The sequence below is a fragment of the Cetorhinus maximus genome, chromosome 2 (genome assembly GCF_964194155.1).
Source record: "Cetorhinus maximus chromosome 2, sCetMax3.hap1.1, whole genome shotgun sequence".
Classification (NCBI taxonomy): Eukaryota; Metazoa; Chordata; class Chondrichthyes; order Lamniformes; family Cetorhinidae; genus Cetorhinus; species Cetorhinus maximus.
In genome coordinates, this window is record NC_135880.1 from 104,988,879 (window position 1) to 105,060,967 (window position 72,089).

The 72,089-nt window shown below is 40.5% G+C and overlaps 1 protein-coding gene across 2 annotated transcripts; it reads right to left on the reverse strand.

Moving 5' to 3' along the window:
- Positions 1-14,275: 14,275 nt before the first annotated feature.
- LOC144696403 (ubiquilin-1-like) lies at positions 14,276-56,617 on the reverse strand. Of its 2 annotated transcripts, none has more exons than XM_078567660.1 (11): positions 56,436-56,617; positions 37,469-37,620; positions 35,183-35,280; positions 33,135-33,397; positions 32,429-32,587; positions 29,483-29,672; positions 28,651-28,796; positions 24,006-24,089; positions 21,033-21,148; positions 19,525-19,672; positions 14,276-15,341 (listed from the first exon to the last, which is right to left on the reverse strand). In XM_078567660.1, the coding sequence occupies exons 1-11, from the start codon at positions 56,550-56,552 to the stop codon at positions 15,183-15,185; spliced, it is 1,632 nt and encodes a 543-aa protein (XP_078423786.1). In that variant the 5' UTR covers positions 56,553-56,617; the 3' UTR covers positions 14,276-15,182. The 2 variants fall into 2 exon arrangements, with proteins under 2 accessions (XP_078423786.1, XP_078423777.1); XM_078567651.1 differs by having other exon boundaries at positions 28,651-28,799; positions 56,436-56,614.
- Positions 56,618-72,089: the final 15,472 nt, after the last annotated feature.

Genomic DNA, 72,089 nt, shown 5'->3' on the forward strand with positions numbered 1-72,089 from the left:
CTTGTGGTCGGTTATAATATGGAAATGATGACAGTGGAGATATTGATGACCCTTCTGGACGCCGAACACAATAGATAAGCCCTCTTTTTCAATCTGGGAATATCGTCGCTCTGTGACACAGTGTGCGAAATGTATAACCAATGGGTCGTTCAGAGCCATCCGCCATCCGATGTGAAAGGACAGCCCCTATTCCATAAGGGGATGCATCACATGTTAAAATTAATTCCTTTTTGCGGTCAAAGTGGACCGACAAGACCAACTATCTTAACAATCGCTTCACTTTCAGGAAAGTATCCTGGTGCGGGGTTTGTCAACTCCATTTCTGGTTTATCTTAAGCAGGCCATACAATGGTTCCAGCACAGTCAAGAGGTTTGGGAGGAATCGGCCGCAGTAGTTTACCATGCCTAAGGAGGCCTTAATCTCTGTGGTATTTCTCGGGGCAGGTGCCTCGCGAACAGCCTGGACTTTTTCTTCCACAGAATGCATGCCCTGCGCAACAACCTTGTGGCCCAAGTGAGCTACCTCCTTAGCTTGGAACAGGTACTTCTCTCATTTTGAACGTACCCCCCGCTTGTGTGAGGCATTTGATCACCTTGTCTAGATTTACTAAGTGCTCATCGTCAGTCAATCCCATGACCAATACGTCATCCAAGTAAACGATAACATAGGGCAATCCTTGGAGCAAGTTTTCCATCGTTCTTTGGAAAATAGCACACGCCGAGGAAACCCCAAAGGGTAGACGTGTGCATTGATACAATCCTCGGTGTATATTAATGGTGACAAATTCCCTGGAATCCTTTCTCAACTCTACCTGCTGGTAGGCACGGCTCATGTCTAATTTTGAATATGTGGTGCCCCCTGCCAACTTCGAATACAATTCCCCAATCTTGGGTATCGGGTGTCTATCAAGTTTGGCCACCTTATTGACAGTTAGCTTATGGTCACTGCATAAATGCACGCTTTGGTCTGGCTTCAGTACAGGTACGATGGGTGCCGCCCACTCAAAATTGTACTGGTTGTAGGATGCCCAATTTTTCCAGTGTGTCCAGTCTGGTCCGGCTCTTATAAATCTGGGGGTTGCGTTTGGGTCTACATGGATCTTGGCCTGTAACCCTTGAATTCTTCCTAACTCATCATTGAAAATGGAAGCATACTTTTGCAACAATTCCTGTTAGCTTTTCTTTGTAATTTAAAAAATTTTGGCCCATTTCAATTTAATCTTTTCCAGCCAGTTGTGGCCTATAAAGCTGGGGCCCTCTCCAGCTACCACTAACAAGGGCAACCTTGCAGATTGATCTCCATATGCCTCCAAGACTTGACATAACCCCTTCAGTCTTATTTCTTTGCCCATGTATGTCCTCAGCTTTGTGTCTGAAATTTCTAACTTCAAAGAATGGGCTCCTTTACTTAGAAATCTAAATGTATGCTCTCCAATGTTGGACATGGACACTCCTGTATCAACTTCCATCTTAATGGGTTGTCCGTTAACTGTCCGTTAACTGTCCGTTAAGTGGGATCCACCCACTTTGAGATTATATAACAAATATGTCTGATTCTATTTCTTCTGGCTCTTCCATGAGGCATGTTTCACAATTTTTCCTTCTGCCTTTATAGTGTTGTTTCAGCCTTTCTCTGCAGTGCCGCCTTTTGTGGCCATAGCAGTGGCAGAAAAAGCACTCGACTTGTTTGAGTTGTCACTCACTGACTAGAGGCCTGGATGTATTTCTCTCATTCATTTTGTGGGTTTTCACTGCAGTACCATTGCTTTTCGATGGTCTGGAGCTAGAGAGCATTTTCCGCCTTTCTGTGGAGTCCGAAGTTTTCATGCGTTTTGTTGCCGGATTGTCCTGCTCAACCAGATAGACAGCACCATTTTGTGTATCTTTTATAATTTCGGAGTTTCTAATAGCACTCTCCATCGCGGCAGCTAAATCTAATGCTTCATTGAAGTCTAGACTATGTTCAGCTAGCAAATGCCTTTGGATAGTATTATCTCCAATCCCGCATATCAGCTGGTCTCTCAACAGATCACTAATGGACGTTCTGAATTTGCAATGTTCAGTTAATGCCTTTAAAACGGCCACATTGTCAGCTATTGTCTCCTCTGGCAGCCTGTTCCTTGAGTTGAACCTGAAGTGCTGCAGAGTAACTGAGGGCTTTGATCTCAGGTGGCTCTGTGCAATTTTTATTAACTCGTCGAAAGTCTTCAAGTCTGGGGCGCTAGGTGACATAAGGCTGCAGATCAGCCCATATGTTTGTTGCCATATGAGCATGAAAGAATTTCCCCCTTCTTCTCCTCCACTGCGATGTCGTTAGTGGTTAAAAAAAAAAGAATGCTAGGTATTCGACATACTGAGACCAGTCATCTGCAATGTGGTCGAATGGATCGACATGCCCAAACTACGGCATCATAAACGTCTGCAAGGGGACTGCATTTCTGATAGCCTTTCCAGGTAATGATGAATTTAGGTGTTTGGTTTACCGCGGAGTCACCCTCTCTCTGGGGTCTCTCAATTTTCTGTCCATAGCTATTTTTCATGTATTTACTCTTTTAAATGTATTGCCACTTTAAGAGCAATCACTTTTTTAAAACTCTGTCTCTGCAGCTGTCGGCTTTTCTCTGCTGGATTTCGTGCTCTTTTTGAGTTTTGGCGGGATCCCCACAATCGCGATCCTTCAGGGTTTTGAAAAAATTTTAAACTGCAGCATTGCTTTCTACTCAGATTGCTGACTGTTGCCTATTTTACAAGTACAGACGCTCTTTCCAATGCTTTGCTCACCCATCTTGAAATTTATGTTCTTTATTCCCTTCACCACTTTTATATCTTGGGTAAATGAGTTTGTAGGCCAACTGAACTCTAACTGCACACCTTCCTACGTTCTCCTCAATTGCTGCTTGCAATCAATAACGGGGAGAGACTGATGTAAGAATAAACAGCGATGGTTTATTGAAACATAGGACAGAGCGCCAAATCATACCTGCTCACTCAGAAACCTCCAGAACTAGACTTACGGTTCCCAGTTGCCCACATGATTTGTCAGTGCTGTTACATGATCAGTACACTTGCATTTTCTTAAAGGGACAGGGTACCTCACTTTACCACAAGCACCTTATAAACCCACAATCTCTTCCACCTAGAAGGACAAGGGCAGCAGATACATGGGAACACCACCATCTACATGCACCCCCCAATCCACACACTATCTTTCAAACTATATCACTATTATTTCACTGTCGTTGGGTTAAAATCCTGGAACTCGCTCCCAAACAGCACTGTGGATGTACCTATACCACATGGGCTGCAGTGGTTCAAGGTGGTGGCTCATCACCACCTTCGAGGGCAATTAAGGATGGGCAATAAAAATGCTGACCTAGCCAGCAATGCCCATGTCTCATGAAAGAATAACAAAAGGTGCCGTGCAGTTGCAGTCAAATGCTGCAAACCTGAAATGGGGGACTTTTTTTTTATATAAGTAGAGCAGTGCTTTTTTATTTAAATATTCCATCAGTTCCCATGGGTCACAGCAGTACGCTTACACGCCTTCTAGAACCTCAATACCTTGAGTGACGAGGGACTCAGTTTTTCACCCTACATTGTACTGTCTTGATGCAGATTTCTTGGCACTCTATTCTGGACCTGTATATCTATGGAGGTAGTGTGAGGCACAGAGATGATTCTGTTCAGGATGGTGACCGTTTGCAATGTTAGTGACCCCAAAATAAATATACCTGACATAAAAGCCTCCAGTATCAAACGGGACAGACCAGCTGAAAATCAGACTGTGCGATATAAAATTGGACAAAATGCAACCCTCCCTAATTTCACTCTCAGCACATAATAAAGCTCAATATACACAGCTAGATGGATGCACAGTTAGATGGATGGATGCAGGTTTAGTGGAATGAAATTAGTTTACTTTGGTGCAACAATGGAATAATGGAGATTTGCTGAATGGCACCATGTCAATTTAATTTGATTTCAGAGGCTAAGGTTTTTGATTATCCAGTACATTTATTTATAGGCGAAGCTTGTTCAAATTTCTGGTACTATATTGCATTATAGATAAATCAAGTCTTACTTTCTAAAGTATGCAAATCCTGCCCTCTTGTGTCAGTAGAGCACCCACTTTTTAAACCAGCACATTTCCTTGCATGTACTTCAGCGCAAGGAAACCTAGAAGCACACTAAAATGAGGGCTGTAGTCCCTATGCTGTAAGCAGAGTACATAACCATATAATTTTTGCTAATTGTGTAGGAAAGTTTCAGGTCATTCTTTCTAAAGGTTTGTTCAAATGTTTATGCATTTGGTTTGGCGTCAGACAGTAATAGACATGGCTGTTTCATGACAAATTGCTTTGAGGTGAATGGGCTCAATGTATCTTAAAATGATAACTTTGTTCTTAAAATACATTTTTCTGTTTGTTTCAATTAAAACTTGCAATAAGATATACAAAGACAGTGAATCATATGACCAATATGCACTTTCATCAACAAGGGTGATGGTTAGTGACTCAAATGCTTGCCTTTTTAGTGATATGGTTAGACAGTTGAACAAGTGATTTTAATTGAAGTGCTTTTATACAAAGGCATCAAATTAACCTATCTCAAGATCAATCCAAGAAATCTCAAGGTACGTATGAGAAAAATGATGCATCAACTTAATTCTTTACCACAGAACATACATGATTAAAAACGTTTTTCTCACAAAATATGGCTCATCTTGTTTTGATATCCAAGGAAACAACCAAACCATTCAACTAAAAGCATACCGAGTATAAAAGAATACATAAGTAGAAAAACAAATCATTTCCACTATAGTCAGCGAGTTAGTAGCCAGGGGCAATAAATTTAAAAATCACAAATATTATAAATTAATAAGTTAGGAGAATTCATTTTTATAAACAAAGGATGTAGATTTGGAATGCCCTATCAGCCATGTTGAAAGCAAAATGCATAATCGCTCAAAGGGAAAAGGGCAAATATAGTTTAAAAAGTGGATGAGGAAAGTGATACAATGGAGAGCTATGAGAACTGGTACAGCTGCAGTGGGGTTCCTTGTGAGCGGCAAAATTTTACAATTGTCAACTAATTTGAATTTAAGAAACCATATTGAAATTTAGTTTGTCCTAGTCAAATTTTGAAAGTATATTTCAGGCTGTTTTGTTGCAATTGAGTAGTCTGCCATCATAGGCACCCTCCATGGTCCTAGATGCCAGTACCAGTGGCAGGTGGGAGTGGAATGAGCCACGTGGCCAGCATTTCCACGTATTCAGCAGGGAAGGGCACCTTGTTGCTGGAGGAAGAGAATGGGGGTTAGGGTGAGGGGCTGGCAGTGGGCCCTATAACTCCATTTTCCTGTCATTTTTGCTGTGCCTTCTGGCTCCTCTTTTGTATCTCCAAACTAAGAATTACAACACTAACGCATCACATTAGCTTAGCCTATGCTAATGTTAGTACACTAATAACTCAGATCACACGAGTTCAAATCCCATCATGACAGTTTGAGAATTTGAATTTGGGTTAAGAAAAATCTAGAAATACAAGAACTACGAGCAGTAAAAGTGACCATGTAGCTATCAAAAATGTAACAAAAAAATCCAGCTGGTTTACGAATGCTCTTTAGAGAAGGAAACCTACAGTTCTACCTCAGTCTGGCCTATATGAGATTCGAGTCCTACATCAGTGTGGTTGACTCTTAACTCCTCTCTGAAGTGTTCTACAATACCATGATGCCAAGATCGCTGAGGGTTGGCAATAAATGCCAAACTTGCCAACCCACATCCTGAAAAAGAAATTTTACAAAACAATTTCACATTCACTCCCATATGCAAATCAACATTTGAACTGCAGCCCTAAATGGATACCTTCCCTGGCCCTAAAGCTGACCTCTCAAAAAATATATACTACTACACACTCAAAAGAATAGGAGAGTCACACACAGACAAACAAAATAAGATGCTCCAATCAGAAAGACAGACATATGTAAAAGAGAGGTTTACTGATTCACTGAGCAATTGCACAAGGGATCAGCATATTCAAAAATGTGTATCCAGCATGCATTTCATTCATTTCTGCTTTAAAATGGCATCATTCTTAAATGCCATCAGGTAGTGGTCGACACGTAACGTCCGAGGGGCCCTGCGGGAAAAGGAAATGGTGGATCCTGTCGGATGGTTCCCTGAGCAGACTGTCAAAAGTCATTTGACAGTATGCCTTATCACCAGAACTTTCTAACAAGCACCATGATGTATCTTGGTTGGTGGTGAGAAAGGATCCGTAAGATCCTCCTTACACATCCGGAGTTTCACCCCCTCCACACGTTACCGTTGAGATGGATCAAAATAGCTTGTGGCTGGCTGGCTGTCCTGCAGCATCTCCCACTGCTGCTGGTGACTTCCAGTTCGAGAGCCTTGAAAGTAGCTGCCAGAACAGCGCACCATTAGTTTCTGAATTTATATCAATCTCATATAAGAACAGGACCATGTCGCTTTTAGGACTGAACTGCAGGAAGTGTCTCTCATTCATGTTCCACTCTATATCAGCTGGTAATCCAGCCAAAGAGCACCAAAGGTAGCTGGGCTGCTCACCAGCAGAATCCAGTTCTGATGAAAGGTCACAACCTGAAACATTAACTCTATTTCCAGCATTTCTGGTTTTATTTTAGCACAATTCAGTGATCTGGCTAGCCACCCAAAAATGCACAAAGGAGCAATCTACCCCAATAACATCACCTTTCCTTTTTCACATGTCACACACACGCAGAGGTAGTTAGCTCAAATTATATGTTCATAAAACTATAAACTAAACAATGAATGATTATGCCAAATAACATAGCAGCAGCCATGAAAATAAATCAATCATGAGGTTCAATAAACTTTTAATGAAAAATAGGCAGCAATGACCAAGAAAAAGGTAAACCAGTCAAATCCAGTACTTTTTGTAAACCTTGCAACTACTTATTTTTGCACTAAGCTGAGTACTTACTTCTGAAGATAAGGTCTGTGATATAATATAAGGGCACTAAAATATTCCCAGAAAATCTCACTAATCTTAGAGCATTTTCTGTTGGATAATATTATTGGGGCCATTTCCAGAGGTCTGTGGCAGAGTAGCCAGAGGCTGGACTTCATTCAGATTGCCGGATGGATCATTATCAGTTAAATCAGTATCAGTACAGCCGACAGCTTCCAAGGTGCACTTCTGCTTATACAGATTTTAGAAATTATCATTGAAAACAAGAATGACCATTCAGGATTCCTAGTTGCAAGGCTGCTTCACATGCCAATCTATTCATAGAGAGTTTTCTTGCATAAAGCCTAAGACAACTTACAATTCACTTTTAATGTAATAAAGTCCCAAAGGTGTTCACAGGAGCATTATAAAACAAAATATGACACCAAGCCATGAGAAGATATTAAGCCAGATGACAAATAGGTTCGTCAGAGATAGTTTTAAGGAGTATTTTAAAGGAGGAAAGCATTGTAGAGAGAGATAGAGCTATAGGGAGATAATTGCAGAGCTTTAAGACCTAGGGACTGTAGGCATGACCACCAATGGTTGAGTGATTAAAATTGTTCAAAAGCCTAGAATCAGATTAGCACACATATCCGAGGTTTGTGGGGCTGGAGGAGATTAGAGATAGGGAGGGATTTGAAAACAAGGTTGAGAATTTTGTAATCCAGACATTGCTTGACTGGGAGCCAACGTAGGTCAGCGAGCAGAGGTGATAGGTGAACAGGACTTGATGCAAATTGGGACAGGAACAGCAGAATACAAAAAAGAATTAGGGGTAGGCAATTTGGCTCCTCGAGCCTGCTCCACCATTTGATAAGATCATGGCTGATTGATTGTAGCTTCAACTCCACTTTGTCTGCTTCCATAATCCTGGACTCCTTCGTCGATCAAAAATCTAACTCAGTCTTGAATGTATTCAATGACCCAGCCTCCACTGCTTTTTTGGGAAGAGAATTCCACAGATTAATGACTCTCTGAGAGAAACAATTTCTTCTCATCTTAGCCTTTCATGGGGGACCCTTATTTTTAAGCTCTTTCCTGGTTCTAAACTTCCCAAGGGGAAACATTTATCAGCATCCATCCTGTCAAGTCCCCTCAGGATCGTATGTTTCAATAAGATCACTTCTCATTCTTTTAAACTCCAATGGGCACAGGCCCAACCTTTCCTTATATGATAGCCTCTTCATCCCAGGAATGAGTCAAGTGAACCGTCTCTGAACTGCTTTTAACAATTATGTTGTCTTTCAAATAAGGAAACCAAAACTGTTAAGTATTCCAGACGCAGTCCTGCACATCTGCTGCAACACTTTCGTACTTTTATACTCTTATTTTTCTTGCAATAAATGCCAATATTCCATAATCACCTGCTGTACCTGCAAACTAACTTTGTGTTTCATGTGGCAGGACATCCAGATCCCTCTGTACCATAGAGTTTTGCAGTCTGTCTCTATTTAAATAATATGCCACTTTTCTATTCTTCCCATCAAAGTGGACAAGTTCACATTTTCCCACATTATACTCCGCCTGCCAAATTTTTGCCCGCTCACTTACTAAATCCATTTGTAGACTTGATGTCCTCTTGGCAACGTACTGTTCTATCTTAAGTGCCATCAGCAAATCTAGCTACCATGCATTCAGTCCCTTCTTCCAAGTCATTAAAAATAGATTGTCGATAGTTGAAGGCCCAGCACTGATCTGTGTGGCACTCCACTAGTTACAGGTTGCCAACCTAAATATGACCCATTTATCCCTATTCAGTGCTTGCTATTAGCTAACCAATCCTCTACCCATGCTAATATGTTGCCGCCTACACCATGAGCTCTTATTTTGTGAGGTAATCTGTTCTCAAATGCCTTTTGGAAATCCAAGTACACCATATCCACAGGTTCCTTTTACCCACCTTGCTTGTTACTTCCTCAAAAAACTTTAATAAATTAGTCAAACACCATTTTCTTTTCACAAAACCATTTACAAAACCACCTTGACTGCCTTATTGTATTATAATTTTCTAAATGTCCTGCTATTACCTCCTTAATAATGGATTCTAGCATTTTTCCTATGACAGATAACTGGCCTATAGTTTCCTGCTTTCTATTTCTGTCCTTCTTGAGTAGAGGTGTCACATTTGTGATTTTCCAATCCACTGGGACCTTTCCAGAATCTAGGGAATTTGGGAAGATCACAACCAATGCATTTACTATCTCTGCAGCCACTTCTCTGAAGATCTTAGGATGTAAGCCATCAGGTCCAGGGGACTGGTAAGCCTTTGGTTCTAAGTTTTACTAGTACCTTTTCCCTGCTGATTGATTTTTAAGTCTTCCTGAGATTTTGTTATGTCTTCTACAGTGAAGACAGACAAAATACTTGTTCAACACTTCTTCCATTTCCTTCTTTCCCATTATTAATAGCCCAGTATCACCCTTTAAGGGAATAACACTCACTTTAGTGACTTTTCTTTTTTAAGTATTTGTATAAACTCTTACTATCTGTTTTTATATTTCCAGCTAGCTTTCTTTCCTAATTTTTCCCTCATTTATTTTTCATCATTCTTTGCTGGCTTCTAAAATCAATCAAATCTTCTGACTTACCAACAGCCTTCGCAGAATTGTACGAATTCTCTTTTAATTTGATACTATCCATAACTTCATTAATTAGCTACAGATAGTGCGTTCTTCTCATTCTTAATGGAATATATCTTTGCCAAGTTCTGAAATATCTCTTTAAATATCTGCCACTGCTCCTTTACTGTCCTACCCTTTAACCTATTTTTCCAGTTCACTTTAGCCAACTATGTCCTCAAACTTAAATAAAGGCAATTACAAGGGTAAGATGCTAGTCTTAGACCCACACTTCTCACCTTCAAACTCAATGTGAAATTCTATCATGTTATGATCACTGTTGCCTAGAGGCTCATTTACTATGAGGTTATTTACTAATCTTGTTTCATTGCACATTACCAGGTCTAAAATAGCCTGCTGTCTGGTTGGCACTAGAATGCACTGCCAGAAGAAATTGTCCCAAATACACTAAGAACTCATTTTCCAAGCTACCTTTGCCAATCTGATTTGTCCAACCTATATGAAGATTAAAATCACCCAAGATTATTATTGCAGAACCTTTCTTCCAAGCTCCCATTATTTCTCTCTGTATACTCTGTCCTACAGTGGAGCTGTTAGGGGAACCATAAACTACTCCCGCAAGTGACTTATTTCGCTATTTCTTATCTCCACCCAAACAGATTCTATATCTTGGTCTTCCGAACTAAGGTAATCTCTTACTATTGTATTGTTATCCTTAATTAATAGAGCTACCCCACCATTTTTCCTAGCTTCATGTCCTTCCAAATTACCAAATATCCTTGAATTTTAGGTGCCAGCTTTGGTCACCTTGCAACCACTTCTCAGAAATGGCCATTAAATCATACAGATTTATTTCTGTTTGTGCTCTCAATTCATCAGTTTTGTTACGAATGCTATACGCATTCTGATACAGAGCCTTTAGTTCTGTCTTTTTAACCATTCTTACAAATTTTTTCTTATCTGCTGGTGCAAGTTTATATGCTCTGTCTCTTCCTGTCACTCTGGTTATCATTACCCATATCTCTACCCTGCTCTACTGCCTTGTCCTCTCTCTAATTTACCACGTCTCCTCTCACATGGACCTTCACCCCACCCACCCCCAACTATTTAGTTTAAAGCTCTTTCTAAACCCTCAAACCCCAGACTCGTCAGAACACTGGTCTCAGAAGGTTCAGGTAAAGACTGTCCCAATAGTACAGCTCCCACTTTCTCCAGTACAAATGCCTGTGGCCCATGAACCAAGACTCATTTCTCCCAATCTTTGAGCCACGCATTCAACTCTAGTCCTATTCACCCTACTCCAGTTTGCTTGTGGCTCCTGTAATAATCCAGAGATTATTACCTTTATGGTTCTGCTTTTTAGTTTAGCCTCTAGCTGTTCATAATCCCCAAACACAACCTCTTTCCTCGTTCTATGCAGGTTGTTGGCACCCACATGGACCATGATAACTAGATCCTCTCCCTCCCACTGCAATTTCCTCTCCAGCCCTGAACAGGTGTCCTGAGCCCTGGCACCAGGCAGGCAACACAGCCTTCTGGACTTACACGCTTGGCCGCAGAGAACAGTGTCGAATCCCATGACTACACCACCCCCTATTACCACTACATTCCTATTTACTCCCCCACTTGAATGGCTCCCTGCATCATGGTAACACGGTCAGTTCATTCAGAATAATAGTGCAGGAGGCGGTTATTCGGCCCATTGTGCCTGTGCCAGCTCTCATGCACTCCATACAAGCTAAAACGATCTTGAACCTATTGGATAATTGCAAGGCCTGAGGGTCCTCCAATGCCCCCTTCTTGATCCCCATATCTGCTTTGCTCGCAGTCACACCCTCCTGTCCCTGACCACGGACCAAATCAGAAGTATCTAGCCTAAGGGGTGCAACTGCCTCCTGGAATAAAGTGCCCGGGTAACTTCTCCCCCTCCCTGATGCATCGCCATGTCCCAAGCTCGGACCCCAGCTCATTAACTCTCAAGCCAAAGATTCTCGAACTGCAGCCACTTGCTGTAGATCATCATGGATCACACTGGTGTCTACCAGCTTCCACATACATACCTGCAACACATCACCAGCACTGCCATCCTTAGTGTTTTAATTAACTAATTATTTTCTCCATGAAATGTTAATTAATGCATTAAGTCCTTCTTATGTTTATATTCTTATTTCAATTAATGTTCTACTTACGCCGATTGTAGTTCCCTCATTTAGAGAAGACAAAAAGAAAAAATCACTTACCTGCTTCCTTATGATGTCACACCTCAGTTTTTCTTTCTGAACATGGGCTCTGAAATCCTCTCTCAGGGTTTTAAAGGTTCTCAAGCTTACCAAGGTAGAATGTAGGAAACCAGCCAGGAGTGCACCAGAAGTCAAGTTTAGCATTAAAAAAGCACGATTGAGTGTGTCAGCAGATGAGCTGAGATGGGCAAAAATCAGTCAATGTTATGGAGGTTGAAATAGGTGATTTTAGTGACAGTACAAATATGAGGTCAGATGCTTATCTTGGGTTCAATATGACACCCAAGGTTGCAAACAGTCTGGTTTAGCCTCAGACTGTTGCCAGGGAAAGGGAGGGAGTTGGTAACTAGGGATTGGGGTTTGAAACTCAATAGTTTCAGTCTCCCCAATATTTAAAAGGAAGAAATTTCTACTCATTGTATAATGCAGGTCAGATAAGCTGCGAGGTAATTTAGCAATAGTGGAGGAGTCAAGAGAGGTAGTGGTGAGATAGAGCTGGGTGGCTTCAGCATACCTGTGAAAACTAACAATGCGCTTTTGGATGATGTTTCTGAGGAGCATCAGGTATATAAGAAATAGGAGGGGGCCAAAGATAGATCCTTGAGGGTCACCAGAGGTAACAATGCAGAAACAGGGAGAGAAACCACTGCAAGTGAAACTCTGGTTATGATATACAAGAATGGAACCAGGCAAGAACAGTCCCACCGAGTGGATGACAGTGGAGAATGTTGTGGTCAACCATGTTAAAGGCTGCAGACAGGTCAAGAAGGTGAAGGATAGGTAGCTTATTTTTGTTAGTCACATAGGATACCACTTGTGACTTTGAAAAACATTTTGGTACGTTGCCAGGGGCAGAAATGTGATTGGGGGGATTCAAACATGGAGTTTTGGGAAAGATGGGCACAGATTTGGGAGGCAACATGTTTAAGAACTTGAGGGGAAAGGGAAGTTGTAGATGGGGTGGTAGTGTGCAAAGGTGGGGGTGATGGTGCCAGAATTAAAAGAGCGGAACAACATTGGAGGAGAGAGAACAACAGACAACATCTGCTAAAATGGGAGTCAGGAAGGGAGGTTGGATGATCAGCAGTTTAGTGGGAATAGGTCGAAGGAACAGAGGTGGGTCTCAGACAAGATTAGCTCAGATAGGCATAAGAGGGGATTGAAGAGAAAAGAGAAAAAGATGACAGTTCAGTATTGGGGCTGACAAGCCAAAGCATTAACTCTTAAAGCTACTCAGATAATTTTCAAGCAAAAATATGTATACTAAATAGCTAATGTCCCACAACTATCAATCACTATACACAGCTGTAAGGGCACACAGCAAAGGAGAAAACGGTAAGCCTAGAAGGACTCAGATCATATCTTTGTATGTCGTAATGCATTCTAAGTGGTTACAATAGTTTAATTTATGTTTAAATGAACTATCGCTGTTTTGAGTATAGACAGTTGCAAAGTCTACTGGAAGGAGGCACTGCAAATTTGAGGGGGCAGTTCTGAAAAGGCAGCCCATCTCTAAAAATTTCAGTTTATTATGATAGCAATAAATATTGTTGCATGATATTAGAAAAAAATATGCAAATTATTTTTTAAGCAATCACCATGAAAGTCCAGACACTGCACAGGTGGATAGTAAAGAGCTAGCATGTTAAAAGAGTTATTTACAAAAACGTAGTAAGGGAATCTGCAATAAGAAAAACATTTTTGCTTTCTTTCCACAAATCTTTTAATATTTGCTTCACTTTCTTTGGGGAGATCTTTTAAAAACTTCTTTCCAACAGTGGAAATACGCTCTTCCACTTTCATAGACTAATACAACGCAGAAGGAAACCATTTGGCCCATTGTGCCTGTTCCGGCTGTTTTAAAAATCTGTCCTATTAGACTCACTCCCCCTGCTTTTATTCCATATTACACATGAATATCCCAGGACCCCTTGGAACTCCATAATCTATGAATCAGCCCATAAGAGAACTGCTAATAAATAAAATATAAAAGTCTTACAACTAGCACATCTATCACACTCCAACTTCAAAGTGAAAAATTACATTGTTAAAAATCTAGAACAATGTTTTTTAAAAACTCAATACTCACCTAGAGCTTAAAATGATACAAATGATTGGTCTCAACAGTTTAGAAGCAGTTAAAATTACCTTGATTTACCTATAAAGACTCAAAAGGGAAGTCAGGTTAGCAGCCAAATATTACATATTATATGGAGGAGGTCATTCCTTCCATTATACCAATGCTAATTCTAAACTGGGATCATCTTCCCAAACCCCAGATAATCAACATTTTCCTTTGCGTTTATCTTAAGTGTCATGACAATAATTTTCAATAGCTATGTGATCAAATGAATAACAGCTATGGAATTACTGACCATAAATCTTTCACAGGAATATTTGAGATTGAATAATTTTTTTTAAAAAAAAGGCAGAAAACAATTTATTTTTAATTCAGTTTTAATGATCTGTGCACTTAAGTAATTACTACTGATAAAAACTGACAGGTTAAATATTTTGTACAAGGCAATTCAGAGAAATAATTAGATTAATATCACAAGTGACACTTGGGGGGAAAAAAAGTGACATCCCAAATTATAATGCACATACAGTATGCTAGGATTTTACTGGCCAAAGCCAATCTGCTGTAGTTGAAAGCACACGGTTTAGAATAAGGTGCTCATTAAAGCTGCACAAAGAATTGAAGTCATCCAGAATTAGGAAGCTCAAAACCACTGCAATTGCATTCAACAAGACTAGAAAGGTATTGAATAATTTTCAGTGAAATAATATGTAATGAAGTACACTTCTATGCATTTCATTTTGCATATAAAGCAAAGTAATAAATATTAGATTCAGTGGTATTTTGCATTTAGTCTTTTGGATGTATTTGCCTTAATGCATGCTTCGTTCACAATATGCTATGAGTTGTCAGACACTGCAGTTTTGATCAGTTTCTTCTGCATCTCTTGCAAAGTCTTTATTCTATACAAATTGCTATCAAGAGGCTACTAGTTAAACAGCAGGACTTGAGATTTAAACAGATTTTCAGGTCAGACCAAAAAAACTATTCACATGACTCATCTAAGTTTTTAAAAATTACAAACAGAACAGAAAATTTCTATGCATGCAACATCTTGGCCTGACAAAAAAAAAAGCAGTAAATCCCAATGCTCATGTACTGTACAAATGCCTCTGTGCACTCTCTTATTATAATGCAATTATCTCCATCTCCAACTGCAAGACTGAACCTCAAAAGTCAAGCTGAAAAGAGCATTTGTTTTTAAAGATTTAACTGCTGTTATATCAAAAATAAATTACAATTTATTTGCAAGCTGCAGAAAGATTGCTAAGATGGTTGAGAACCCAGTAGCCTTTCAATGGCTGCATTGACATCTCCACCTGTTGCTATTAGAGCTTGAAGGTTGGCTTCACGATTCAGAAATCCCATTGCACTGAGCTGATCAAGTTGTTGCTGAAATTGTACTTCAGGATTCGGAGTCAAAGTCTGCCCAGCAATGACATGTAAAGGCAACAGAATGAAAAACGTGTCACCAGGTATTCTCTATCAATACTAAATAGAATATTTCATAGATCTTCAGGTGCCCATCTTCACATGTAAGCATCAACAAAGTGTTGACAGACTATTCTACGATGTAGCATATTGGAATCAAGGTAAACTGGTCTTCAACCAACCAATGTCTCCACACATTATTTACAGACAGTTAAGGTATTAGCTGTAGCTCATCTGTGACACTTCTGCCTTGTAGTCAGGAAGTTGTAGGTTCAAGTCTCACTCTAGAAACTTGAGCACAAAAAGCTGACACTGGTTTGTTAGTATGATTACACTTTTACATTAATAAAAACAATAGACAGAATTGGTTTAAATCATGTTCTCGAAAAGCCTATCTTTTTCCCCCTCACTGATGCTCACAAAATAAGCATTTGAAACGCAGGCTTTCATTTCATAACAGGGTGCTGCATAGGGAGGTAATATGAAAAAGTACAAGGGAGAAAAAGACCATGGATGCTGGAAATTTTTGAACGAAAACTGAAAATGCTGGAATGACTCGGGAGGTCTGGCAATGTCTGTGGAGAAAGAAACGAAGCTAACGTTTCAGATTGGTGACTCTCCGTCAGAACAGGAAAAGTTCAAGATTTACAGTTGCTGCCAGACCTGCCGAGTCTTTCCTGCATTTTCTGTTATTATTTACCCTAGAAAAGTAATTTGTTGCTCGAGAAGATTGACAGATTATTTACATCAAAGCTGTGGCTTGGAAAAAACAATGACAGGAAGTGTGTGAAAAGGCATGGGGCCTCTTGTCTCGACAAACTATTCATAATAGCGGTTGGTCAAAGTATTACTCAGAGTTCCAACCAGCAGAAAGAAAACCAAAAGAGAAAATGGCATAAAAGGGATTTTACTTAGTTTGACGAAAAAAGGTGACCATTACTGCCTGCAAAATCATGTGGTATGAACAGGCCTGGAGAACCCATCTGCACAAGTGCTCATTAAGTCCATGTACAATAAATTATTAATGTGGAGCTAATGTGCCCTACTCTGCGTGTTATTTGGAATGTTGAAGATTAATCTTTAGTCAATAGTAAATGAAGTGAATTATCAAATATTAGTGTCTCTAGCTACACAAATTTGTTTAATAGGTACAGGGTTTATCCAACAGTGTGCAGGGAATACTACACTCTCTTTCAGACCAAATATTAAACCGAGGCCCCGTCCACCACCTTAGGTCGATGTAAAAGATCCCAGGGCACTATTCAGAATAAGAACAGGGAGTTTCTAACAATATGTATCCATCAACCAATATCAATAAAACAGATTATCTGGTCATTATCATATTGCTGCATCATAAAATCATAGAATCGTACCAAAGGAAGCCATTCTGCCCACCATGACTGTTCTTCAAAAGAGTATCCAATGAGTCCTACTTTCCCCCTCTATCCTGCAATTCTCTCCTCTGCAAGTATTGATCCAATTCCCTTCTGAAAGTTACTATCCACTACTATCAGGCAGTGCTTTCCAGATCATAAGTACATAACCATTAGCTCATTTCACCTCTGGCCCTTTCATTGCTTTAAATCTGTGTTTTCTGGTTACTGAACCTTTGGCCACTTGAAACAACATCTCCTTATTTATTTTATCAAAACTCTTTGTGATCCTCAACATTTCTATTATTTAACTTTCTCTGTTCTAAGGAGAACAATTGGAGATTCACTAATCTCAGAATTAAATTGAAGTCCCTTATCACTGCTATTACTCTCTTCCATACCCTCTTCGAAGCCTTGCCCTCCTTCTTAAAGTGCAGTGCCAGAATTGCACACATTACTCCAGCTCAGGCCTAACCAGATGATATAATGGTTCAATATAACTTCCTTGTCTTTGTACTCTATGCTTCTATTTATAAAGCCAAGGATCCAGTTTGCCTCTTTTACAGCCTTACCACCTTGCGTTGCCATCTTCAAAGAGATCTGTGCACACCCTCAGGTCTCTGTTCCTGTACTGTTTTAAAAATTGTACCATTTAGTTTATATTTCCTCTTCTCATTCTTCCTTTCAAAATGTATCACTTCACACCTCGTTAAATTTTGTCTGCTCAATTCACCAGTCTACGTCTTCCTGAAGTCAGATACCATCTTTCTTAATGTCTACTACCTTTTGAGTTTAGTGTCAATTGCAAACTTTGAAATTATGCCCTCTAAAATCAGGTCCCCGTCATGAGTACATATCAAAAAGAGTAGTAGTCTTAATATTAATCTCTGTGGGCCACCACAGTATATTTCCCTCTGGTCTGAAAAACAACTACTCACCTCTACTCACTGCTTTCTGTCCCTTGACAATTTTGTATCTATGTTGCTCTTTCACCCCATGGGCTTCAATTGTTCTAACCTGACTATTATGTGGTACTTTATCAAACACCATTTGAAAGTCCATACTGTTATAAAATCCAATTTAGAGAGATATTCTTTTTTAAATATGGAAAGATATTGCATTATTTGGACATTGGAGGGTGCCCGAGAGTATTCTTTAAAAAGGGTCATAAGTTCACCTTAGAACTGTCAACAAGCAGGCCTCTTCCAAGCAATCACCTGAGCTATATGGTACTTGAGGAGGTGTTTGTTTGTTTTGAACTGCAAAGCACTTTAATGAAAAGCTGCAAGACAAAAAGGCAATCACATGGCAGAGGCAAACTTTATGTTTGAACCTGTGGTTTTGCTTTCAGTCTTGTTGGGGAAAGGCTGACAACAGAAGGCTACCCTGACTAGCTCTCACTCTGTTTTGTGAAACTGTGTGGGGTTCTCGACCTGTAGCCAGATAATCCTCATCGGAGTGTAGTTTGTCTACATAATTTTGGGCTTGCGAGCAGAAACAGGAAGAATTGATCCAGCTATACTCTCCTCCACGCTGAAGCATCATTGGTGAACTTCCTGACATCTACTGGGCCCAGTGGCACGTCTTCACCCAAGGCAACTTCAGACTGACAGCCTCGAACCTCAGAAGTTTAATTCTTTTCTCTAAGAAAGTTTTTTTTCCATCCACCCGACTCTGCACACTACCTGTGTGTCTTTTGTCTGTGTATGTGTGTCTGTGTGCGCGCTGGGGAAGTTTAAAAGGGTTAGTTAGTTATACTTCTGGATTACAATCATGTGCCAACCAGTTCTTGAAATTTCTTTAAAAGGAGTTTTATTTTATAATGAACCAATCATTTTTTAAAAAATTTTTATAAAGAAGCCTGGTCAGAGTCTCTTTTATTCTGGGTACTATAAGTATAGGCAGACAATTGGTGATTTCAGTGAGAAAATTGAACATTTGGATTAAATGGTATGGCCTGCGTAGTGGTGAACCTTGATAATTCACTCACTCCTCCCATCCCGGTCGTAATAATACACACATCAACTGCCCTATCCTCATCAACCCTCTGTTACTTCGTCACAGAACTTAAGCAAGTCAGTCATATATGATTTGTCTAAGAAATCTGTATTGGTGACCGTTTTCCAAAGTGGCAATGGAATTCTAGATTATTCGCTTTAAAAGTTAAAAGCCTATAGGTTGACTGGCCTGTAGTTAGCTAATTATCCCTCTCCCCTTTTTATTGAACAGATTGCAACATTTTTAGCCTTTCAACCCTCTGGCATTAGGCCCGTATCCAAGGCATGGAAGACTGTAGCCAAAGCCTCCACAATTTCTACCCTCCCCTTAGCAATCCAGGATGCATCCCATCTGGACCAGATGCCTTTTCTACTTTGAGGACCTTTAAGTACCTCTTCTTCAGTCTAATCCTAACCAATTTCTCTACCATCTCCCCCTTTACTGTAACATTGGCTGTATTCTCTTCTCTGGTGAATACAGATGCAAACATGGTACACAGTAAACTGCATACACAGTTTTATCCCCAAAATTACCAGCGTTGATCTCAATGAAGGTGTTGCAGGGAAGCCGCAAAAAGCAGCCAGGCTTTTCCCAAATAGGTTTTAGGATTTCAGCTTAGAAATCCAGTAATCTTCCAAGATTTTGGGGCAATTATAAAATTATGATGCATTTGTTTTATGAACAGCTGGATTTCATTTCAATGTCATAACCACAACTACCCTCCCTTGAGAGAGACTGGAATCTGGTGCGTGTCATGTTACATCAAAATTACTGGCCAACTGTATTTTCATCTCATTTCATAATACCTGGGAGTTCGTTCCAGCTAATGCTTGCAACATCTGCTGCACAAAATGCTGCTGTCCGCCCTCAGTTCCCACTGTTCCACTTGCTCCACCAGTATTCTCATTTGTATTGGGGGTAACTGTGCCAATTCCTCCAATACCACTGCCATATCTTTAAAGAAAAAAATTAAACAGAATACTTTGAACAAGTCTGCCAACAACATGGAACAAGATAGTAACAACATTCAGTTCACAGTACAATGTAGAAGATTTCCAAAAGCTGCATCACAAGCAGTATGCCTAGAATTCTGTGCCACCTTTAGGCTAATATTTGCAGCAAGCGCTACCAAATTATTCAGCAAAAGATTATAGACTCTGGGATGTTACCAAGAGTTCTGAACATTTTACAGTAAACTTTATTATCTGGCACTCTACCAACCAGAATTTCTGATGTTTCCCTAATACAAATTGCCACTTAATCAACCAGAAGCAATTACAAAGTTATCCGGAACCTGCACACTATTATTTTATACTTCAATTTATGTTTTACTGTACTGTTAGAGGTTTACAAGTAAAAAGAATACTGGTTTTTACTTCCTGAGTACTTGTACATTAGTTCATACTACAAGTATTGCACTGTATTCCATCTAAGTCGAACACTTAACCAGCACCACCCATTCCCTGGGCATGCCGGATATATATATTGATGAAATTGAAATGGCAGTGGTTAGGGATTAAGTGTAATAGCAGCAATTGAGTCACATCAAGTCACTGAACAATACAAAAAACTTTAACAGAGCAAAAGCAATAGAGCAAGTTTTTATGCAAAACTGTTACAACCACATGAGAAGAATGATGTCCTGCAGAAACATTAACAGCAATTTATTCACAACCCACATTAAAGTCCTCCAAAGTAACAGTCATGACTAAAGGTGCAGGTCACTTTTTGTCAAGGAAGTGGATTTTGTGTATTTTTGCTCTTTGTCAAAACTCATGCCAAGTGATCGGATTTTTCAAATTATGCAAATTAGCTAATCTCTAGCCAGAGAGAAGCAATACACTGAGTTGTAGGGTTTTTTGGTTTTTAAAAAATGTAATAACTAAAATGGTAAGTAGAGGCACAATGGACTAGCCCAATTCTGTAGCTGTGGGGAGGGAAATTGTTAAGAAACTAAGAGTATTGATTACAAGACAAACCTGGATGTCTGTTCTTCATGCAATACTGTAATTCAATCCCTATTAACCCCCAGTAACCAGTGCACTTGCTGGATACATTAACGATGACTGGCACATTTGGAGCCAAAGCACATGAAGGAGAAAGGAATAGGAGTATGTGTTGATGGAGTTGGGTGAAGGAGGGTGGGAGTAGGCCCATGTGGAGCATAAATACCAGCAGAGCCATACTGGCCTCATTTGTATTGTAAATATTATGTAATACTATGTAAAGCAGTGTCAACAGTATGTTTAGGACTCAACATCCATTTTTGTTTATGGAGTAGCACTTAACTACCGTTTCATAACAAAGCTCTTACCCTGGCAGAAGCCCTGGGGCCTCTGTGGATAACGTCTGCAGGCCTTGCTGAATCTGCAGTAAAGCCTGCATGGCTCTTGGGTTTGACATAGCAGATAATGTTTCAGGGTTCTGCATCTGGAATTACAAGAACATGGTACTTTGGTCAAGATTGAAAACTTTGGGTTTCATCTATTTGCTACATCATGAACTTTAAGACACTCCAGCACACACTGCAGCACAATAACAATTCCCTGAAATACTCAGTCACCACTGGTGCTAGATTGCACTATAGAATTAGAAGCTGCACATCTCTACACAAACAGCTCAATTTTATCTCAGTTTACATCAACTCTTCCTTTATTGATCCCTGGAGAGGAAATGCAAATCACCATATATCTATTACATATTGTGTGCACCATGCAGTGGAAAGTGCAAGAGGAAAACTGAAAAAAGGAAATATCAGAATGAGGCGAAATTTGGGTTTCCCTGAGTAACAGTGGGCGGAAACGTCCCAGGTCTACACTAAATGTAGTAGCGGGTGGGTAAAACGATGTTTTACCTGCCGGCCACGATGTTGGGTTTTCACATTGTATTCTCCCAAACCCGCCACATTACTTACGCATTCCCAGTAAAACGCCGTTTCCATGGCAGGTGGACTCTCATTCATTCACCATGCCATCACCTCGCCGTTTCATCACGCCAGGCACCACATTTGAAGTACAGCCGCGCTGAGCGCTTCCAGCCTAGGACTGCAGCAAAGAAGACAGCCCCGAAAGGCAAGACGACTGCAGCCCTTGAGCACCTTTGGACGCTGTGGAGGTCCACTGTGATGTCCTTTTCCCCAATCTGGCCGCAGGAGAGCAGCTACATTACCACTCTAATTTGGTAGGCAATGGCAGTGGTGGTCAGTGCCAATGCTGCACAGAAGAGGTTGGCTATCCAAGGCAGATAGAGGGTGAATGATCTCATCCATGCAGCCAAGGTATGACAATCATCTCACTCTAAACTCAGATACTCAAGCCCATCACACATTCACTGGCATCTCACTCACTGCCAGCTGAAGGGATATCACCACCCATTCTCACACACATACCCTCACATGTCCATCTGGCCTCACATCCTCTGGAGACTGCCTCAGCCCTCACCATCTTGAGGCCACTTGCACAGATCAACATGTGCCCCCACACACATACACCCGGGGATACCCTCCTTCCCCAGTACAGCTCTAATCCTGCAGCCTCTTCCCTTGGCTGAGGCCACTTCTCCCCCTTCCCCAGGCAAGACCTTGCCCTGCAGCCATTGAAAAGCCACCCATATATGGCTGATCTCATAGGTAGAGGCCTACCCGTGAGCCCCTCTAAAAGTGATGTGATGCTGTCTGTGAAGCCTGGCACTGATGACTGAGTGCGCTGACTGAAGCAAGGTAGGCAAACAAACCTTGAAGTCCCGAGCGAAGTGCAGCCCACCAGGTGCATGTCGCTTATGCGCTGTTGTGAAACACATTAGCGTGGGTAGCCGATCCAGCGGGGTGGGGGGAGGTTGAGTCCAGCAGGCTGATCTTATAATGATATGCTGATGTATTACAATGAGGTTCCCGACGTCCGATGGCAGGAAGTGGCAGGCTGAGTGGACAATCACAAACTGGTTTCAAGCCATCGTGAAACCGATCGTGCCATATTGTCCACTCATGCCACCCAACACGCCAGGTGCCAGGAGGCATGGAATATCCCAGCTAGTAAATCAACTCAGCCTTGGAGATGAAAATGGACAGAACTTGGATTCAAGAAGATACCACAATGTCTTGAGAAGGATTAACTAAGAAGCTGATTCAGTGAGTATATAGTTGTGGGCATATCTGAGGTTACAGTGGATTAAGTGTCTTTATTTGCATATTGTGAAATATGAAAAGCATAACATAAGCACAAAGTACAAATATCTAATGAATTCAATCCCTAGACAGTAGCAAAGCTACTTTGGTCATGCACTTTGGTAGGAAGAATAGAGGCATGGACTATTTTCTAAACAGGGAGAGAATTCAGAAATCTGGAGTGCAAAGGGACTTGGGAGTCCTAGTCCAGGATTCTCTTAAGGTTAACTTGCAGGTTGACGCGGTAGTTAGGAAGGCAAATGCAATGTTGGCATTTATTTTGAGAGGACTAGAATATAAAAGCAGGGATGTGCTGCTGAGGCTTTACAAGGCTCTGGTCAGACCACATTTAGAATATTGTGAGCAATTTTGGGCCCCATTTCTCAGGAAGGATGTGCTAGCCCTGGAGAGGGTCCAGAGGAGGTTCACGAGAATGATCCCAGGAATGAAAGGCTTAACATATGAGGAACGTTTGAGGACTCTGGGTCTATACTCGATGGAGTTTAGAAGGATGAGGGGGGATCTGATTGAAGCTTACAGAATACTGAAAGGCCTGGATAGAGTGGACATGGGGAAGATTTTTCCATTAGGAGAGACTAGGACCCGAGGGCACAGCCTCAGAGTAAAGGGAAGACCTTTTAGAACAGAGATGAGGAGAAACTTCTTTAGCCAGAGAGTGGTGAATCTATGGAATTCATTGCCACAGAAGGCTGTGGAGGCCAGGTCATTGAGTGTATTTAAGACGGAGATAGATAGGTTCTTGATTGGTATGGGGATCAAAGGTTACGGGGAGAAGGCGGGAGAATGGGGTTGAGAAACTTATCAGCCATGATTGAATGGCGGAGCAGACTCGATGGGCCGAATGGCCTAATTTCTGCTCCTATGTCTTATGGTCTAAACCATGTCATGGAGTACCTCCAGATCTTGGATGTGGATGTGCCATAACACATCATTTTACTCTAGAGCATTCACACAACTTATTTGAAATCAATACAGCTGTATGTTTACAAATAGGAACAGTTTAACACCTTCCAACTGCTCTCAGTCACTTGCAAAGTTCAATGTGAATAAAGCAAGTGATTCAGCATTTGGGTATTGGGTGAAGCCAAAAATAAACTCATTTACCTGCTGCAGAAAGTTAGGGATCTGTTGCCTCATTTGGTCTTGCAGCTGAGGGTTTCCTGCAAACAGCGGATTGTTCAGCATGATCTGCAACATACAAGGAAGATCTGCCTTAGTTCGTTTGTTTGAAGAAAAAAAATGATGTTTTTGTTTTCTGATATTCCTGTTACTATGGAACCTTGTTAGCACAAATATTTAATTTGACCAATTTTTTTTTCACTTGACAGACTGTGACAAAGCTAAACTATCCTATCTGGTCCTTCTCAACCCCTATAGCGTTGATCACAACATCCTCCTCCACTATCATCCTCAACCTCTCCCTCCTTATCCAGCTGGATGGGACTGCACTTGCTTCCATTCTTATCTAATTATAGTCGGAGAATCACTAGCAATGGCTTCTCTTCCTGCTCCAGCACAGTTACTGGCATCCGTCAAGGATATATCCTTAGCTCCATCCTATTCCTTACCTACAGGTTGCCTCTCAGTAACACATTCCGAAAACACAACACTAGTTTCCACATGAACGCTAACGACATCCAGTTCTCTCAGCACCACCTCCCTCAACCCCTCCACTGTCTCCAAATTATCAGACTACTTGTTCAACATCCAGTACTGGATGAGCTGAAAATTTCTTCCAACCAAATACTGGGGGAACTGAAACTATTGTTTTCAGTCCTCACCACAAACTCACTAGCCACTGAGAAACATTCCCCTCTCCCCGGGCAACTGATGGGGAATTAGACTGTTTGCAACTTGGTGTAATAATTCACCCCAAAACTATATCTCTACTTCATGACCAAGACAAACTATTTCCACCTCCATAACTTTGACCAACTCTGCCCCTGCCTCAGCTCATTTGCTGTTGAAACCCTCATCCATGCCTTTGCTAGCTCTTAACTTGATTGCTGTAATGCGCTCCTTGCTGGCCTCCCAATTTCTACCCTCCATTCATCCAAAATTCTGCTGCCCATGTCATAACTCAACAACTTACATTCACTCATCTGTGCTCGCTGACCTACCCTGGCTCCCTGAGAATTTTAAAAGTTCTCCATGGTTTCTTGCCTCCCTATCTCTAATCTCCTACAACCCCACAACCTACCATGATATCTGCACTCCTCTAATTCTAGCCTCTTGAGCACCCTCAATTTTAAATGTTCCACCATTGATGGTCATGCCTTCAGCTGCCTGGGCGTTAAGCTCTGGAATTCCCTCCCTAAACCTCTTCACCTCAGTTTCCTTCTTTAAGACACTCCTTAAAACTTATCTCAATGACCAATCTTTTGATCACTTGCCCTAATATTTGCATATGTGGCTGAGTAACATATTTTACTTTATAACGTCCCTGTGAAGCCCCTTGGGACTTTTTAATTACATTAAAGACATTAAATACAATTTGATGTTGCATTAGCTGTGGCTCAGTTGGTCACCCTCTTGCCTCCAGGTCAGGGGTTCTGGGTTCATGTGCCACTTCAGGATTGGAGCACAAAAATCAAGGCTACCTTGTCAGTGCAGTACCGAGGGAATGCAGCACTGTCAGAGGTGCCAGCTTTTGGATGAGACCTTAAGCCAAGGCCTCATCTGCCCTCAAACGAATGTAAAAAAAATCCCACTGCACTATTCCGAAGATGAGTTTGGTGTTTTTTTGGGGGGGGGGGGGGCGCGCGCGGCGGGGAGGCGTTATCCTCAGTGTCCTGGTCAATATTTATCCCTCGATCAACATCACTAAAACAAATTGCCTGGTCATTATCAGCCTATTGGCTGTTGCATTGCCTACATTACATTACAAGAGTGCCTACACTTCAAAAAGTACTTCATTGGCTGGAAAGTGCTTTGAGACATCTGAAGATACTTGCTTTTATACTAAGTCTGTGTCCTTTGGCCTTCAGAGAGATGAGGGCCCCAACCAGGGTGAGAGAGAGTGTGATGGTTTCAATGGGGACGAGGACATCAAAGCTTGAAGTTAGCCTGTGGTTAACCAGATCAGCAGCTGCAGAAATAGTGAATGAAGAACCAAAGGCTAGGTGGTTGAGATTTTGAAAGTGCTGTTGCTAGGAGAGAATTTTCTTCTTCCAGGGGTGGGCAAAGAAGTAGGATGGGAGGGAGAAGGAGCATGTGAGTGGACAACAATATAACAAAGATGGCCTTATCTGTGATTGACACAATGGGAGTAGCAAGGCCACATGAGATGGAAAGGTCAAGGTGGTTGCTATGAATCTCAGCCAGGGAGTTTATTTGGAGGGAGAGATTAAGGGAGGTTAGAGGGCAGTGGACTCAGAGGAAAGTGAGAGATGAATTGAGATGGAAGTTGAATTCACCAAGAATAAGTTGTTTGGTGCAAAGGTTGAAGAAGGAAAGCAGTGAGGATATCCCAGTGAAAAAATGTTTTATGGTAATTGGGAAGGTGGTAGAAGACGAGGATTTTAAATGAGAGGCGAGAGGGGTGGAACAATGTAAGATACTTAAAAGGAGGAGAAAGTGCCACAGGAGTACAGGGACAGATCAAGCTGTGATTTAAATAAAAGCCACACACCACCACTGCACGAGTCTGGACAGGGCAAGTAATGGAAGGTACAGCCAAGTGAAGAGGCTTTATTTAGGGGGGAAAAAAAAGTATCACCCTTAGCTAAGTTACCGTCATGGCCATGATGTTGATGCAAGCATCCAAAATGAACTCTTGGATGGCAAATATTATTTGGCTCACCAAGCAGTATGATATAGTTTAGGGTTGTATGCCTGGAAACATCTAAATTTCTTCAAACATGACTGAAACTAATCTGCAACTATGGTACCTACACCTTCGGTAACAGGCAGCAAAGGCGTATAGGTTCCTAGCTCAATGGCAAGTTAAACATATACAAAAATGTTCACCATTCAAATTGAGCTTGGAGACAGTAATGGGGTACTACACTCTGTCCACTGCCTGGGACAGGGTAGACAATAAAGCGATTCTGCTCTTAGCAGCTATCTAGTAACTGCTGCAGAAATAGGTGCATTCATCAACATCTGCGGACACTTCTAGGCTGATGAACAATGGACATTTGGTAAATTGAAACGACATGGAAACAAAAAGGTGAAGAGAGAAAAAAAAAGTAAACTGGGTATTGTTTGTCCAAAAAAGTGACTTTAAAATTGCAATCAAAAGCAAACGTGTTAAAATAACAGCTTGAAATAATTTTTTTAAAATTCCTTTGCAGCAAATGGGTGTCATTGGCTAGCATTTGTTGCCCATCCCTAATTGCCCTAGAGAAGGTGGTGGTGAATGGTCTTCTTGAACCACTGCAGTCCATGAGGTGTAGGTACACCCATGGTGCTGTTAGAAAGGGAGTTCTAGGATTTTGACCCAGCAATAGGGAGGGAATGGCAATATAGCTCAAGTCAAGATGCTGCGCGGAGGGGAACTTGCAGGTGGTGTTCCCTTGCATCTGCTGTCCTTCTAGGTGGTTGAGCACCTTGTGTATGATACACCCTGTTGCCACTGTGTCAGTGGTGAAGTCAGTGAGTGTTTAAGGTGGTGGATAGGATGGCAATCAAGTGAGCTGTGTTGTCCTGGATCATGTCAAGATTCTTGAGTTTTGCTGGAGCTGCACTCGTGCAGACAAGTGGAGAGTATTCCATCACACTCTGGACTTATGCCTTACAGATGGTGGGCAGGCTTCGTCGATTCAGGAGGTGAGATACCTGCTGCAGAATTCCCAGCCTCTGACATGCTCTTCTAGCCACAATATTTATATGGCTGGTTCAGATCAGTTTCTGGTCAATAGTAACCCCCAGGATGTTGATAGTGGGGAATTCAGTGACGGTAATGCCATTAAACATCAAGGGGTGATGGATGGATTCTCTTTAGTTGGAGATGGTCATTGCCTGACACTTTTGCGGCGCAAATGTTACTTGCCATTTATCAGCCCAAGCCTGAATGTGGTCCAGGTCTTACTGAAGCAGTCTGTGTCCATATGATCTGAGTCATAAGTGGTGCTGAACATTGTACAATCAGCAGCAAACATCCCCACTTTGATCTTATGTTGGAGGGAAGGAATGAAATAATAAATGTCAGGTCTATATACCATAGTTTTGCAATATAATTCAAAGCTCATGTTCATTTCTCTGGACCTTTGAACACTTAAAGTTTTAATAAGTGATGAATTAGTTACCAGCATTAAAAAAGTAAGCCATTAACCTCAAACTCAAATGCAGTGTAGCTTGAAGAGTCAGTTAGTAACATTCTTACCCCTGAGTTGGAAAATTGTTTTTTGAAATCCCACTCTGGAACATCACAATTTAGGCTGACAGTGCAGCATGCACTGTCACCAGTGCCATTATTTGGGTCAGCCACTAAACTGAAGCCCTGTCTGTTTTAGGTGGGCGTTAAAAAGCCTGCTTATATTACTAATAGAATAGGGAGCTCTCCCAATTTTCATGGCCACGTCTCTTCCCTCAACCAATATCACCAAAAAATATTAATTTGTCAACTTATCTTTATGCTGTTTATAGGATATTGCTGGAACAGAATGGAGGTCAAATTTGTGTGTTAATTGCTGTACTTTAAAATGTGAAACAGATATTTCAACATGATAAGGCATTACTTAATACAAGTGTTATTGTTAGGTACAGTTAATTTATAGAAAATACATCGAGGCATCTGAGTCTGTACCTGTGCTGCAAGGTCAGGGTTCTGACTCAGAGACTGCATTATACTCCTCATGTAAGGCGCTGAGAGCATGTTCTGCATTAGCTGTGGGTTTTCTGTGATCTGCTGCAATAGGCTCTGCATACCTGGTGTGTTGAACATACCAGATCCTGCTGTGGAATAGATCATTTAATAAGATTAGGATTTCACAAATGCAGGTTGGTGATGGGTGCTCCAGGAGATTGCCCATAGCACTGAGTTTCTACTCCCAGGATTAGTACACTCGTGGTGGGGGTATGGGAGAGGTAAAGAGGAAGAGAACAAAATAAAGAAAAGAGCAAAATAAATTAAGAGATAAAAAGGGAAATAGAAAAAGGGAAAAAAGTCTTCCTGCCAGGAGATGCCTGGCAGGAAGAAATACAAGGCATCCACTCTTCAAACATCATCACTATAGCACAGCACAGGAGAGCTCTCAATGGGTGATACCAAGTCAATTTAGAAAAGAACTGCTATATTAAGAACTTTTTAAGCTGTGTTGTGTGCCTTTGGAAACCTTTGAGAAGCATCAAAATATTACAAACTATAAGAAGGCGCTGTACAAACAATTCCAGTCACTTCCATGCTGAATGGGTTTTCCTTTGCAGGACATGAAAAAAACCAAAAACTTAATGCAATTCTACCATTGTACTGGATTCATCATCAGTATACTAGCTAGCAATCAATAAGATACACCCACTTTTGAATTTTCAGCAAATACTGTATTTTCTGATTTTAACTTCTGGAAACCTAAGAGCTACTGAATGAAATGTTTATATTCTCTTCAGCTCTTAAACCATTGCTGACAAAGGAACCTTACCTCCCAATCCAGCTCCTAGGCCTGACATTGTGGGCTGACTGGTAGTTCCACTTGTGGTTGTACTTGTAGGTGTCTGTGAACTCGACAGTGGAGCCCAGGGATTAGGCAAGGGGTCTCGATTCTCTGTGCGTGATGGCTGATTGCCTGCATCAGGGCTACTCACCAAAGATGCAAAGGGGTTGCCTCCAAACTACAGTGAAAATGAAACATATATTCTGTTCTTTACAAAGTAATAATCATTAGTTTCCTCATCCCATCTCTTAATGATCCAGGACTCTTAAAATACATATAAGTCACCATGTGCCAACAGTCTGATATCAAAAACCTAGCTTAAAGTATTAACTTCATTTAAATTGTACCAACACTCCTGTACCATTCCATCCAAGTTTTGAAATTTTGAGAAAAAGAGCCCAAGAGTCAATTTTCACTCAAATTGGCAGCCATATCTTCACTTTTGGAAGCTAATTTACCTCCCATACAATACACTTTGAGATTTATATTAACCAACTTCAGTAAATTGGTAGCCAAATTTTTTAAAACTTGGAAATACTTTTCAAATTTCATGCACAGCCTTGTGATAAGATTTGCTGATTACAGTAGTCTTATTCAAGAATCCAAGTCAAGGAAATTGTTTGTGAAATATTAACTGGAAAATCATGTTTATTCTTAACCATTAGAACTTATGGTAATTAGGCATTGTGTTTGCAAAACTGATTTACAGACCTTGTTTTTAACAATGGCTTGTCATTATATTTGGTAAGCAAACTATGCTACACATGCATTGTAGCATCAAGTGGATCTCCACTCTTGAAATAACATAAGTCAGAGTAAGCCAGGACAATTATCTCCCCTTCAGATGACTGGGATATGACATTGTCTCCACTAATACAACATTAACTACTCCATGTGGTCTCCTTCACACTGGGGAGACCAATCACAAATTGGGTGATCCTTTGCTGAATAGTCTTTAAACATGACCCTGAGCTTCTTAATTACTTGCCATTTCAATTCTCTGTACACTGTTCAATTCTCCCACAGTGACCTTTCTGTCCTCAGCCTCACTGTTCCAATGAAGCACAAGGAACTTCATTGCATTTTTTGATCTTGCATTTTGCAGTCTTTCAACTTAAACAGTGAGTTATCAATTTCAAATCATAATGATGGTCCCCATTTTTTCAGACATTTGTTAATAATGATTCTGCTGCTGCCATTTGCGAACAACTCTGAACTCATCTTTTGTTTCTTTACTTGTCCCAATGCCATCCCCTTTTTCCTTGCACCATCATCGATATCACTAAATCATTCCTACCCTCCACCCTATCACAGTCCTTCCCATTTTTCTTGCCCCCTTCCCCTGCCTCAATACCTGCTTAAAAACTGGTACATCACTAACTTTTTCCAGTTCTGACAAAAGGTCATTTGCCTGAAACATTAATTCTGTTTATGACTCAGGTCAGGCAGCACCTGTGGAGAATTTCCAGCATTTTGCTTTTATTTCAGATTTATAGCACCTGCAGTATTTTACTTTTAAGTATTTCATATGTATAATTAGCTTTTTACATTTGAATTTTGTGTTCAAGCTCATCGAAAGAGATAGTCATAGACATAACGGGACAGAAGGCAGCCATCTGGCCCATCAAGTCCATACAGTGTTGAGGAATGGGACATAATATACTTCAGTCAAACTGGGTGCTTATCAAAAGCTCCAGGTTAGGTGTGATGCAGCTAGACATAACATAAAGCTCTCTGTTCTGCCCCCAAGAATATGCCTCAGCCCAAGCTTTAGAAGGGCACCATCTACTTTTGGATTTAATCCATTTCCTACACACATCTTCAGGCTCATATGAAGCAAGGCTGCGAATGAGTGCCAAATTCAGGACAGTTTTGTGCTGGGGGGTCCATGAATATTAAGAGACTGCCTAAACTCAGATAGCAAAAGATTAATTATCAGCAGAGTGAGGGTGTTTTCGCCCCATCATTCTAAGCTAAACAAGTTCCAAAAGTGTCTACCCCATTGTGCAATCCAGTGGCAACATTGTGATTGCTAACCATCAGAAGAGGTTTGGGCAGACAGGACACACTATTATCATACACTAAATAAAAACAGGTATTATTAGTGTATGAACCAGTCTTGGAGAATATAATGGGACTATCATGTTCCAGTGTTTCTACTCATGAGAGTAATAGTGAATAGTCATTAAAAGACCAAACAAAATGTTACAGAACTACTAGAAGAGTGAACAGAGCTAGGGATCTTTTGAAGAGAAAGAAAATCTTATGAAAACAAGAATGATTCTTTTCAAAACTAATCTCAATTACAATGAGTGATTAGTTTTGAGGTAAATGTTTTGGCGCAGAACATGTTTGAATCGTGCACCAAAAAGAAAAACAGCCATCGTTGATAGCCAATTCATAAATGGTATTGCAAATTTTAACATGAATGGATGATATGTGCTCCATTATGCCGAAGGCACCATTTTGACACCAGCACCCACTTCACATTGGTGGGAACAAAATGCAGATATAATTCATATCAGAAGACAAATCATTGATCCTCCTTTATTTGTTGGTTTTCACAGAAACATGGGGGAAAAACAAGAAAAACACGTGCATAATCAAAACCAAAAAATAAAGTATGCAACAGGAAACAAGTGTCCTTGAAAATGTAAATTGTAAGCTTGTAAATTTACATTGAGTGTATATACAACTAGTAGCTACAAGGACAAGCCTCCAGATTCCATTGTAAATACTTTAATCCATGCTGTAATACAAACATTATAAAAATCCAGTCATAGTTTGCACTGTAGAGCTCAAATTTGCAAGTACCCTTACAGAAGAAAAATTTGGATGCCAGTGCAGTTTTTCCTAAAATTGGATGGTGAGTTGAAACAGAAGACTATTTAGGTTTTCTTTTTGGTGAAGGTTTGACATTGATTGCCCACCTACCTGTTCTTGGGCAGCATTCAACATTGGTTCCTGGATGTCAGTGTACATTCGTCTCAAAGCATTGTAACCACCTGGAATACTTTCTAGGTTGCTAAGAGCTCGGTCTTGGTTCCGCATCATTTCCTGCATCATAGCTGGATTTCGCGCAAGTTCTAAAGTCTATTTCAAAATAGGATGATATTTAAATTAGCCGGGGAGACAACAGCGCGCACAATGTAAAGCTCAAATCTGAAAAAAAGATTCAAAATCAAACTAAGCCAAATCGGCAGCTCTTAAGGCACAGAATTTAGATTTGTTTAAAATTATGTTTGCATCATTATCCTTGCTAAAGAGAAAACACCTAAAGTGTTTTGATTGTTTGTCATCTCTTAAACATGTAGATCTTTCACATAGCACAACAAAATTATTTCAAAAACTTAAAAGCTGAGCACATGTCCAAATGCAATAATTACTTGTCTCGAAATGCTTTACGTCCAGGCTTACACAAAAGAACAATGCAGAATGAGAAGAGGCAATTCAGCCATCAGGCCTGCTCCTGCCATCTTTCTCTCTAGGAATTCACATTTCAACTCGTCACCATGTTGGGGAGGGAGCTTTGATTGCTTGGTTCGAAAAGAACAGAGCAGTTTTTGCAATGCAATTTACTTCTTTTCAGTTAAACAAATGGAAAAAATTATGATCTCTTTGCTTGCTCCCTCTGACTTACTTGTCTCATTATGTCTGGGTTATTAAGCATGTGACTAATCTCTGGGTTTCGCTGAATCAACTGCTGCATCTGTGGGTTGGTCACAATTAACTGTCTCATCATGTCTGGGTTTGACAGCATGTTCTGCACAAATGGGTTTTCCATGATCTGAGACATCATTTCTGGATTTGACAGTAGCTGGCGCTGCATCTGAGACTGTAACTCCAGAAAGTTGGATGAATTCAATCCCAAGCTGCTCAAACCTGCAAGTCCTCCCAATCCACCTGGAACACACAAGACATTAGGGCAATGGGAGAACACATCATAACAAATGCTCAAATAAATTCAAAACAAAACAAAAACTAAATAAATTTGGTTTAAGGTCAACATCACCAACAGGTTCTACAGATAGGTTCGGATATTCAAATGAGAGGGGAAACCCAGTTTCAACAAACAATCTCTAACTAACAAACTTCAGAGGAATCTGTTGTACAACATCAGGTGAAAGTGGAGGGACCTGCAAGTGATGGGTCTCAGCTGAATTGAAAGACAATAATTGTTTGGCTACACATGGAGAACAAAACCTCACCACCACCTCCCAAATTCATGGAAACATATCCAATCTGAACCACTGCATTTAGAAGAGATGAAAAGGATATTTAAAGATTTTCTCCTAACTTGCACTCCACTCTCCACCATTTTAGCAGATGTTATTGGATTGCACCCTACATCTTAGCTAAAAAAGCGGGAAGGTGACTACAACCAGGTCTCTGCTGTTATGATTTGAGCTGGTTACTAGAAGCTTTGAATTTTTCCTCAATGGTGGCATCGACCTGGATGTTGGGCCAGGCTAGTGACAGAAGCAACATGGCTCTAATCAACAGCTTTACTTGCCCCTGATGCAAAATTTAAAGTTCTGCACAGGACAGATCAGTGAAAAGAACATAGCATAATGTATTAAAAAAAACACATGGATTTCTCCAGGGAGAGGAGCAGTAAGGAAAAGACTAAGTCATCCTGGACAAGTCCCCTACTGAAGGGCTGCAAGGCAACACTGACGAGAGCAGGTTATCTAATAGTTATCATGACCAAGAAACAATGTATGGAGAGGAGAAGGAAGAAAGTAATTTTCAGTAATGTCAAGCTACAAAACTAAAGCTAGATGGGTGGGTTAACTGGGATCAGACTGAAGTCAACATGGTCTCCTGGAGCTTGCCTGATTGTATTTGAGATCAGCAAGGTACATCCCAGATATTCCTAAATTAGCCTAAGTTTTCCCCACATTGCCTCTGGCCTATTTTGAGAGATTGTATAATGGTGCTTATAGATTGCACTATATCAGGATGGAGCAGGTTTAATAGACCAGTTGGCCTTTTCAGGTCTTTTTTCCGATGCTTGTACATTCTGTGTGCTCTGTGAAGACTAACACAATCACTATAACGAAAAGGTTAGCCTCTTAATGCATTAACACATCCTGAACTGGACAGAATAGGCTTGCATCAGCTGGAGTTTAGAAGAGTAAGAGGTGACTTGATTGAAATATACAAGATCCTGAGGGGACTCAACAGGATGGATGTGGAAAGGAGGTTTCCCCTTCTGCAAGAATCTAGATTACTAGAGGACATTGTTTAAAAATAAAGGGCTGCCCATTTAAGACAAAGATAAGTAAAAATCTTCTCTCTCAGAAGGTTATGAGTCTTTGGAACTCTCTTCCTTAAAAGGCGGTGGAAGCAGATTCTTTGAATATTTTTAAGACAGAGCTAGATAGATTCTTGATAAGCAAGGGGTGAAAGGTTATCGGAGGTAGTCGAGAATGTGGAGTTGAGGTTACAAATCAGGTCAGCCATGATCTTATTGAATGGTCGACCAAGCTTGAGGGGCCGAGCAGTCTATTCCTGCTCCTAATTTGTATGTTCATATGAATTAACCAATTTTAATGTATAGCAAAAAAGTTTGGAAATAAATTCAGGGCTTAAAGTGCTGAATGGGCTCTCATTATTCAGGCCATCAAATTTAATAAGCAGGTAGCTAACTGGCAACCAGTTTAACTTTCTACTGATGACACTTACCAAGGCTGCTAATAGTCGAGGCCGTGCTGCTGGATGTTGCTGAAGTATCAGCAGCAGTGCTGCTTTGGCTGTCAGGTTGGCTCTGCTGCTCTGGAGGCCTTAATCAAAATGGGAAATTTTTTAGAGCAATTTTATGTTGATTTTTTTTGGAATGTGAATTTTCTTTTTATGTTGATCAAAGTGAAGTATATTGGTGCCAAGGTATGAAAACAATGCATCTCAGACATATGGTTTCAGCATCAAGCATGCCCAAACTTAAGAGTAAAGGTCTCTTAAGTCTGTGCCTTAGCCCCACATCAGAAGAACATCACCTACTATACCAGTAACACACTTCTTCCACTGCCCACACCAATGACCCTATCTATGGTCTTGTGGGAGATTACCAATTTAATGCCAATTTCTAAGTAGTTCTGGGATCATGCCCACGAGTCATCGAATGTTCAACTCATTTCTGGTAACGCCCCTACAGTGAGCAGGCAGAGAACACTTCCGTTCCATCAGGATTGGATTTGATCCATATGCCAAAGGTCACTGTCTACTCCACTTTAGGCAACCAAGTTGAATTCTACATTTTCTTTCTAAAAATTCTGAACTCCTGATGATCTCTATTCCAGAAGTTTTAGCTACTCTGTGAATTATAAATAAACACAAGTATATTCACATATGGATTCCAACACTGATGACAGAACAGGGGCTAAAACACAAAGTCATCTTATCCTACCTTTTGATCAGGTGGTGCTCTTTTGCAAAAGTTGATGAAGGGAGGGTAGTTATATATGGTGTATATGAATTTTCAAAAGGCGTTTGATAAAGCGCCGCATAGAGTTAGCAAAACTGAAGTCCGTTGGATTAAAGGAACAGTAGCTGCATGGATGCAAAATCGTCTAAGGAACAGAGGTGAGCAGCAAATGATTATTTTTCAGGTTGCAGAGAAGCATACAGCAGTCTCCCCAAAGGTCAGTGTTAGGACCACTGCTCTTTTAATAATCTGGACTTGGGTTTACAGGGAATACTACATCCCCTACTACAGGGCATGGAGCAAACAATGAGCAAAATAGTAACAGGCTTCAGGGCGCAAGGCTGGTGAACTGGGTGTGATAAATGAAATTTAGCGAAGAAGTGTGATGTTGTTTATTTTGGTAGGAATAATGAGGCACAATGCAAAACAAATAGCACAATTTTAAAAGAAGTGGCGGAAACAGAGGGAATTAAAGTTTTAGACGGTGGCAGGACAAGTGAGGAAGGCCGTTAAAAACACATACAGGATCCTTGGCTTTTTAAATAGAAGAGTGTACAAAAGCAAGGTAGCTGTGCTAAACCTTTATAAAACATTGGTTTGGCCCAAACTGGAGTATAGTGGCTGATTCTGGACCCTAAACTTCAGGAATGGCGTCAGTGCTTTAAATGAGAACGCACAGATGATTTACTAGCATGGTACCAGGTATGAAAGACTTCAGTTAAATTGCAACAGTAGAGAAATTTGAGGTTGCTCTCCTAACAGCAGAGAAGGTTAAGAGGAGATTTGAGTGCTCAAATTCTCTCAGGATATCAATAGAATTAATGAGAATCTATTTTTAGTGGAAGTATCAGTAAACAGGGGACTAGGTTTAAAATTGACAGAAGAGCCAGTGGTGACAATGAAAAACTTCATTTTATATATAAATGCAGAAAGTTGCAATGATCTGTAATACATTACCTGAAAGGGTGGTGAAAGCAGATTCAATAATAACTTTCAAAAGAAAACTGAATAAATACTTGAAAGAGAAAACTTGCAGAGCTATAGAGTAGGAACACAGGAATGGAACCAATGGGACAGCTCCTTCAAAGAGTCAGCATAAGCACAATGGGCCAAATCGTCATCTTCTGTGCTGTAATTAGTAGCTTGACTGAGATGCTACAAGTCATCAAAAGTGACCACATCACAAAATTTGGACCAATTAAACGTTTTCCAGCCAGTCCATCACATCTCCTACCCAACCAAGATGCAAACTCTGAAGCAACTTTCATTATTATAAGTTACTATTAATACTCTTAACATCCTTTCCGATTCATATTGCCTACAATATGTGTTAATCAGTTTTGTGTGGATGGTGGAGTGTATTTCATCTCAATGTAGCAAATTTCTAAGTTGAACTGTATACAATAGAAAAACAGAACTGGCTCCAGGGTAGAGAAGTTAAGTACAAGTTAATTTGAACATTTATTTAAAACTCATGGATTTTACTTTGACCTGGCAATTCTCTTTTACTCTTTCATATTAGTTTTATAGTGTAAATGGATATTTACCTGTTTTGAGTTTTGATAACCAGGTGAACTGTGAGCCCATCCTGTATTCCATGCTGGGCAAGTGTGTCTGGATCTTTAAGGATTTTTCCAGCAAATATTAGCACAAGCTGTTCTGGTTGTGCCTTGAATCGCTTGGATATATCTTCCTTGAACTATTTAAAAAAAAAATTGAAGTTACTACTTTGCAAATGATACTCTTGAATATCTGTCTGTTGCTATAGACACTGAGGAAACAATATAGAAGGCCAGCAAAGTACACAGAGACTTGCAGTCTTGAAATATATCGTGTAGTTTTCCTCAGATATCAACCTTTTCCCATTGTGTGATCTTGCAGAAAGTGTTCTAAATTGACTTTCATGTGACTGCCCTCTAGGTGAAATATTTAGCATCCTTACCTTTCTCAGACACACGCCCAAATGAGTCAAATACAGCACAGACAGGTGCAATTTTGAATCTTGACATTTTAGGTTATCGTTCACTTTCTGAAAAGTGCCACTAAATTTGTGGGAAAAAAAGGTGCTTCTTGCAACTTCGAAATACACGTGCAGGTGTTTTGGTTTTTTTTGTGAGCTGGATCAAAGTTAATCGCCCTGGTTAGAGTTCATGTGGTAACCTCATCAGACACAGCAAGTTTTATAAAACTGGCAGAGCTCTCATGGCTTTGCTCATGGATAATAGAACACAGTTATGATTTTTAGCTGAAAAGATAGAGCTGAGTTCAAACCGGCCTGTCATTTTAAGGCATTTATTCCCAAGAATTAGTCGAAATAAACAAATCGAAGAATTTTTCCATTGCCTGTACACTCTTGAAGCCAATTAAATAGTTGGAGCTGGAATTTTTGGAAGCAGGCAAACAACAAAAAATTGGCTGGTTCCCTTTCCTTAAGAACATTTTGCATGTGTAATGGGGTAATGAAGAGCACTAATGGGGTGGGGTTGGGGTGGGGGTGTGTGTGTGTGTGTGTGTGTGTGTGCAGGGTGATGAAGGGGAGTAGGAATGGTGCTGATGAGTGTGTAAAGAGGTTTGCTTGTTAGGACTGGTGGAAATACTCCTGCTCCTCCTGGCCCACAAGCAGTGCTATAAATGCACTTAGCTTATGGATCTGGCCCTTCTCACTTCCTTTAAACTGCCAGATACCCAAGGTCCAGGAATACTGGCCTCTCCTGAGGGTAAAGAAAAATTAAAATGGATGCACGCAGCCACCTTAAAGGGGATCAGTGACAAATCCATCTCCCGAGGGCGGATTGGTTGTCTGAGACCCATAACACCTTAAATTGACTCCTGAGCGTGATCTGGTCGCCCTCACCTGAAGAAGCCATATGAACTCAAAATGTTAGCACTGTTTCTCTCTTCACAGATGATGCCAGACCTGCTGAGTTTTCCCAACGTTTTCTGTTTTTACTCCCCCATCTGACCCACCTCTGTTAAAACCTGAAGTGGGAGGCTTGGGGTTGGGTTTGAGGTTTTTCAAATTTTTACCTTCCACTCGTCTCCAACACAAGTTATATCACACTCTCCAAACCAGGGACTTGTAATTAGCACAAAGCAGCCTCAAGTTTGTATAGGACATCAAAACAAAATAAAACAGGACAATTTAAGGAAGCTATGCAGTGCTGCCTCTCTAATTTTAATGAGCTGTCATGGTGAGTATGTGAACATGATGAATTATGTCATTTGAACTGTGAAAAAGCACCTAGAAGTACAACTGTACACAAGTTAAGTTACATTTGTAATTAGCATTTTAACCTGCAAATTAGTACAGGCAGTGGTGAAACAGTTTGAAGTGATGGATCAAGGTTCATTATACAGTATTGAAGTACATGCAATTTTCTTTCTCCCATATCATATTGGTAACAATATACTAATCAAGCCTAGCATGGTATGAGTAAACTAAGCTAAATATCTGATTACAGGAAGACAAACCCTTGAACCTCAAGTGAACAGAGCCATTCTGACGTACAGTATAAACAAGGACTGTAATTTTAAGTGTTCTAAAAATTGCTATAAAAATCAGTTTATGGAAGCTTCTACATTAGTGCAAACAGTCAGTACCAATAAACACCTGAGAGGATATACACTGTAAAGATAGTACATACAAGTATTGGAAAAGCTGTGTACATTAACGTGAACAATGTATATTGGATTAACATTTTAAAATCTTAAAAAGGTTAAATGCACTATTTGTGGAGAGTGTACAGGTGGTGAAGTGTTGTTTGCCAACCTTTCCCCTCAAACAAAGCATCCTCATTTCCCTAGATTACTCCCCCAATTCTATTACAGCACAAAATAGCTCATTGGTCAACACCCTCCTTCACTGTAGTCCTAACAAAACTACCAATGCCCACTCAGCTCAACAACTATAATCCCATTTTATAAAATTACATGAAACACTGGTCCTTAGTTCAATAGAACATGAACTAAAAGACTTCTGCGCTCTTACCGATTAGTGAACTAAATCATTCTGAACACAAATGAATCCCACTTCACAGCAGATAGATCTCGTGCTTTCAGCTTGTTTTGTTAAACAAAATGAAAGCCATCCCTACACATTGAATTCTACAGTATTGTCATTTGCATTTTCACAAAAACACTAGTTTCCAGATTTACATCAGCCATTCATCATTTCAATTCATTCCAACAACGGGAAATTCAATAATTAGTGGGCTGGCACTGCCCTAAAACAAACAAAATAAAAGGGTACAGTATCCCACTCACAATGATCACCTTGTCGATTTCTGGTCTGTTTCAGATATTTTAAATCAACCATTTCCTGTGTAGTTGGTTGATCTAGGAATGAGACTTGTCAGTAAGAAGAAACTAATAAAATATAAATAACTTTTTAAAACATGAATTCAATGAAAAAATACTTGCAGAAATTCATTTTAGGGCAATGAATTTAATAAGCATTTTGACAAGGATGTTGCAACTCATTTCAGATTTTCTTTACATGTAACCAAGAAACACAATGGGCCATAACTTCCGACTAGCCTCGGAGAGTGCTGGCCCACAGGAATTGGTGGAAATAAATACCTACTTACCTGCCAACAAAGCAATACTCCCTCAGTGCTGGAGCAGATTGACAACCTATGGAGTGCAGCTCAAACCCTCAACATCCTGACCTGGATATAAGAGTGCGACCAACGGAGCCAAACTTATACAGAGTGAACCACAGTAGCCTCAACACCAACTCCAGTATTACGTACAAATTTTTGTATAAATTTTTGGTTAGGCAGAAATCAGTATGTTAGTACAGTTTTTGGTGCCCGACTTCAGGGAGTCAAACACAGACCAAATGCATTTATACATTCTCAGGACATCCAAAGCACTTCACAGCCTGTGGCTTTTAAAGATTCATGGCTATTATTACACAGGAACAGATGCAGCCAGTTTGCACACAAATATTACAGAAACAGCAAGAGTTAAACGACCATTCTTTTCTGTTGTAGTGACAGTAGCTGAAGGATAAATGTTGGCCAGGACATCAGAAGTTCCTGCTTCTGTTGGCATAGTGGAATAGGATCTTACATTCATTTAGACTCGCAGACAAGGTCTCGGCCTAAACATCTCATTTGAAATCCAGCACAGCCAACAACTTAACACTCTCTAAATAACAAACATCAACAGAGTCAGTCCTGGAATAGGACTTGGACCTATGATCTTATATCTCAAAAGCAATAGTGCTACCAAATACATAATATCCAAAGTCTTCCGATCCCAACAGTGGTGAACGCTGAGATGTTTGCCGTTATGGAGGGCCGCAACAGAACTCCAAACTTCCAGTTCGCTAGAAATAGCTTTGTGGGAGCTAACTGCTTATGATCCCGCTGGGACCTGTCAGCATGTAAGGTTGGACTGTTTGCCTGGGACTTAGATAGGGACTGAATGTGTGGTAGCTAAATTTACCAATGACACCCAAGATAGTTAGGAAATTAAGTTGTCAGGAGGAGGTAGAGTCTGCAAAGGGAGATAGATAGGTTAAGTGAGTGGGCAAAAATTTGGCAAATGGAACATAATGTGGGAAGCTGTGAACTCATCCACTTTGCAGGAAGAATAGAAAAGCAGCAGAGCTCGATGATAAAGAGGGATCTGGGTGTTCTGGTACATGAGTCACAAAAAGTTATTACATAGGTACAGCAAGTGATTAGAAAGGCAAATGGAATGTTGGAGTTTAATGCATGAGGAATGGAATATAGGGAAGCTTTACTGCAGCTGTGCAGCACCTTGGTAAGACCACATCTAAAAGGAGTGCTGTGTACAGCTTTGGTCTCCTTATTTGAAAAAGGATATAATTACGTTAGAAGCAGTTCAAAGAAGATTCACTCAGCTCATTCCTGGGATGAAGAAAAGTTGATCAGGCCTATACCCATTGGAGTTTAGAAGGAGAGGTGATCTTATTGAAACATACAAGATTCTGAGGGGACTTGATAGGGTGAATACCAGGAGGATGTTTCCTCTTGTTGGGGAGACAGTTTAAAAATAAGAGGTTTCCCTTTTAAGATGGAGATGAGGAGAAATGCTTTCTCCGAGGGTTGTTAGTTGTGGAATTCTCTTTTCCAGAAAGCAGTGCATGCTGGATCACTGAATTTATTCAAGGCAGAGTTAGATTTTTGATCAGCAAGGGAGTCAAGGGTTATGGGGGTCTGACAGGCAAGTGGAGTTGATACCACAATCAGGTCAGTCATGATCTTATTGAACAGCGGGGCAGGCTTGAAGGTCCGAATGGTCAAAGTCCTATGTTCCACACTGATTTATTACACCTGCTAGGAAAAGCACTAAAGCCTAGCCTACTCCAGGAACACAGACCTTTAAATCATGAAGAGGGTCCCACACTCCCAAGTGCTGCTAACCCACCACCACTATGCCCCCCGCCCACCCCCAATCCCAACACAACCAGTTCAACCACCTCACCCCCGTCAGCTCCTTAATTTTGCTTCCTCAACAATTGATCCAGGCTGCAACAGAGAGAGGAAGATAGGAGCATAACTTAAAATGCAGTCAGGGGCGTAGCCAGAGATTCACCACTAACAAAGATCCAGACCACTGTAACAGGTTACAAATACTGGACATATTCAATTATTAAGGATTAAGTCACTCCTTTCTTTTAAAATACTTCTGTTTATTTTAATTCTAGTGCACTTGTACCTCAGTGACTATAGCCCTAACTTACTTCTCCATGTTTCACATCTCAGCAGTGGGTTGGTGAAGGCCATTACAAACAAACCTTTTCAGAGTGTATCGCACAAGAACTGGAAGAGCACAAGAGCTGGAAGAGCAAACATTAATAGTAACAGCAGCAAAACTTTACACTTGGCATTGTTTCTTTACAACCACAAACTTAAAAAATAACTGGTAAGAACTAGAAATTTAAATTGTTTCACTGGTGACGCTCGGTATCTTAAAAATATCAAAGTCTTTGCTTTTTGTCAAAAATATATTTGCCAAAATTTTACTCCATGTTCATATTGCACTCTTCCTTCATACTGCACTTCATTAGTAATCAAGCGATCGCAGTGTTAATAATGTTTTCAGCCACACCTGCACTATATACAAGAACGTCAGGGAGACAGAAGCTCGGAAAGTATTAAGTTTCCAAGAGCAAAGATCATGCATAAAATAAAAGATGCAGGATAAAGTAAATGTCAAAGTGTAAAAGGGAGCAGGGGAAAAAAATAAAATCAGAAAGACCTCCCATTACTTACGTGAAGTAACGAAGTGAACTGTTAAAAAGGACAAAAAGTGGTATCAGATGGTAAGAAAACAAAATCTAGTATTATTTGCATCAGTCTGCCACTAGGTGACACTTCAAGATACCACAGAATATAAAGTTTAAGATTTTCCCTCATTATATATTTGGTACAAAAAGGTCAAAAAGACACGTGCTTTTAGAAGTCTGCACAACATCAACTTATTAACACATACATATTGGATATTATAATCTAGTCTGTCCATCTCAGTTAGGGGAAAGATGGAAAGTTATTGTTCTGAAAATATTCCTCACTCCCTAAATTCATCCTGATTTGTACTTGCTACCATAGCATAAATGGCACAACATATCAAGGAGGCTCAAAATGGGAATTAGGAGCCACTCAAGAACAAAAATAATTAAAAACAAATCTGGTACATCTAGAAACTTAAACAAATAACACCTACATGTGCCAAAATAGTAACAGACATTCAACAGTATATTACACCAATTATGACTTGACACTATTATTCATAACTACATTTTTGAATATTTCCATTTATTTAATGCACAATTATGTCTCTCATTATATGCAAAATATTTCGGGACAATGAGAATTACCGTGAAGTGTAGTAACTATTTTCTAAGCAAAAGCATCATCCATTTTGCATTCAAAGTCCCATAAACAGCAAAGAGATGAATGATTAATCTGCTTTTGGTGGTGCTGGTTAAGAATAGTAAAGGCACTTCCAGGTATCAGTGATCATAACGTGATTGCATTTCACACACAGTTCAAGGGAGAAAAGAATGGTTCTAAGGCTAATGTTTTGAATTTAAATAAGGACCATTATGAGTGTATGAAGACAGCTGGCTAGAGCGAGCTGGAAAATACGGGATAATTCAGTAGAAATGCAGTGGCAGACATTTATGGAGATATTTTGTAACAGCAAAGATACATTCCAGCGAGAAAGAAAAACTCTAGGGGAAAGATGTATCATCCATGGCTAATTAAGGATGTTAAGGATAATATAAAATAGAAAAAGTTTACAATTCCAAAAAGATTAGTGGCAGGTTAGAAGATTGGACAGAATATAAAACACAGCAAAGAATGGCTAAAAAAGAGAAATTAGAGTGAGAGAGAAAGCTAGCTAGAAATATAAAAACAGATAGTAAGAGTTTCTACAGGTATAAAAGGAAAAAAGTAGTGATTGTTGGCCCTCTACAAAGTGTGTCTGGGGAATTAATAATGGAAAATAAGAAAACAGATGAACTGAATAGATATTTGTCTTCACAGTAGAGGATACAAATAACATCCCAGAAATAAGTAAATCAGGAGGTCATGGGAGGGAGGAACTCAAAATGGTTACAATCTCAGGGAAAGGATACTGAGTAAATTATTAGAACTAAAAGCTGACAAGTCCCCAGGTCCTGATGGACTTCATCCTGGGGTCTTAAAAAAAGTAGCTGCTGAGATAGCAGATGCATTGGTTTTAATTTTCCAAAATTCCCTAGATTCTGGAAAGGTTCCATCAGATTGGAAAACAGTGAATGTGACTCCTCTATTCAAGGTAGGAGGAAGATAGAAAGCAGGAAACTACAGGCCAGTTAGCTTAACATCTGTCATAGGGAAATATCAAAGGTTACTACACAAAATAAGAGCTCATTGTGTAAGGGGTAACATATTAGCATGGATAAAGGATTGGTTAGCTAACAGGAAGCAGAGAGTAGGCATAAATGGGTCATTTTTGCTTGGCAAAATGTAGAGTGGAGTCCCACAGGGATCAATTTTCAGACCTCAACTATTTACAATTATTCCAATATATTAAAAATTAAGACAGACATGAGAATTTTCTTCTCCAAGGGGCGTGAGTCTGTGGAACTCTCTTCCCCAGAAAGTGGAGGAAACAGGGTCATTGAATATTTTTAAGACTGAATTAGATAGATTCTTGATTGACAAGGGAGTCAAAAGGTACAGGGAATAGGAAGATGGAGTTGAGACCACAATCAGATCAGCGTGATCTTATTGACTGGCGGAGCAGAGTGGAGGGGCTGAATGTCCTGCTCCTAATTTGTATGTTTGGGTGAATAACCAAGATACAAGACAGACAGACACACACAGACATATATTTACATAGCGCCTTTCATGACCCCAAGGCACCCCAAAGCACTTTACTGGCAATCAAGTCTGGTCATTGTTTAGTTTTTTTTAATTCATTCACGGGATGTGGGTTTCGCTGTCTGGGCCAGCATTTATTGCCCATCCCTAGTCGCCCTCGAGAAGGTGGTGGTAAGCTGCCTTCTTGAACCGCTGCAGTCCACGTGGTGTAGGTAGGGAGGGAGTTCCAGGATTTTTACCCAGCGACAGTGAAGGAACGGCAATATATTTCCAAGTCAGGATGGTGAGTGACTTGGAGGGGAACTTCCAAGTGGTGGTGTACCCATCTAACTGCTCCCCTTGTCCTTCTAGATGGTAGTGGTCGTGGGTTTGAAAGGTGCTAAGGAGCCTTGGTGAATTCCTGCATCTTGTAGATGGTACACACTGCTGCTACTGTGCATCGGTGGTGGAGGGAGTGAATATTTGTGGATGTGATGCCAATAAAGCGGGCTGCTTTGTCCTGGATGATGCCAAGCTTCTTGAGTGTTCTGGGAGCTGTACTCATCAAGGCAAGTGGAGCGTATTCCATCACACTCCAGACTGGTATCTTGTAGATGGTGGACAGGCTTTGGGGAGTCAGGCGAGTTATTCTTCACAGGATTCCTAGCCTCTGACCTGCCCCTGTAACCACAGTATTTATATGGCTAGTCCAGTTCAGTTTCTGGTCAATGTTAATCCCCAGAATGTTGATAGTAGGGAATTCAGTGATGGTAATGCCATTGAACATCAAGGGGCAATGGCTAGATTTTCTTTTGTTGGAGATGGTCATTGCCTGGCACGAATGTTACTTGCCACTTGTCAGCTCAAGCTTGGATATTGTCCAGGTCTTGCTGCATTTGGACATGGACTTAGGAATTAGGTAAATGCTCCACATTCAATATATGGTATGGTGAGTCAGCCTTGGTGCAGTAGCAACAAAAATGCCTCTTAAATCAGAAGGTTGCTGGTTCAAGTACTATCCAGTAACAAGTATATAACCTTGGGTGATACTTCAGTACTGCTATGAAGTTAGTGCTGCACCCTCGAAGGTGCCATCTTTCAGATGGGACATTAAGCAGAATCCCCATTGATAAAAAGATCCCATGAGATTGATTATCTGAAGAGGAGGAGCAGAGGCATTCTGGTGCACTGGCCAATATTTATCTCTGAACCAGCACCTAAAAAAAAATCTGGTCATTTATCTCCTTGCTGAGTGTTTACTGTGTGCCAATTGGCAACTGCATTTCTATACAATAGTGGCTACACTTCAAAAATCACCATCGATTGTGAAGCACTTTGGGACGTCAAGGTTGTGAAATGCATGTTTTCACGCACACACTTAATGGCAGCTTTTCTGAAGTAACAAGGAGACAAGGAGAACCCCACAGAAATTCATTCCCTTCTTGTTCAAAATTAAGAGCTCAAAATAATTAAAAATGCAGTTGTGCAGTGTGAACAATTGGCAGAATGGTCTTGAGAAACTGAACAGTTACTAGGGTTAGCTGATATATTCAAAGCATGTCTGCTCACCAGAATATTAAGCTTTTAGAGCTCTTATCTGAAAGTGAGCAACAACTATTAGGAGCCCACCTCTCAAAACCCAGTATAAAAGCAGCATGCAAGTCTGATCAGACAACCGTACAAAGAAGTGATGTAACCATGGAAGCGTTTTTACCAGAAATTGAAAAGAAAACCAGGTGCAAGACAGCTAAGAGGCATTTATTTTATTGAATAGTCTAAATGTGACAATGGGCTCACGGAATTAAATTTATGACTTAAAAATGATATGGGCTTCAAAGCAACAAATTTAACAATGAATTGAGATGCTGAAAAAACAGGTACTTTGCATGAACATGCAATTAAATGGGCTCTGTTATGCTTCCAATACCATTTACTAAAGTTCAATTTTCCTAACTGTAAAAGCTGATTGAACAGTTACCAATTCATGACAGACCAACAGATTTGCTCAACATTCTAAAACAATTTCTACTGACCAGTTAAAATCAATGGAATCTTTAGATTTATGAAGTTGCAGTTTAGTCACTGCATCAGAGGGCGATAACAATCACCAAATATTCAGTCATCCCACAACAGTAGTAAGCTAATAAATTGCTGCAAAAGCATTCCAAGCGACTTAGGTTAAGTTTATATGATCACCATTCTTCAACTCTCCAGGATCACACCACTCACTAGTTAAGAGAACAGACATGAAGTATGCTCCAAGTCCTTCACCGCTGCACTCCTGACTTAGTTGTGTGTGCAACATGTTTGCATTTTCCCCCAACCACATGCTGCTCACTTCTCCATTGGCAAGGCTGATGTCAGAAACTCTATGGGGAATTGCATGCCCAAATCATCTCATGCATGAAATACAGAGTACCAACATACTGTACACAGTGTACCAGTGTCCAACTAAAAAATTAAAAATTTGGTTCAGTATTGTTAATCTTTTGAACTAAGCAGCCACCGTTACAAACACAATATGGTTTAACTTCCATAAACAAACACCGAATGCGGTGCAAAACCCAACTAAGGCTTTGGTGGCTATAAAATGTAATTGTCATAGACTATTTTTTCTGCCTAAGTACACCACATGAACATAGTCTATTTAATAAATGTAGGTTAAAAGTAGAATGATTTCCCCTTGCTCATAAGGTACAAACATTTCAATTATTTGGGAACAACAAGCATGGCAGTGATAAAAACAGAACATGCTTGAAGAACTCAGCAGGTCCGACAGCATCTGTGCAGAGAGAAGCCAAGTTAACGTTTCGAATTCATATGACACTTGCATAGCAGAGAGTCCACTGTACGAAGAAGAAGCATTAGATAAGGTTGAGTTACCCTTTTAACTCAGTCACATTAAAAATAACAACCACAGCAGTTAAAAGCAATTCAGCTTCAAAAACAAACAATTTATCTTACTATCTCAGTGGTGGCTAGAGGCAAATCATGAATGATCTTAAAAGTAAAGAGCAAGAGGATAACGAAAGAGTAGAGCTTATTAAGGACCATAAGAGTAATTTATATGAAGCCAGAGGATGTTGATATGGGTCTTAATGAATACTTGTGTCTGCTTTCACAAAAGAGGGACGATACAGACATTGTAATTAAAGAAGAATGTGAAATGAAATTAACGGTGAGGCAGCAAGTATTAAGGGGTTTAACATCTTAGTATGTGGATAAATCCCCGGGCCCAGACGAAATGTATTCTAGACTTTTAAGGGAAACAAAAAGAAGAAATAGGAGTTCTGACCATTGTTTTCCAATCCCCTCTCTCTGGCTACAGGTGTGGTAGCAGAAGACAGCTTACTTTTATTCCTTCATGGGATGTGGCATCACAATGCAAGGCTAGCATTTGCTGTCCATCCCTAACTGCTTGAGAAGGTGTGGTGAGCCGTGTACTTGAACCACTAGTCCATGTGGTGTAGGTACACCAGTGCTATTAGGGAGCTAATATACCATTATTTAAGAAGGAGAAAGGGATAGATCATGCAAATACAGAACAGTCAGCCTAACTTCAGTGCTGGGAAAATTTAAAAACATCGAGGGAATCTTCATTCAGGAAAACACATTAATCAATGGCAGTCAGCACAGCTTTTCTATGGGAAGGCTATGTCTGATAAACATGATTGAATTGTTTGAGGAGTTAATGAGGGTTGATGATAGTAATGTATTTGATGTAGTCTATATTGATTTTAGCAAGGCTTTTGACATAGTCCCAGATGGTAGACTGGTCAGAAAGTAATGGGAGCCAAGGCAAAATTGTAAATTGGATCCAAAATTGTCTGAGAGGCAAGGAGCAAAGGATAATGGCTGAAGGATGCTTCTGTGACTGGAAGGTTGTTTCCAGTGAGGTTTCACAGCGCTCAGTACTAGGTCTCTTGCTTTTTGTGGTATATATATCAACAATTTGGACTTGAATACATGGCATATGATTAAAAAGTTTGCAGACAATGCAAAAATTGGCCGTGTGGTTGATAATAAAGAAGAAAGTTGTAGACTGCAGCAAGATATCAATGAACCAGGCAGACGGGCAGAACAGTGGTAAATGGGAGTTCAACCCAGAGAACCGAGAGGTAATATACTTGGGGGAGGCTAACAAGGCAAGGGAATACACAATAAATAGTAGAATATGGAGAAGTGCAGAGAAACAGAAGAACCGGGGTGTGCATGTCCACAGATCCCTGAAAGTGGCTGGACAGGTAGATATGGTCAATAAGGTGGCAAATGGGATACTTGTCTTTAGTCAAGGCACAGTATACCAGAGCAGGGAGGTTGTGCTTGAATTGTATAAAACACTAGTTAGGTCACAGGTGGAGTACTGCATGCATTTCTGGTCACCACACTATTGTAAAAAAAGTGACTACACTGAGGAGGTTACAGAGGAGATTTACAATGATGTTGCCTGGAATGGAGAATTTTAGTTATGAGGAAAGTTTGGATAGGCTAGGGCTGCTTTCGTTGGAACAGAGGTGACTGAGGGGAGACCTAAATGAAGTATATAAAATGATGAATGGTCTAAATAGAGTAGAAAGGAAGGCCCTATAACCATTTGGTTGAAGGGTCCATAATCAGGGGGTATAGCATTTAGGGCAAGATGTAGGTGGTTTAGAGGGAATTCAATTTTTCACCCAGAAGCTGGTGAAGGTTTGGAACTCTCTGCCTGAAAGGATGTACAGGCAGAAACCCCCATAACATTTAAAAAGTACTTGGTTATGCATTTGAAATGCACTTGTAACCTACAAGGCCATGGAACAAGAGCTGGAAAGTGGGATTAGGTTGAATGGCCGGCAAGTATGTGAATGGCCTCGCTCCATACTGTAAATTTTTAGGATGTCTATATTTGCCAGATGGCTCTTTCAACATTGGTACATCATTTTGTCTCTGATATGATTATTGTTAATTGCATTTGTGTTGAATCTTCTAGGGTAATTCTAACTTTTTCTTCATAATCTCCCATGCACAAATACTCTTAACGCAGTGAATGTTTTCTATACCGTAGATTTTCCTGCTTAGTTAGAGAAGTCTCATTTTTGCCTAGGTACTATGCATACGATATGGGGTAGTACAACCTTGAATTTCAATTCTTATTAGGTAAACAGAATGACTTTCCCAGCAGTGACCTTCTAAGTGAAGTCATTTTGGGCCACATTCATCCAGTTTCTAGAAGAGTTAACAACTCAATCCCATTTTAAAACTGGCACGTTTATCATAATCTGGGAAATGATCAAGAATAGATGGCACCAGAAAGAAATTCACATAAATAAAGCAGGAAGAAGCTTCTGAAGTTGAGGTTCAGGCACATGCCAGGCAAAAAAGAGCTTGTGTGTCCGACTTCATAACGTTTGATTTAAGTGCTGAACGGACGCCATCATTGCATGGAAAGTGGAAGTGCCAAGTTGGAAATGGTGGCTCCACATTCCTTCTTTTGAAATGCTTGAAAGCTAAATTCTTTGGATGAATGTAATGGATATAATAATCTGAGTAGTGACCTAGTGACTCCACTTAAGGCCTACTATGGTTACTTTTGGATAGCATCACTAAATTGATCCAATGCAGATGGATTAATTTATTGAAGGGACAGTAGGCATTTTCTTCTCCCTATGAGCCATGATGGGAATAAATAATATGGAAGGTCAGGGACAAGTATCATTTTACAAATCTTCTATCAGAAGGATTTGTGTCTTGATCTTTCTTTGCTTAATTATAAACTCAATAGATGCTTATTTTATCAGCTTGTTACTAGTCATAACTCAATTAACCCATGACATGGGGAAAAATGCATCAAAACGAGGTGATGGTCATTTGAAATTCAGTCCTACAACTCAAGACTGTAGGTCCAGCTTGTTTTTCCTTTTCACTACATGACTGTACTCTTGATGGTATTTGGATGACTAACTAAAAGGCCCAGCAGTCTCTTCCAATATTGTTAAATCAGCATATGTCTAAATCTCTCACCATTAATTTCAGACAGACCTCACTGTACAGTACGCTGCAAGAAAGTAATTGGCTTGTTGCATATTAGTGAGTAGTACAATTCAACTAATTAAATAGGAAATCATGAGAGTACTGCTTGGGTGGTTTATTAAAAGAAATATCAGCTGAACTTTGTTTTCAAACTTGGTGTACACCACCAAAAATATGTATCTGAAGCAAATGTAATATAATAGATTTCTTTGTTTGGGTTACATTTTCCATTCACATGTCTTGTAGTTCAGGTCCACTAACAATGAAACAGCATTATGTAAAACCAAAATAATCCCCATCCTGCAATTATTCCAATAGCCGTCAAAATTTACAATACAAAGACAAATTCTTTATCTTGTGATCTAAAGTGGAAATCTTATTTTTAAGTGAATCGCTAAAGCTATTTTAGATGTATTTGAGACTTGGTCCAAAATTTCTTTTTTTCTACACTAGCTACAGTTTATGCAGTCTTGCAGTTAAAATGCACAGTTGCTTCCGGTCCAGTCAGAAATTTATAAACCGTACGTACAACTGAAGTGAGGAAGAGGGTTATGAAAGTGACATGGAAGACACAATATGCCAATAGAATTGATAAAACTTAACATTGGAATAGCACTGCTTTTTACTAAAACAGCATTTTAATCCTGTATGCATACAAGCATATCTACAGAACTTCAGTACATTTATTTGAAAATAAAGTTTCCGTGCTCTGTTAACTATGAAAGTCCCTTTTTGATTGTACTGATTCACAGGAATCCATACATGCTGAGAGAGTTAAGCGTGTGCTGGAATTAAGATTATTCTGCTTCATCAGTAAACCAAGTTCTTTAAGACAGCTTTCCTTCTAAAAATTACAACAGCCTAAACTTTATTAGCAACTGAAATCATGAACCAAGTTAACATGTTTTATAATAAGTATAAATAATACAGCAAAGTTATAAGCCCACAAGCTGTACAAGTCAGCCCAACATGCACTGTAAACTGAAAAGTGACTGAATGTACCGTACTGCAATGCCTTGAATTAGTTTACAACATACAATGCTCAATGCACACTTCAAAGTTTTAATTGGAGCACGAGAGCTTCTGCAATCCACTTAGAGGGTCACAGGTGTCATGCAAATATTCCCCAAGCAGTTGTTCATATCCTTAGGAACAGAATTGTGAACATTGACAACAACTGAATCATTAGAACAATACCAAAGTAGTAAACTATTGATACATGCCTATCAGCACATCAACTCATGTGCTAACAGCAAATAGCTTGGATAGTTAGAGCTTAAATTTTCAGATATTTCAGTAATGTATAACAAGGAATACTAGTCTCATTTGAGCAAAAGCAATATGAATTGTTTGAAACTCATTTCATTTTCAACATTTACACAGAAACATTCCAGATTATGAAACAGCATACCAAAAATCCAAGAATAACCCCAATTGCATGTATCGCCCGATTCAAGTAATTGACATAGCCCAACTATTTGTTCAGATCATCAGCGCTTGGCACTTAACCAGACAATAACTACCTCCTTCTTCCCATAGGTTGACTTTAAGGTTAGGTAATTAGCCATAGTCCACAAAGGGCCTCAGGCATCTCTCTCCATTAAGCAGAGACAACTGGTTAATAAGTAGCTTGAGGGCACCACTCCACAAGTGTGGGTCAAGGCAAAGGGGCAGGTCTCCTTGAACTACTACAACCAGTATATGGATTGAACCTGCGCTGTTGGCATCATTCTGCATCACACTCAAGCCATCTAGCCAACTGAGGTAACCGATGCCCCAATGTTTCTGCCTGGTTGAACAATAACTTAAGCACTGATGGTGCGCATTTAAGTTACGCATGCATACCTAGTTGTACGATGATAACACAAACCTTTGAAAAAAAGATAGCATCAGTCTCTCAACTAATGGAATAGACTTCAAAACCAGAAATTTACAGGTCCAAGGTTGTTATGTGACCTACGCCACATCTGTATTTGATATATTTTAAGAGCACTTGACATACAGGGCTGAAAACAATAATTATTTTCACAGGCTATATAATTTGTTGGTACAAACTGTAAGTTCAGATTCTGCTCTTGTACAAGAACATTAAAAAAAAATGAACACAAATACAATCCATATTGTTCTTAAACTGAGCAATCTAAATTTTCCCCAAAACACAAATCCAACTCAAAATACATTAACGTTGGGCACACATCACCATATAATTCAAAACTCAAAACAAATTTGCACGCGTGTTTTAACATCAGATCTCCTCTACCCTACTATCATTATTCACCTTAAAGTAATGCGCCAGCTAACACAGTATAGATACAGTCTGGCTAGATAAAGTGTGTTTCACTAAATCACAATGTGACTGTATGTCTTACATTCTGCACTTAAATTCTTCCAAATCTCAATTAACATTGCTTTCTTGTATTGACTGAAAATAATATTCTTTGCCTACGAAAGAAATACCACATTTGCAAGTAATTTATATAACTGCAGAGCAATTATAAATGGCAGTCATTTGTACTGTTTGCAGCAGAACTAAATCAGTTTAAATCTATTTCTAGAAAGTATTTTCATAGCTATTATAGAAAGCAAAAATTTGTCAAATGCTGTTGAGTCTGTGGAACACAACAGACAAGTAAAACTAAAATTCACAACAGTAACTACATCAAAAACTGAAGTTGGATTCAAATTCTATTCTTAACTGTGTATTAAAATATTTTCAGCTTTCTATACATTGTAGTGTTGAAAATAGAAGCAATATTCCCCAAACTGATTCATTCAAATCATTCATACAAATGGGTACCATTTAAATCTAATTTACAATTAAATATGTAAATAAATACTTCCTGGAGAATCAAACAATATTACTTTCAATCAAGTAATAGTAAATTAATGTGAGAATCCAGCAAAACCTCCAGCAATTTTAATGTACAGGAGAATATTGTATCGTCCTAGAACCTTACCGCATCACTGATTCTTGCCTTACAGCAGTGCTTTTCCAAACTATTCAATCGATCCCTTCAAGTATTAACATATTTCAAGAAATCTTATTTTAACTTTAAAAACTCTTCCAGTTACACAAGGAAAAGCAATCCTTGCATAGGAAATATGCTAATATACAGAAAGAGAAATAACTGGTTTGTAACTTTACTGAATTCACCTCTTTCTAGCTTATCTGCTGCTGAAACCTTCATTTAAGCCTTTATTGCCTCTGGACTCGACTATTCTAACGCACTCTTGGCTGGTCTGCCACATTCAACCTTCCGTAAACTGGAGGTCCTCCAAAACTCTGCTGCCCATGTCTAACTTGTAGCAAACTCCATTCCCCCTGTGCTTGCTTCGGTACATTGACTCCCAGTCAAGCAGCATTCTCATCTTCATTTTCAAATCCCTCCACAGCCTTTCCCCTCCCTTTCAGTGTAACCTCCTCCAACCCCACAACCCTCAGGGATAGCAGCGTTCCTGTAGTTCTGGCCTCCTTGACATTCCCAATAATAATTTTCACCATCAGTGGCCGTGTCTTCAGTTGCCTAGGCCCCAAGCTCTGGAATACCCTCCCTACACCTCTCTGCTTGAAGACACTCCTCAAAAACCACCTCTTTGACCAAGCTTTAGTCATTTGACCCGATATCTCTTTATGTGGTTCAGTGTCATACTTTGCAAAGCATTTCACAGGATTATAAAACAATGTTTCATTGTGTTAAACAGTGCTGCATAAATAAGTGGTTGTTGTAAATCAGTAAGGTTTTCAAAAAAATACATAACTCTGATGATCTTGGGAAACCTTGAACATTCCCTTCCAGGCTTCTAGAATCCTGGGACCCCAGTTTGAAAACATATGCCTTAAAGACTGGAGAAAAATCCACAACTACAATGACAATTGGTTCTGAAAGCACTTGCTAGAAACTGACTGTTTACTTAACACATGTCCACAAATCCCATTCCATATTTCATTACAGAAGAAGCAATCTATTATTACACTTAATGATGGCAAAGAAAACTGAAGCAAATCCTACTTAAATCAGTGCAACAGTTTCACTGCTGCTATTGCAGGACAACACTTATTTCAAAGAATGACTCATCTATAGAAGTCATGTTTAAGAGAAATTCTTTACACCTAGTAACCAATATAGATTTAAAAATAGACAAACTAGGTTAAGCATTGTTTACAGTGTCCAATACTGAAAAAACACTGCTAATGTGCTAAGTAAATTACTCCAATTATTTTCAAACGCCACCAACCAGCTTCATGCCCCAGTGAACTCATTTAAGATAGTCAGTTCCAAGTTATTCTATGGCCTTACCACACCTGACCTTAGCTGTCTCATCGAGCCATACAATCACACATGCAGCCTGACCTCCCCATAATGCACTCCCATTTGCTCCACCTCTGATGGCTATCCTTTTAGCCACGATGCTCTTGCCTTCTGTAAATGTCTTCCTAAATCCATTAATTTTGTCACCTCCTTCCCCATTTTTGAAAATCTCAAAATTCTTTGTAGTTGCCTTCATGATTCTCAACATATAATTGCACCATTACGTTAATTTGGCTCCGAAATGTCTTTAATGTAGTGAGAAGCAATTTGGAAATCAAGCCTATCACAATACCTGTGGGCAAACCCCAAAAACATAAATATGGTTTAGCAAAAATAATTTGAAGTAAATAGTTTCTGTATGGAGACTAACTACAATATATTAATACAACGTGAGCGATAATGACACACACTCACTGATTTGTATTCTGAAAAAAGGCTAATCTAATACTACATTAACCAGCATCCATCCCAACAGCAAAGCATGTTTAGAATCTTACAAAATCCTCCTCATCACATTGTGTGAATCTAAATCACCATTAACGCACAACATTTATTTGTTGGAACCACCTCGATTGCTTAACGTTAAACTGCTCGGGTTATGATAATGATGCTGACGATGTTTAAAGTCTGGGATGACACAGCGTGACTGAACATTTGGAAGATTCATTCATCTGGTTTCTGTGCTGAACCAGAAGCTCGGGAATAACACTGACAATGTTAATGAAGGCTGCCTGCCTGCACAACGTTGTTTCCCGGCTCTTGCTGGTGGTGACACAGTGGATGAGGGCAATTCTAGCTGGTCTCTCTGCCCCGTTGCCGGCCCCTGTGCAGCCCTAACCCGCTTCCTGCGGCCTCTCCACTCCACTCGCCTCTTTGACGGTGCAATCCGGCGCCAGCTCGAACTCCTCTTTGTCTTTCGGAGTCTTGACGGTGACCCGGATGGTTCTGGTCCCGGTTCGAGAACACTGCTCCACGTTCTCCGCCATCCTCGAGCCGAGTGTCAGCCAACGGCCGCTTCCTCATTGCACCGCGGCACCATGGGTAATCCACCCAGAAAAATCCAACCTCTCAACAGCGGCATCAAACACAAAATAAATACATCTGAGAGTTAAAGAATCGCAATAGCATTTCTAAAATAATATTTGTTCCTCAAAAACTTACGGAGCTGGCTTGTGACGTTTCACAGTAGCCCCCATAAGGTGATGACGTATGGAATGGGGAAGTTGCTAGAACCGGAACGGGAAATAGACCGAAGGGTCACATGTGGGGTGACATCAATAGAGACCTTCATGTATGAGCTTATTGAGTCATTGTGTACCTAACATGCTTTGACATCTTGACATAGGATTACATACCGTATCAATACTTTCTACTTCGCTCTTCTAAAATAAGTCATTTTTCTTTACTTTCAATAACAAACCACCTTTGCTTTCCATATGCTTTTCTACATGTTCAGAAGCCGACAAGTATAAAACAGATTTATTATTCTGTTAAAACATGCGTCTTACACGTGTTATGTGATCTTTAGTCCCAATAAATATACGCAAAACATAAATTAATGTGCTTCAAGTTCTTATTTCAACCAGCCTTATGTCAACTATTCTTTATTGAATGTGTTATTTATGTATGTATGCATTTCAGAACTTACCAGCATTGGTATGCTTCAAAGTAAATAAATTATTTCCTGTTTCACTAACTGTACTTCAACATTGAGATGCAAATGGTAAATCTTTTTAGATAGGGACACTTGGCGTAATTGCAACTTTTTTTTAACTACATCTACAAATCAAGTTTAGTAATTGATTCACAAAACCTTGCTGATCTCCTTATGGGTTTTGGCAAATAACCATGTTTTGAACTGTTTGGTTTTTGTTCAGTACTGAAAAAAGATCCTGTTTCTTAGAAAATAATGGTACTTCAGACACAAGTTTTAAACTCAGGCATGAGGTCGTGATCAAGTGGATCACGCTCATGTTTTGGTTCATCCCTTACCTGGATCATGTGATCTACATGGACATTTCTCACCTTTCTATCAATTTTAACCAAGTATCCTTTCATTCCATACACTTCCAGTACGTTTCCCACATCCCACACATGATTTGTGAAGGGAGTTCATAACAGAAACTTGCTAATTTAGCTTGAAGCTCTTTTGTTTGTGTCATACTGACATTTTGACCGAACTATTTATGTTCAACTTTAAGAGTCAAGTTTGGTAGGGCTAAACTTAAATGCCTCCTTATCAAAAGCTCAGCAGGTGTATACCCTGTCATGGAGTGTGGCATTGTTCTATACTTCAGCAGGAAATTAGCCAACTGTTGTTTCATAATGAGTTTTGAAAACCTATGCAGCACTTGTTTCTTGAGTGTTTCTTTGTCTATTCTAACGGATATTTCAGCTGCTCTGTTTTGGATGGTAAGGAGGAGTGAGGGTATGTCTGATAATGTTTTGCTTCATGAAATTTTGGAACAGAATAGAACGAAATTGAGGGCCATTATCTGAGACAAGCTCCTCCAGTAATCCATGACAAACAAAAATAGACTGGGAACACAGAAAAGAAGCCACTGAGATTGTTTGATGAAAACGATCATCAAATTAAGGAATTGCTACAGGAGAAAAATGCAGCATATGCAGCATGGCTGTGTGGGAAACAAAGATACATCTGCTGCTAAGAAATCACTCCAGGAGAGCAAAATAGACCTGCAACAGAAGTTGCCTGTGATGAAAGATGCATTGTGGGCCAAACAGGCCAAAGAGCTTCAAGTGTATGTAGATCAGCACAACATGAGGAATTTCTATAAAGCCCTGAAGACTGTATGTTCCTCCCTCACACGGCTACTCAACTATACTCAGTGCGGATGTGGATCTCTCTTGACAGAGGGAGTTATCAAAGAGTGCTGGGCTGAGCACTTTAGGGGTGTGCTTAACCGCCCATCCACTGTAAATGGGGTAGCAATAGATAAGCTTCCAGACTGGCCAAATGTGAAAACATGGACATCAAACCCTCTGTTGTGGAGGTTGACAAAGACATCAGATTCCTACCTCAAGGAAAGCTTCAGGCTCAGATGGGATCCCAGGAGGAATTTACAAATCTGGGTGGCCCCATCAAACTCACACAATTATAAAACAGAATGTGGGATCAACAAACCATTCCTCAGGAGTTCAAGGATGCCATGATTGTTCATTTGTACAAAGGGAAAGGACAAAAATATGTGTATGACAACTACAGGGGACTCTCACAATTTGTGAGAGCTGGTAAGATCCAGGCAAAAGTTCTACTCAACAGACTGGTAAGCCGCATAGCAGAATGTATACTGCCAGAAAGTCAAAATCGGTTCAGGAAAGGCAGAGGCTCTTGCAACAGATCTTCACCCTTTGGCAAATACAAGAAAAATGCCGTGAACAACAGATGGGACTCTACTGTGCCTTTGTTGACCCGACAAAGGCCTTTGACACAGTAAATAGAGGGGCCTTGTGGAAAGTCTTAGATGTCCTGATAGAACTGTAAATCTGATCCAGCAGTTTCACGATGGAATGACAGCCAGTGTCACTGACTGTGGTGAATACATTGACCCATTTGACATACAAGTGGTGTGAAGCATGGGTGTGTCGTGGCCCATGTGATCTCTTTGCTGCCATGCTTTCTGGGGCATTTGATGGAGACATTGATGGAATATACATCCAGTTCAGAACAGATGGCAATCTCTTCAACCTGAGATAACTCAAATTCTCAACTGAGGCATCAGAGATGATGATACGGGAATTGCTGTTTACTGATGACTGTGTCCTCATGTCATATTGTGAGCAAGACTTTAAAGGATCATGGACTGTTTTTTAAAAGTGGCTGATGACTATGGGTTAACCATCAGCTTAAAGAAGACAGAGATATTCCAACAACCACCACCTAATTTTGACCATACCCCACTTAATATAACTATCAATGAACAACCCTAAAGGCTGTAGGTAACTTCACATCTCAGAAGCATAGTCACCAGAACTGTCTGCATTGACACTAAGGTGGCAAATAGAACTGCCAGAGAAAGCTCAGCATTTGCCCATTTGTGCAAGAGACTGTAGAGGAAAGGAGCTATCAAACTTACAACAAAACTTGCTGTGTACAAAGCAATGGTAATAGCTAGCCTCCTATATGCCTGTGAGACATGGATCACCTACTCCAGACATATTAAGCAGTTGGACGTGTTCCACATGAGATGCATTCGGAACATCATGGGCATCAAATGGGAGGACAATGCCCAACATTGAGGTACTTCAAAGAGAGAAATGTCTGGAACAGGAGCAAACATCATCAGAGCTCAGCTCAGATGGAGTGGACATGTAGCCTGCACGACTGACAATAAAATTCCTAAGATAAAGGCAAAATACCATATACGGACTCAAAATGTTAACTCTGTCTTTCTCTCCACAGATGCTGTCAGACCTGCTGAGATTTTCCAGCATTTTTTGTTTTTGTTTTTGTGTGTGAAATAAAATTCCTAAGGCGGTCATGTATTCACAAGTTAAACTTGGACACTGCCTGTGAGGTAGGCTGAGATTGAGGTTCAAGGACTCCTTGAGGTGAAATCAGAAAATGTGCCATGTCCACCGCAAGCTGAGAGAAGAATGTGATAAACAAAAGAACGACCTTGGGAGCAATCTCAAGTAGCAGCATTGCTCCCTTCAAACAGCAAAGAATACAGGCAACTAAGGTCAAAAGGCAAGCTAGAAAGACTGAGCAGTCCCAACAAAATCAAACAATTCTCCTTGCCCACACTGTGGAAAACCATGCATCTTTGCAACTGGGCTCCACAGCCACGTTATAATGCACAACAGATGACTCTACACACAGAAGAAACAGTCATCTTCAATAATGAAGGGAAATCGACAAGGTACCAAAGACTCTGTCAGTTGAGTGATTGCAAATGGCATAAATGTTGTACAGCCCTAGCTTCTTGTCACTTAGGCACTCTGAGTTCATTTCAAGATTATGAACTCTACGCTGTCTTTCATTACAACTGGAATGCGTTCTGTTTCCTCGTTTGGCCTTCGCTCGGCCAGCAGTTGCAATATGCCCTGTCTTTTGGCAATTAAAGCAGTTGACATTTCTGTAATGGTATGTCTTTTGCCATGTGGCTGCCATTACAATGATAACAAGTCACTAAACTGCTATGAGCAGTAATCTTCCGACTAATTCACTCTACTCTAGGGTTGGTGGAAGTCTTTTGATTACGGACAGAAGCTGTACTAGTCACTTGCAGAGGACAAAATTCCTGAGTATTCTTTGATGGAAAAAGAAATCTTACATGCTAGTTGATATATAAAACTTTGTGTGTTTAGTAATTTTGATTGGATTCTTTCAGCCACCATTCCACACCCAAACCTGTCTCATAATGGAAAATCTTAAAACATGCCCAAGTTGCCATGTAGTGATAAATTCTTCTATGCCACAATGTACTCACAACTGTTTCACTAATTTTCTGATTTCTGGTTCCAAGGTTATAGCTTCTGCTACCTTTAGCAGCTTAGGGTTGGAATGTTCCTCCAACTTTGTGATGATTGTTTTGAATAACTCATCTTTTGCTTTGTTGGCAGCAAAAAGGTTTATTAGCATGCCATACACTACCATATACCGTATACCGGCCAATGTCTTTAAGTAAAATTTCTTTCTTGCGCTCAAGAATTGCCTTATTCTGAGTCTTGACCTCTTCACTTTCACCTTCAAATTCTAAATTGTTATTAGCTCCAAAAACCATGTCCATTCCTTCAATATACAAACTGAATGGTTCCCAAGCCCCCTCATGTTCCGAGCCTTACAATGTACCCCGTGGATGCAGCCATATTGTCGTCTTTCCAAGTTCAACAGTGACACTGTAGACACTTCACTGCAGCTGTTTGTAACAGTGATACAGAGTCTCATGTGTGCATACTGTAGGTGTGAGGCAGACAAGATTCAACATGAGTTTTTGTGATGGAACATTGCAATTAGCCAGTTTAGGAAGTACAAATTCACCTGAAACCTAATTCAACTAAAACCAACTAATCAGCAGTTGAAAACATCCTGCAACAACCCAAAGAAAGAAATATGACACGGAGGTTGCAGAAGGACATAGATAAGGTGAGTGAGTGGGCAAAATTTTGGCAGATTGAGTACAATGTAGGAAAATGTGAAGTTGTTCACTTTGGCAGGAAGAATAAAAAAGAGCAGAGTATTACTTAACAGAGAACTGAATCTATTTAAGGCAGAGATAGATAGATTCTTGTTAGGCAAGGGAATCAAAGGTTATCGAGGGTAGATGGGAATGTGGAACTTGAAACACAAGCAGATGAGCCATGATCTTATTGAATGGCGGAGCAGGTTCGAGGGGCCAAATGGCCTACTTCTGCTCCAAATTCGTACGTTCGTATATTCTGAGATCCAAGGAGAGGGGGAGATGGGCAGTGCTCAGGGACAATCATAGACCCAGATCTTCTGCTCTCCAGATGGACATATCCTCCAGTGATGCACTGGGGGACCCCTTGGAAATTCCACGCAAGAACTTCACAGGAATTGCCAAGCAGTTTCAACTTCCATTGGGCAATTAGCCTGCAAAACTCGGATTTAAAGTCGGAGACTTTGGACAGTTCTGACTTACTTAGCAGAATAGTTACCTAGGAAAAATTAGAAGGATTAAAACCAGTTCTAACTCCTTGGTAACTATGGAACTGAATCACCGAGTCCCCACTGGATCCTCTGACTACCCACCCCTCCTGATCATCCGACTATCCCCAAACACCCCTGGCTAACTCCCCCACACCCCAACTAACCCCACTCCCCAACTACCCCACCTGACCATCGGACCACTCCCCTGACCCACACCCCCACAGCCCAACTACACCCCTCCTGAACTCTTGAACTCTCGACTATCCCCTGACCCACCGACTATCTCTCACCCTGAATAACACCCCCACCCCTGGCCCCCTGGCTACCCACCGACCACCCCAACTACTCCTCCACATCAGCCAACTACACCACCACCCCAGCCCCCCAAATCCCTGACTATGCCCCAGCCTCAACCCCAACTATTCAGCCACCACTCCGAACACCTGACTACCTGCCACACCAACCTGACCAGCCCCCAGCCTCAACTACCTCCCACCCCCAACTACCCTATCCCCCAACCCTTTACTACACCCCACACCCTGACTACCATTCCACCCACCTGACGACCTGAACATCCCACCCAACACCCGACTTCCACCACCCCTTCACCCACTTAACTTACTCACTTACCTTCTCTCCTAGCTTGTCAAAGTGGCTGAAACATTTAACCCTACTGGAACACAGCAACACTTTGGAATGCTTTACCATGTTAAAGGTGCTAAATAAATGCAACTTGTTGAGTAGAACTTGTTTTGGGATATGTCAGGAGTTTTGGATCAGAGAGTGGAGGGGGCGGAAGGTCACCCAGGAGAGCATTGGAATAATCAAGTCTGGAGGTGAAAATGTATGGTTTCAGCAGCAGATGGATTACAACTGGGGTGGAGTTGGGCTTCCTCATTGTCTCTACTCTCCTTTCTCCCTCCCTTTTTTCCCAATTTTATCAATATGCATCTTATTTTTTAGGTCTGAAGGGGAGTAAAATGTTGACTGTTTTCTCCATTAAAAGTGATGCAGCTGCTGTTTCCTGTTTTTTCTGGTCCAGATTTGAATCAATTTGCAAGAGTTAGCAGGCAACCATCAGTTGGTAGAGTTCCTTTTGAATAATCTTCTTTTTCAGACTTTGCGTAATAACCTCCTCTTGATATAGAGTAGCATCTAAGTCCCTACTGTGTGTGGTCATATTCAGAATTATTCCTATCTATGACATTTGTCTTGCTTCCATATCCATTGCAGTTCAGGTCTTAACTGCCCTCCGATGGGCAATAAATGCTGGCTTAGCTAGCAACGCCCACATCCCATGAATGAATGAAGAAAAAAAAATGCCCTGTATAACTGAAGCTTAACATCCTTACTTTTATGTTCAATTTCTCTCATAATAAAGAATAGTATCCCATTAGCCTTCTTAATTAATTGCTGTATCTGCATACTAACTTTTTATGAATCATTTACTAGAACACCCAGATCCCTCTGCACCTCGGAATTATGCAGCCATTCTCCATTTAAGTAATACTCTGCTTTTTTATTCTTCTAGCCAAAGTGAACAACTGCACATTTTCCCACATTAAACTACATTTACCACGTCTTTGCCTACTCAATCAACCTATCTATATCCATCTGCAACCTCCTTCACAACATACTTTCCTACCTATCTTTGTGTTATCTGAAAATTTGGCTACCATCCCATTGCTCACCTCATCTAAGTCATTGGTGTAAATTGTAAACGGTTGAGGACCAAGCGCAGACTCCTGTGGGATTCCACTCATCATGTCCTGCCAATGCGAAAAAGACCCCTTTATGATACACCGTTATCTGCCAGCCAATTTTCTATCAATGCTAATATCTTACCCCCTACACCATGAGCTTTTATTTTCTGTAATAATCTTTGATGTGGCACCTTATCAAATGCCTTCTGGAAATTCAAGTACATTATGTCTACAGGCTCCCCTTTATCCACAGCACATGTCACTCCTTCAAAAAAACTCCAATAAATTGGTTAAACGTGATTTCCCTTTCACAAAACCATGCTGACTCTTCCCAATTACCTTGAGCTTTTCTGAGTGCCCAGATATAACCTCCTTAATGATTGATTCTAACAACTTCCCCACGACAGATGTCAAGCTAACTGGCCTATAGTTCCCTGTTTTCTGCCTCCCTCCCTTCTTGAATAGAGCGGTTATATTTGCTACTTTCCAATCTGATGGAACCTTTCCAGAATCTAGTGAATTTTGGAAAATTAACACCAGCGCATCTACTACCTCATTAGTCACTTTTTTTAAGACCCTAGGATCTAGACCATCAGGACCAAGAGACTTGTTAGTCCGCAGCTCCTTCAGTTTGCTCAGTACAATTTCCCTAGTGATCGTAATTTCACCAAGTTGCTCTCTCCCTTTCACCTCCTGATTTACAGCTCTTACTGGAATCTTTTTTGTATCCGCTACAGTGAACACAGAAGCAAACTATTTATTTCTTCTGCCTTGTCCTTATTATCTACTATTAACTCCCCTGCTGTCACTCTCTAGAGGACTGACACTCAACAATCTACTTACTCTTTTTCTTGTTTAAATACCTGTAGAGTGTCTTGCTATTAGTTTTTACATTTCTAGTTAGCTTCCACTCATACTCTAAATTATTTCTCCTGGTTAACCTTTTAGTCATTCTCTGCTGTTCTTTACATTCTGACCAATTATGTGTCCTGCCACTCACCTTTGCACAGTTATATGCTTTTTCCTTAAGTTTGATGCTTTCCTTAACTTCTATAGTTAACCACAGATGGTGGGTCCTCCCCTTAGAATTCTTCTTTATAGTAGGAATATACTTACTCTGAATATTCTGAAATATCCCCTTAAATGCCTGCCACTGCTTCTCTAGTGAAGTTATGCTAAGCTTGTATTGAATCTTGATTTGAGCATGCAATTCTGGTTGCTACATTATAAGACGGACTTAGAAGCATTGGAGAGGATTCAGAGAAGAAATACAAAAATGTTACCAGAAATATGTGCATCTACATATAAGGAAAAGATGAACCGATTGACTTTCTTTTCTCTTGAAAAAAGAAAGCTGAGAGGTGACCTATTATGAACGGTTTTGATAGAGTGGATACAGAATATTTCTTTCTGTGAGGATGAGCATAACTAGAGGCCATCAATATAAAATAGTGACCAAGAAATCTAAGAGAGAGTTCAGAAGAAATTTCTTTACCCAAAAAGTGGTGGGAATGTGAAACTCATTGCCACCAGGAGTGGTTGAAATGAATAATATAGATGCATTTAAGGAGAAGATAGACAAGAATATGAGAGACAAGGGAATGAGGGTTATGATGATAGATTTGGATATGGAAAGATGGGAGGAAGCTCAAGTAGAGCATAAATGCTGACATAGATTGGTTGGGCCGAATGGCCTGTTTCTGTGCTGTATACCCTATGTAAGTTGTTTAGTAACATAATGTGATGGACTGAAATAAGTATACAATAGCAATGACATGTTCACTGAAACCTGCCAGGTTAAAGACAGGTCAATTGAAACTCATCCCTTGCACCCTTGGGCTTAAGTCAGTAAAAAGGCAGTTCCCCTGCTGATAACAATCATTCATCACAAACAAATAAAAATGTTTAAACACATCAATAGAAATAGTAAAAAAAGACACAAGTATGAGATTAGGAACTATTTAAGAGTAGGAAAGTTCATTTAGTCTAATAAATCTTTTTGTTTTAGTTACAGATCAATCTCATTTAATTGTTTTGAACCCAATTATGCAGTCTATTTTCATGGGCTTCCATTTTAATTTATTCAACAATTCCTAAAATTGTAACAGAAAAAAAAGCCTACCGCATCTCCCTTTCAATTTCCTAATTTTTAACCAAATATTTGAACCCTTCACCATTGTGAAAAAAATGTTCAGGTCAATTTATACTCTTTAATACAGATCACCTCAAAGTCTTATTTTGTCAAAGAAAACAAGTACAGCTTTTATTTGTAGTTTAAGTTCCTGAAAACGGAAATTGTTGCTCAGTTTTATACTCCCCAGGGCAACACTATCTTTACTATGATTAGGTAACTAGAACTGTAAACAGTGCCCTAGATGTGGTCTGATCAATGTCTTAACAAGCAACAAGCTAACCTACCTGGTTTTGGACAAAGTTTGAAAATTAGTTATAGTCCTTATTTGCATTTGTAAGACAATCGGTTTTCTCAAATATCCCAAGACACTTTAACTACAATAAATTAAAACAAACTTGAATTTACTTTGCACTTTTAATATGAAAAAGCATCTTGTTGCACTTCACAGAAAAGGAGCAGCCATTTTGGCAGTCTAAAGATTCTTCTGTTAGTTGTAAATTTTCTCTGTAAAATAAAACAATTTCAACCGAGGTCCACAACGGAAACTGCCCTAAATTTTGCAAAAGTCAGAATTACCAGAGGGGTAGGTTAATTTAACCAAGTGTCCAAACTATGGATAGGGACCTCTAAGACATCAAAGAACTGATAATTAGACCAAAACAAAAAACTACTGCGGATGCTGGAAATCCAAAACAAAAACAGAATTACCTGGAAAAACTCAGCAGGTCTGGCAAAAGGTTTGCCAGACCTACTGAGTTTTTCCAGGTAATTCTGTTTTTGTTTTGGATTTCCAGCATCCGCAGTAGTTTTTTGTTTTTATCTCTGTGTTTAATTGACTGCCACTACTCTTCAAGAAATGCCTACCTTGAAGAAGTACTGCTTTGCACTCCGACAGGATTTCCGTATCTCTCTTCTGCCTCGTTCACCTTCATTGCTTTCCATTTCTCTCCTGGTGTTTGACAAGGTGTTTACTAAAACCCGCTTTCACAGCCATATTTCCTTTCTCAGTGACTGTCTCCGTCTCCGACTTACCCCACGTGGATTTCAACTGAAATTCCATCCCTCTTGTTTCGAACCCATCCAGGATTACAGGTATCTCCGGGACATAAAACGTTTCTCGGACTGCTGTTCCCGTCGCATTCTGAGATCCACACTCAGTGCCATGCGCCGCCATATGAACACACTCGACCTCTCCCTCCAGCAGCACCGCCGTACCCTTTTTCAAAGCTGCGTGTGCCCCCAGTTTCATTTTATTCTTCATCTCATCCGACGCCTCAACAAGAAACTTTTTCTCTTTCTCTCAAGTGCTAAGGAACGCAAGCTCCAACAACTCATCGACACCAACACCCACCTAGGACCCTCCACCCCTGCCTGTCCCTCCGTCCCCACCCCATCTTCCAATCCCAGCCCTGGCCGTGTATTCACTATACCCCCTGACCTTCCCCTCTCCTATGCTGAACGTTCAGTGCTCAGCAAAGGACTTAGTTTCATACCCTTACGCCCTCATCTCAATGAATTTCGGGCTCGGCACGATGCTGAACTCTTCTTCCACTGTCTTCGTCTCCGTGCTCACTTCTTTAGGCAGGAGTCCTCTCCCCGTTCAATGGATCCTTTTACCCACCTCCAATATTCTCCCTCCACCTGGACCCCTCCCTCTGGATTCTTACCTTCTCTTGATCTTTTCATTGAGAACTGTTGGCATGACATTAGTCGCCTCAATTTCTCTGCTCCTCTCACCCATTCTAATCTGTCTCTCTCTGAACTTACTGCACTCCGTTCTCTCAGGTCCAATCCCAACATTGTCATCAAACCCACTGACAAGGGTGGTGCTGTTGTTGTCTGGCGCACTGACCTCTCCCCCGCGGAGGCTGAGAGTCAACTCGCAGACACTTCCTCCTACCTCTCCCTGGACCATGACCCCACCACTGAACATCAAGCCATTGTTTCCAGGACTGTCACTGACCTCATCTCCTCTGGAGATCTTCCTCCCACAGCTTCCAACCTGATAGTCGCCCAACTTCGGATGGCCCGCTTCTACCTCCTACCCAAAATCCACAAACAGGACTGTCCCGGCAGACCGATCATGTCAGCCTGTTCCTGCCCCACAGAACTCATTTCTCTTGACTCCCCTCTCTCTCCCCTTTTCCAGTCCCTTCCCACCTACATCCGTGATTCCTCTGACACCTTACGTCACATCAACAATTTCCAGTTCCCTGGCCCCAACCGCCTCCTCTTCACCATGAACGTCCAATCCCTCTACACCTCCATCCCCCACCAGGATGGTCTGAGGGCCCTTAGCTTCTTCCTTGAACAGAGGCCCGAACAATCCCCATCCACCACTACTCTCCTCCGTCTGGCTGAACTTGTTCTCACACTGAACAATTTCTCCTTTAACTCTTCTCACTGCCTCCAAATGAAAGGTGTGGCTATGGGTACCTGCATGGGCCCCAGCTATGCCTGTCTCTTTATGGGGTATGTGGAACATTCCTTGTTCCAGTCCTACTCCGGCCCCCTCCCACAACTCTTTCTCCGGTACATCGATGATTACTTCGGTGCTGCTCCATGCTCTCGTCGGGACCTGGAAAAATTTATAAATTTTGCTTCCAATCTCCACCCCTCCATCATTTTCACATGGTCCATCTCTGACACTTCCCTTCCCTTCCTTGACCTCTCTGTCTCAATTTCTGGTGATAGACTGTCCACCAATATCCATTACAAGCCTACCTACTCCCACAGCTACTTCGACTACAGCTCCTCACACCCCACTTCCTGTAAGGACTCCATCCCATTCTCTCAGTTCCTTCGCCTCCGTCGCATCTGTTCTGATGATGCTACCTTCAAAAACAGTTCCTTTGACATGTCCTCCTTCTTCCTTAACCGAGGTTTTCCACCCACGGTAGTTGATAGGGCCCTCAACTGTGTCCGGCCCATCTCCCGCACATCCGCCCTCACGCCTTCTCCTCCCTCCCAGAAACATGATAGGGTCCCCCTTGTCCTCACTTATCACTCCACCAGCCTCCGCATTCAAAGGATCATCCTCCGCCATTTCGACCAACTCCAGCATGATGCCACCACCAAACACATCTTCCCTTCACCCCCCCTGGCGGCATTCCGCAGGGATCGTTCCCTCCGGGACATCCTGGTCCACTCCTCCATCACCCCCTACTCCTCAACCCCCACCAATGGCACCTCCCCATGCCCACGCAGAAGATGCAACACCTGCCCCTTCACTTCCTCTCTTCTCACCGTCCAAGGGCCCAAACACTCCTTTCAAGTGAAGCAGCATTTCACTTGCATTTCCCCTAACTTAGTCTACTGCATTCATTGCTCCCAATGCGGTTTCCTCTCCATTGGAGAGACCAAACGTAAACTGGGCGACCGCTTTGCAAAACACCTGCGGTCTGTCCGCAAGAAAGACCCAAACCTCCCTGTCGCTTGCCATTTTAACACTCCCCCCTGCTCTCTTGCCCACATGTCTGTCCTTGGCTTGCTGCATTGTTCCAGTGAAGCCCAACGCAAACTGGAGGAAGAGCACCTCATCTTCCGACTAGGCACTTTACAGCCTTCCGGACTGAATATTGAATTCAACAACTTTAGGTCTTGAACTCCCTCGTCCATCCCCACCCCCTTTCCATTTCTTCCCCCTCCCTTTTGCTTTTTCCAATAATTTATATAGATTTTTCTTTTCCCACCTATTTACATTATTTTTAAATCTATACCTGTAATGCCCTGTCAGTCTTTCCACCCCACCCCCACTAGAGCTGTACCTTTAGTGTCCTGCCATCCATTCTTAATTAGCACATTCTCTTAGATAATATCACCACCTTCAACACCTCTTTGTTCCTTTATCTGTGACATCTTTTGATTATCTCCTCCTATCACTGCTTGCTTGTCCCTACAACCACCGCCCCCCCAACTTCTCTCCCCCCCACCCACCTTAAACCAGCTTATATTTCACCCCGCTCCTATTTTTACTTAGTTCTGTTGAAGGGTCATGAGGACTCGAAACGTCAACTCTTTTCTTCTCCGCCGATGCTGCCAGACCTGCTGAGTTTTTCCAGGTAATTCTGATAATTAGACCAGTTCCATTTGAGCTTATATTTCTTACTCACAGGTTTGTCCTGCGAATTTCATGGGTTTGGAGGTGTGAAAAGGTTTATTCTTAGTGCTACAACCTTTTTGGGGGATGAATTCTTAACAGGAATACCATGGTCTGTCAATATTTGTAGTTTGTGTTATATGGCAGTCAAAGGGAACATGGATTTAAATTTTATTTGGGCTACACGCCTCCAACTGCAATTAAATTGTCAATGTAGGTAAAAAGTTTGAACATTCCTGATTTAGTTCAAACAATGAATTTCTTGTTTCAGATTGTAAACTTTTGTATTGCTGAAAAAAGAAACATGCTGTCTTGCACTCATCAGGACAGAATCACAAGAATAAGAAATCTCAAAAGGAACAATTTATTCTGCATGAGAAGAGGGTGCTGATTGGTTGACGTGTATTCTGATTGGTAGAGGTGTTGCCATGGAGAATACACCAGGGAACAGTTAGCTACCAAGCTTTTTTAAAAAATTCAAATCAGGCAAGTCAAGTCTGATTGGTCAAGGCTTTGCCATGGGGAATGAGCCAGGGAATAGCTGACCCCTAAGTTTTTATTTAGTTGGGAAATGTACAATGCATGGACATGTTCTTTCTGTTTACAAAGGACAGACAGGAAGGATTTTTGTTTCTTTTGAGAAGCCTTTCAACTAATGTGTTCTTAATATTGTATTGTAAATTACATTCACTGACATGACAGAATTTCTCCATAGAGCGTAACTAGTTATGAAGGAAAACCATTTTTTTAAAGATATTTTTTTCAAAGTTTTTCTCCTCATGGCCAGGTAGGTTCTACTGATGGTTTTGGACTTCCCTTGCTTCTGGCTCCGTGAACCGAATGGTTGAGGGCTGGGAACAAGAAGTATGTCAGGGACAAGAAGGGGATTAATAAAAACTTAAAATTACCATCTCACTTAACCAATACACATCCACAATAGACTACAATTTATTTGCAATAATTTAGAACAACTTCTGTACTTTTTGGCCACAGTCTTCTAGTGGCCCTGCACATAAGCACATTTGTGCAATGTCAAGGTTGAGATGGTGAGCATGGTTGGGAGAATTTACCTTAAATGGACATCTGACCTCTGAGGTGGATATAAAATATCCAATGCATTATTTTGAAGAGCGGAGGTGATATCTTTGATTTCCTGGCCAATATTTAACCTTTAATAACGTCACTAAAACGGATCATCTGGTCATCATATTGCTGTTTCAGGAACCTTGCTGTGCACAAACTGCTCTATTTCCTACATTACAACAGTGACTGCACTTTAAAGGCACTTCATTGGTTGTAAAACACTTAGGGGCTGCCTAAGCTTATGCGAGGCAGTGCATAAATTTAAGTATTTTTGTATGCACTTTGCTCATAGTTTTAGTTGATTCTATACCTGTTTATAACTGTAAATGAGGCAACTTTGCTGAGTTCTCATTAATACTCTTATAGAGACCAATAGATAACAGATCAGTAGGATTTTTGTGTTTAATGCAGACTTTCCTGCAGTGGGATTAAACTTGCCACATATCTGCACACAGATGAGCTTCATGCCAAAAGTCTGGACCGTTCCTGGCAATACCATTATTGACCAATATATGGCAGCACTGCTTACTATGTGACACCAGAACTCAATGCAACTTTATATATTACACCTGATATTTTATTTCTCCACCTTTATTAAAGTATAACAATTCAGTGGTTTAGTATTTAAAATGCCATCAACTCTCATGATCCAATTTTAAATGCTTAAATGGTCTACTAACTTTAATAATATCACAGATCTCTGGCACACAACATTTATTCAGTGTCACCTAAGCACTAAGACACTAATTTTCTTGACCGTTGGATAAGAATGGATAAATGTGCAACAGATTTGAATAAAATCCTTATAAATGTAAAGTAATTCTATGCACATTGTATCTGCTACTTGCAGTATTCAAGTTTAGTGGCTCA

Coding starts and splice junctions, on each gene's coding strand:
- LOC144696403 (XM_078567651.1), bottom strand. CDS start 56,552: ATGGCGGAGAACGTGGAGCAGTGTTCTCGAACCGGGACCAGAACCATC. Junction 33,398..35,182: donor CTCGACTATTAGCAGCCTTG/GTAAGTGTCATC, acceptor TGTGTGTTCCAG/GTGGATTGGGAGGACTTGCA. Junction 32,588..33,134: donor ACCCAGACATAATGAGACAA/GTAAGTCAGAGG, acceptor ATTTTGAAATAG/ACTTTAGAACTTGCGCGAAA.